The following is a 72,089-nucleotide window of genomic DNA, read 5'->3' on the forward strand; positions in this document are numbered from 1 at the left end:
ATTAATAAGGGATACAACTACAATAGTAATGGGGTAATCACTAGTATTATAGGGACCCAACATGCCCCTCTCCTTCAAAAAAGTGTTGTCCTCAACGCTTCAGTAGTTCTGGATGCTTCTGTATAAAATTCTCATCCTCCCATGTGGAATCTTCAGCAGATAAGTTCTTCCACTTGATAAGATACTCCGAAATTGATCGATTTCGTAACTATCGAGTTCTTATTTCTGTGACTGCTTCTGGTTCCAATATAATTTTTCCTTCCTCGTCAAGTTCTGGCAATATTGTTTGAACTGGGATCTTGTCGCCTATAACCTTCTTTAAACATGAAACATGGAAAACTGGATGCAATCGAGAAGCTACAGGAAGGTCCAATTTGTATGCCATAGTACCAATCTTTTGCAACACTTTGTACGGACCATAATACTTTGGTGATAATTTATTATCCTTCTTAGCTTGCTTGAGGAACATTTGCTTATATGGTTGTAGCCATAGGAATACCCAATCACCTACATCAAAACTTATTTCGCTGCGATGTTCATCTGCCTGTTGTTTCATTCTATTCTGTGCCAACACGAGGTTATCCTTTAAGAGTTGGAGGACATGTTGTTGATGTTCGATGTGATGTTCCACTGCTTGAACCTTAGAATTTTCTCTTAAATATGATGTGATGGATGGTGGCTGATATCCATAAAGTGCCATAAATTGGGTCATTTTTGTTGTTGTATGGAAGGAAGTGTTATGCCACCATTCAGCCAGAGGCAACCATTTGATCCATTGTGTATGTTTATCAGATACAAAGCAACGAAGATATCCTTCCAAACATTTGTTTACTATCTTAGTTTTCCCATCAGATTGAGGATGATAAGATGAGCTATGAGCTAACTGAGTACCAAGACAAGAAAATAATTCTGTCCAAAAATTTCCAGTGAAAATGGGATCTCTTTCACTTACAATAATCTTTGGGTTTCCATGTAGCTTTTGAATTGTTTCCATAAATGTAGTAGAAACTGTAATGGCTTTAAATGGATGTGATAATGCACAAAAGTGTGCATAGGGGTAAGTCTATCAACTACCACCATGATGACAATCTTTCCCTCAGACTTGGGTAAACCTGTGATAAAATCCATTGAAACCTCCTCCCAACGTTGGCTTGGAATGGATAAAGGTTGTAATAGACCCGGTGTCTTAATTGTTTCAACTTTATTTTGTTGGCAAACCAAACATTCTACCACAAACTTTTGAATATCTGATTTAAAGCCCTCCCAAAAAAATTCCTTCTTAACCTTGTGGTAAGTTTTTAAATCTGAGTGCCCTCCTAAGGGAGAAGTGTGCAATTCCATAAGAATCTTTTGTTTTAGCTGGGAATTCTTACAGAGGTATAAGTGATCTTTGTACCATAACGAATCATTTTGCTAGCTAAATGTACCAGACGTACTAGAGTCTTGTTGTAACTTTTGATTAAGTGCCCACACTTCTTCGTCATTCTTCCATTCCTCCCTTGCTTCGTTTATCCAATTTGGTTGGATAATAGAAATGGCGCACAACAATGCTTCCACATCCTCATCCTTTCTTGAGAGTGCATCTGCCACCACATTTTGCTTCCCTTTTTTGTAGATGATTTCAAAGTCATAACCCAACATCTTTGTGACCCACTTTTGTTGCTCTTCAGAGGATAATCTTTGTTCTAAAAATTATTTAAGGCTATCATGATCTGTTTTTACCTTGAAGTGCCTTCCCATTAGGTAGGGTCGCCATTTCTTAAGTGCATGGAGTATTGCCAACATTTCCTTCTCATAAATAGCTTTGTGTAAAAACTTTCCCTTGATTGAACGACTTTCGAAAGCAATGGGTCTTTCATCTTGCATTAAAACAGCACCAATTCCATTTCCTGAAGCATCACATTCCACAATAAAGGTTTTTGTGAAGTTTGGTGTAGCTAAGACCGGTGCTTGGCACATTGCCCCTTTAAGATGCTCGAAGGCCTTTGTTGCTTCTAGAGTCCATGAAAATGCATCTTCTTCAATAATGTTGTTAGAGGTGTTGCTATTCTCCCATAATTCTTAACAAACTTGTGATAATACCCTGTCAACCCAAGAAATCTTCGCAGATGCTTTATGGATGTGGGGATTTTCCATTCCTTAATGGCTTTAATTTTGCTAGGGTCTACCTTAACTCCTTCATGAGATACAATATGACCCAGATATTCCACCTCTTGTACTCCAAAGAAACATTTGGATCTTTTTGCATATAATTGTGTCTCCTCAAATAGTTATAGCACCCTGTCAACATGTTCAACATGATCTTTCCAACACTTGCTGTAGATTAGTATATCATCAAAAAATACTAACACAAATTTTCTAAGGAATGGTTTGAACATGGAATTCATCAAACCTTGAAATGTTGAAGGTGCATTGGTAAGGCCAAAAGGCATGACCAAAAATTCATAATGACCCTCATGAGTTCTAAATGTTGTTTTTGGAATGTCTTCAGTCTTCATTCTGATTTGATGATATTCTTAGCGAAGATCCAACTTGGTGAAGTAAATTTATCCATGCAATTCATCCAGTAATTCATCAATGACAGGAATGGGAAACTTATCTTTAATAGTGAGCTTGTTGAGCTCCCTATAATCTGGACACATGCGCCATGATCCATCCTTCTTGTGCACCAATAATACTGGAGCAGAGAAAGAACTTTGACTCGGTTGAATTATACCAACCTCTAGCATTTCTGCAACCATACATTCAATTTCACTCTTTTGGGAATAGGGATATCTGTATGGCCTGATGTTTGGAGGAACACTTCTTGGAATCAGATGAATAGCGTGATCATGATCACGAATAGGTGGGAGACCTTTGGGAGTCTCAAATACCTTGGAATGATTGTCCAAGACTTTTTGGAGATATGGAGAAATAGATTATTCCAATGTGGAAACATCTAGCGAACATAATTGTGTAATTACACCTCTTTGTTCCTTTTTTAGAAGCTTTGTCATACCGTTAGAGATGATTATCTTTCCCGGTTTCCCTGCATTACCCCTTAATTCAACTTCCTTTCCTTCCATAGAAAATTTCATGAAAAGTTCTTGAAAATTAAAAGCTATTGTACCCAAGGATTGTAGCCATTGGACTCCTAGTACAACATCAGCACCTCCCATTGGAATGGAAAGCATTGGGCTAGTCAATACATATTCTCCCATGGATAGCTTGATATTATGGCACTTTCCAGAGCAATTTAGTGTTCCTCCATTTGCAACCATCACTTGACACTCTGGTGCCAGATATAAGAAGCAATTCAATTCTTTTGCTACCTTACAATGAATAAAATTGTGGGTACTTCCTGAATCAATCAACACTATTACCTTTTTCTTCTTGATTTGTCCTTCTATCTTGATGGTTTGAGGAGTGGTAATTCCCGCCAATGCATTACAAGATATGGTCGGATTCATTTCTTCTTTATCTAGGCTTTGTTCCTAGAGTATATGCTCTTCTTTTGACCTTTCTTTCTCCTTTTCTTCTTCCTCTTCACAATCTATGTAGAATAATTTCTTCTCAGCACACTTATGACCTTTAGTGTATTTGCTATCACAACTGTAACAAAGCCCTTTTGCTCTTTTTTCTTCCAATTGTTGTGGTGTCAACCTTATAGGTTGTGGAAGACTAGGGGCAACAACACTTCCATCTTTATAGTTGTGATTGGTATGCTTCCTGGTTGCCATAATTTTGCTTTCCATTTTTCTTGCTAACTTGAATGCCTTCTCTAATGAATCAGGTTCCCAAAGGCGAACATCATATTGAATATTATCCTTTAAAGTCCCTATGAACACATCAATCCTATGCTCCTCTGGAATATTTTTTACCCTTATGTTCAATTTTTGGAACTCCTCAATGCGCTCCATTATTGAACCCTTTTGTTTGAGACTTATCAATTGGCTAAAAAAAGTGTTGCTTTTTGTATCCTCATAATGTGCTGTCAATTCTTCCGTAAAAATTGCCCAAGTGATAATTTTTTTATGAGAGAAAAGCCATTGATACCATACAAACTGATTTGGTTCCAAATATAAAGTTGCAATACGTACCTTTTGTGTGTTTTGCACATTATTGAGATCGAAAAATTGCTCCATCTGTAATATCCATGTTGCGGGATCCTTGCCATCAAACTTCCTCATATCGATTTTTGGAATATGGTGGGTCTTCGATCCAACATTAGAGTCTATGGAATCATGATTAACATTTCTTTTGTTCTCATCATGAGTTTCCTTTACTACCCTTTCACCATTAGTGACCATTTCTTGTAGCAACTTATTCATATTTATCTTCAATTCTTCCATCTTATCATCCATGCCATCAATTTTAGCATCCATGCCATTCATCTTAGCTTCCATGCAATCCATCTTAGATTCTACACCTTTCTTTAAACAATCCATCTTAGCTTCTACATCTTTCCTTAAACCATCCATCTTAGATTCTGTTGCTTTTTGTGCAAGTGACACTTGTTGCACTTGGTCTCGTAATTTTGATATATCATGTTGCATTTCTTCCTCTTCTTCATAAGTCATGCTAGAGATTTCAGGTTGCTTACTACGTGTTTGCATTTTCTTTTCTCGGGGCATCAATTACCGATTCAAACTAATTTTTCAAACCAAGCTTATGCAAGAATTTAAAACAAACTACACACCTTTTTTCACTTTGTAGAAGCTTGATATTGAATCTGATGTATCTCTACAATTTCGGATCATCCAGTTCTGAAATTGTGGCCTATAGTAGCCCTCTATGTCCTCTTTCCAATGCCACCAGTCTGATCCAAGTTGGATTCTCCAAGAACGAGTTATGCACAATTTCCCAAGATGACCTGATTATAGACTAGTTCAGTAGAGTGAACTTGTATGACGTGCCACGAGTCACTGTTTCGACCTTTGGATCTGAAAAAGATATACAAGAAACCACAGTCCATCCTCTTTCTATACCTTCTTACGAAATTTCAATCTGATGCTTAGAGAGAAAGTTATGACGATTTTCCCCAGGTCACCTGTTTGGAATGTAATTCAGGAGTCTGCAAAAAGACCAACTTCCTCAGATCATATCTCCGCAAATATAGCACGAAAAGATCTGAAATTCGGACCCAAGATTCAGCGTGATTTCTTCTCAAATGGGTTTTTTTTTAGCTTCTGAAACATCGCAGGAAAAAGTTATAGCGAAAATGCCACGATGACCTGTTTGGAGCAGCGAAACCCTAGAATCCAAATCTCTAATACCAAATGTTATGAAACCAGCTCACAAAAAGATAGAAAAGAGAGATCCATGCCTTAGAATTCAGCCTCTTCGAGGGGGAAACCTCCTTTACATTACATAAATGAGCAAGTCTTCAATGATTCAAATGACAAAACCTCCTTTCTATATATAGGAGTCTAAGGAGTCACAATATAACCCAGTCGACCTAACAATAATAATATAAAGCCACAAAAATAACAATAGAGGGATTCTATGGGGCACAGTAATAACAATATGGGGACAATAGGGGCACAACAATATTAATAAGGGATACAACTACAATAGTAATGGGGTAATCACTAGTATTATAGGGACCCAACAGGTACATTGTCCTGTTGGTTGTCCTCTTCTTCCTCCTCTGGTTCCTCAAGTGGTGGGGCTTCCTCCGATGAACTGTGATTAATAGCATCAATTTGAAAGAATTTGGGCTCCTTGCATTTATGCCTAGGGGAGTATTTCTCATCACAGTAATAACACAATCCTTGCTTTCTTCTTTCTGCCATTTCTACTGGTGACACCTTTTGAAGCTTGAGTGTTTGGGTAGTGCTTTGAGCCTGGGTGGGGCGACCCTTGGCTATGAAATTTTTGCGATTAGATTGGGCCGCTAATGCACATTCTATTTCATGAGCTATCCTGCAAGCATGCAACCATGAGATAGGGTGCTGCAGTCGGACGTGGGCTTGTATGGCTTCTTTGAGACCACTGACAAAACATTCCACACATAACTCATCGTGTAGACCTCCTGTGTGGAAAGCTAAGGCTTCAAAGGCTATAATATATTCGTTCATTGTTCCTGTCTGTTGAAGCTTAGTGAGATGACCCAAAAAATTAGATTCATGGTTAAAGCAATCTGTAAGAGCTTTTTTGAATGTTTGCCAAGTCAAGGGCCTTTCATAGCAACGTTGATGCCATTGCCACCATTGCCATCTTTCATTGTCCAAGTACATGCTACCCACACTAAGCTGAGTCGCATCATCCATGATGTGAGTCAGTGTGAAATATTGCTCCATTTGTGCTATCCATGTGGTTGGGTGAGAGCCATCAAATTTATACATGTCCAGCTTGAGTGGTCGCAGCTAGGATTGTTGGTGGGTGCCAAAGAGGTGAAGAGACTGGCTAGACTCGCCCTCAATGTTTTCATTGCCATTATATGCCTCCGCACATTCCTCCATCTTGCCCTTTGAGAGTGTTTCATTTAAGTTCTTCAGCTGCAACAGGACATCTTTCAATTGTGATTCAAGGTTGTAAATCCTCTCATTGGCCATAGGTTGAGCTCTAGTTTGTACCATGCACCGATCCGATGTACTTGAAATTTGGGACCGTCCAAAATTTTTGGCACTAACAATTGAATGGTACCACCTTGCTTAGCTAGTCGAACTAATTCTTATGGGCTAAGTCTCCAATAAGCATCTCGGGGGGTCTCAGACTTACTCCAAATGAAGTTTTTCTCCTTGCTTAGGAATACTGCAGTGGCCGAATCCCAAAAAATTCAATGCTACCCAAAGTCCTGTGAAAATCACTCCCAAGTATAGGAACCCACACAATTAGTCAGATCTGAATGGCGGATTTGATTGTTGCGACGGCTATAGAGCCCAAACTGCTAGATCTGGATGGCGGATCTGATAGATCAGAATGGCTGATCTGATAGATCTGAACGACGGAACTGATTACTACTACTGTGACAAAACCCCACCTGTGAGATCTGATCTAGAAAAGATGATGCGTGATCCAGAGATAAAGAAGGGAACTATGGTCTCCAGGAGTGTCAGGTGCTACAAATCGCAATATACATAAGGGTCTGACAGTAGTACTCAGCCCAATCTTTCAGGGCACTAACCAAGGAGGATCAATCGTACCCTTAACCGTACAGCACGACTACCCTATCATACGTGCGAGTAATCTCCCCGAGTGCTGTTCTCGGTGTACTGTAGCAGCAAGATGGGTGATGATTTATCTATGGGGAGGTTTCAAGGGAGCTAGGGGGCTTCCAATATACCCAGAGGGTACTTGGAAGAAAGTCTATGTGCGGTTCTGTCTAATGTGCTACTACTCGAAGGGGTACCCATAGGGTTACAAGGGAGTCTAACAAGTGTGATCACCTCTTGTATTTCCTGCGTGCATGCCTCCCGAAATCCACAGGTTTATGCGCTCAACGACAGATCCTGTGGTTTAAAGATGTCGGAATATGTCTCTAGGCAAAAAAAAAATTGCTAAAAATTGGAGATCCCACCAACCCTGGAAAGCACTCTGATACCACTTGTTATGCTCTTAACCTACAAGACGATACCAGAATACCAAATATGCAAAGAAATATACCCAAAACATAGAACAATGAGAAATAACAGCAAGTATTTTATTATTCAGAAAATAATGTTCACTTGCCTCTTCGAGGAGGAAACCTCCAATAGAGCTGAGCTCAATTACAAAATAAGACACGATGCTCCTTGAGGGGAGTCTCTATCCTTTATATAAGATTCATACATGCAATACCATGGGGCAATACCATGGTTCTTCTTAATACCATCTATCTAATACCATGGCCCATTTGCAACTAACTGTGGTCCCTTCATTAAATGCGGGTTAACCACTTACAATTATTAATATGGGCTTTATTGACTCTTTACTTAACTATAACTATGACTCAATCCTATTACATAAATAAGGGGGTTAGGGTTGGACCCTAACACATAAGGAAGCCATGAAGAAAAAGGACAAACAATTGCATCTATTACAACAGCAGGTCTCGGATCTGATGAATGACAAGACAAAGCTTTGTGATCTTTCCTTGAACCTGCTAGCATGTAGGCGGTCATCCCCATCGTATCCAGTGTTCCTTTGGGAATGATATTATTTATTTCAGTTAAAAGCCGTTTTTGAGAATAGGTCTTATTTGGGTTCTTCTACCCAAACTTTTATTGAGATTTTCCACACTTACAATTTTGATGAATAGAGCTTGCTTTGCGAGTTATTTTTGCTTAACATCATGTGTGAGTATGTCAGCACCAAAATTGTAGCAAGTGTCTTCTCCTATATGGGAGATTTGCAGTTGCGGGTTTTCTTTCGTTTATGAGAAACCAAATTGAATGGCATCTGGCCATGAACTTAGGAGAAACTAATGAAGAAAGGACATCTTTATGGGTCAGATAAGAACCAGGGATGATTTATGAACTCAGGCGTGAGTTTATGCTATTCTTGAGCACCTAAGGGACTAGGGAACATTCAACCATCTATAGGAAGAGGATTGTGAGGATTTGCCTCAATTTGCATGCACAGATGAAAATTCAAGCACTAGAAGGATGCCTTAAATGCACCAAAGCCTATAGCGATGAGTTGCAAGAAGGGGATCCTTTTGAATACAGAAATTTTGTGGTTGTTGTTACACGGATGCCTGAGTATGCTCTGATTGTGCAGACATTGGGGGCATTCTGGATCGGGCTCAAATTTAAATTTCCTTTGATTTGGTTACCAATAGAAGAATATCATCTGGACTACCACCTACGTGATTATGAAGAAGAATCCTTGCCATGACAATTGATGGCCACTCAGGGGTATAGAGCTCTGGGTGAAGACACTCTTGGTGCTTACAGTTTTACAAACTTGCATCGGGGGTATAGCAGGTGAAATTGAGGTTCTGCATGGGGACATACAGTTGCTTTAGTTGGGGGGAGATGTTTGGTGTGGCTTTTTACCTATTTTTTGCACCTTCTTTCCCCATTTTTTATCCTCTTATCCTCCAAGCCCATGAAACTTTACATGATTAATTGCATTTTTTCTCATTTATACAACTTGTTCCATTGTCATGTTATTTTTCCATGTTTTGCTTAATAATACGATACTATATTCCTTTTTGTGGCTAACTAGGGTGAGCATTGGAGTATTTTGGAAGCTCTTCTCTTTTTCAGGTGTTGCTCGCGAGAACAAGTCTATGGAGTAAACAGGCAGCACTAATCTATTTCATAGCAAGGTAGAGCAGTTCGTTGTTACACCCTATATGTTGTTACAGGTTGTTGTTACACACTGAATGTTTTTACAGGCTGTTGTTACAGAGGGCCGATGTTACACCAAGGGTGCTGGCGCCCATGATTTCCATTACGTCCTGAACCGCTATTCAATCACTGGATGTTGTTGCATCGGAGTTGGCAAGTTGTGGGTACTATTCCACATAACAACTGTCAGGTGTTGTGAATTGATTATTTTAGAAGCAACAGACCCAAGTGGTTGCAATCTTAACCAATGTATCTGAGAAGTATTTTTATTTAGAAATAGGTTGTAACTACTTTTATTTTTTATCAACATGAGAATCATGAGATTCTTATGACTGATCTATTCCTAATTTCGGGCATGTAATAATTATAAATTAAATTGGATTTCCTATGTGCAAGGATGGCATATAGAAAAACATTGTTACTCTACTCTTGTAACTTTGAATTATTTTTAATATTAAAATCACTACGGTGATGATGTTGTTTCTCCATCTGATTCGATAATTAATCTCGTGTTATTCCTGTACCCCTGCTAGGGAGGAAGGGCCCTCCTCTTTAGCAGGAATTTCAGCAGTAGATGTAGTGTACATTATTGTTTATTTTATTGTCATATGGTTTTCTGTTGTTGTTGTACAAATTGTGAAATACATCCACTTTTGTTCCAGATTATATTATGTTGTTACACTGGTTTGATTAAATAGAATGATAGTGACCAACTGGTGTAGTCATTAGTTTACTGTGTGGCGTGCCTTTACTTTGGTAATTCTAAAGTGTGATTTCAATTTTGTGGAGTGTTTTAATTTCTACATGAATGATTTGATTTTTGCAATTGATTCAACAACATATTTTACTGTTCTTTCTATTTTTCATTCTCGGTTGTAGTGTATTGGCACAAACAGTGTGAATACCATTGAAACAACAAGACCTACCCTAGGTTGACAATTAAATGTTGCAGTCTCGGTCAATTAGGATTGATTAAAACAACACTACAATAATCTTGCCATTGAGGATAAAAGGCTCTTTTTCATGGTTATTTGAATTGATTTAGGCAACTCGTGGTTGTTGCTAAAATAGTGTGTTCCACTTATGTTGTTGGGACTTCATTTTTGTCTCTAGACACTTGAGGAAAAGTGCCTTGCGTTACCACAACAAAAACGTATGAGGGGCTTCTCACCTTTGTCTTCATTATTTCCGGTAACTTAATTGTGCTTTTATTGTTTTGCTATATTTTCTATGACTGTCACATTATTTTGTATTCCTTTAACAAGGATGATGGGTCCCTTTAATGTTTTTGATGAGTCAATTTCACCTTCCAAATTTTTCTCAACCTAAGGGATATTATCACTGCTTCCAATATCATCCAAAGCTCCATAACTCTTTTCATGCAGTTGAAATTTCAACAACTGCTCTTTTAATATATTTATATTTGCTTCTAGTTTATGATTTGAGGACTTAAGCTTCTTGATCTCCTCAAAAGATGATATGAGTTTCCTTCTTAAATAAATATTTTCTTTAAGATCTTCCAACTCAATAAAGGGATTCACCACTAGTTTCTATTTCACTCATATCTTGTTCAAAAAATTTCTCCCTTTTTAAATTAATGGTTTCTTTTGTAGACACCTGAGACATTATATCTTCCTCTTTACCAGAGGTGCACCCATTGACTTCTTGAATAGTGTCTAGATATGCTACAACTATAAAAGTGGTCCCTTCTTCACTATCATTAGACAAGAAACTCTCTTTCATGAGAACTTGCAATTGAGCAACTTGATGATAAATGGACTATTGTTTTACAATAACAACAATACAAAAACTTACTTGTAGATTGGATCACCTTGGTATTCTTTGTGTGTTGATTAGAAACTTGGCTTCTTGATACAAGGAATCATCCTCTTGTTCTTATTCATGACATTAAATACTCTTCAAATATTTGACTGCTCCATTCTTCAAAGAAAGGCTCTTGACATCACATGCAGTTTGTATGTTTGTACATAGATGGACTGCAACTCATTCCATATCTCTTTGGTAGTCTCACAATAGATTAATTTCCCAAGATCTAACTTGGAAAATCCTTTCAATATTTCCTTCTTTGCTTGTTCATTAAACTTGTTATCTTTTAATCCATCCTCTAGAGATAGCCATATATCCAAATCAAGAGCTTGTAAGTAGATTATCATTCTTACCTTCTAAGTTGTATAATTTAACCCATTCAAAAATGGAAATCCATTTGAGGTAATCTAGTCCTAGTTTTTCATGATCCCTAATCTTCCATGTAGTTATTAAAATAATCCTGAAGCAACCTGGTGCTCTAATAAAAATTGTTAGAAACAATGGAAACCAAGACACTACTAAGAGAGGGGTGAATAAGTATTGTGACCAAATTATACAACACTTAACAAATTGCACTTTCCAATCACTTTAGCAACCATTCATGTAATCAACATCATAAATAAATCATTTAAAACATAACATCATAATCATCATCATACACGTGCAACAAATATAAATACATCAATCATAATTTTATAACTTTTGAAAATTCAAGCTACAACTTGCTATTACATCACTACCCCAAAAACTTCCACTTGCAGGTTTATTAGCTTCCATTGAAAGGAAATTCTATCCCTTCTCGTTTTTCCGCTGTCACTGAAAAGAATTTTTTCGCTTACTTGTTTATTAGCTTCAACTAAAATGGATTGTTTCACCTACTAATTTATCAGTGGCCACTGAAAGGGACTGTTTCCCTTGCTTTATTTACTAGACACTACTGGAAGGAGCTACAAACCCCTAATATCCAAGCTACCACTCGCTTGACCTCCCTAATTCATATTTTATCAATTTTCAAACACAAACCATGAAGGCCACTTTCTCCATAAAATAATTAAATATTCTTCTTGACACACACCACGTCCATCAAAACAACTTCAACAATTATTAATTTCACCATAATAACATCTTTGTTGAATACATGAAAATAGCATTCACCAATTCATTAGATGCCTTTTCAAACACCTTTCATACACCAAAATTGCCTGATTCACCCCTAATGCATCCTACAATATGCATCCCTATTTCTTCAACAACAACCATCATATTGGTTGCTCGAATATGCATATAAGGAATTTGGACTAATATTTTTCATTTTTGAACTCTAGTTAACTTACACTTAAGTTTCACTTATCATAAGTTTTGAGCTCATTAACTTCTTGTTTTTATACCTCTATAATGTTCTTTTGATGTGCACAATAATTCTTCAACCTCTTCAAGGCGGTCATTGTGAGTAAAGCTGAGTTAAACTGCTCAATTCCGCAATTTTGGAAATTTTACAGGTTTTAGCAGTGTTTCTCTCAGTTGACTCCAAATTAAGCCATATTGTTAAATCCACCTCCAAACCATCCACTACTCTATTCGGGCTTCGAACTCATTCATACCTTATTTACAAACTATAGTGCTCGGTTAGTTTGGTGCTAAGTTGCCAAATTTTGGTGTAAAATTCCAAATTCCAAGTTGCTAACCCATTTATCCATTTGAACTAATGCCCAAAGCACTTTGGTCTAGCCTCAAATGGATATAATCATGACTATGGCAAGGTTTTTTGGCCTCAGCACCAATACATAAGAATCACCACATATAAGCTTCGTTGGGTCCCTCTCACTTTAGCCTCAAGGGCTTAACAAATGCTACTAGCCTTTTGCGCATGTAGCTTTTGTGTCTGGACATAACCACGTCCTAGTGCTAAGCACTAGCCCCCAACTCTTTTATCCTTTTACACCTTTGAATTGATATTGTGGGGTTATGTTTTCCATGTGGACCCACCTTCCTATTTTTCCTTTATTTTTGGTCTTCAGCATTAGTTAAGTATGACACCTCTATTCCATTGTGTCCCATAGCCTCTTCAGCCTAGAGCAACCTCCACTACCATTTACCTTAAAACCTTTGGGGTCACTTCTCTGAGATTAGTGTCCTGGTGGGACTCTCTCTCCATGTGCACATTCATTATTATTTCATGCTTCTACTCCATAAGCCACCTATGATCTAGCGTATCCCAGATCTTCATCAGCCCAGATAGTCCTACATGACCACCTTTTGATTTCTTTAGGGTCACCCTTCAAGGATGACATGTACATGTGGGATTGTGCCACTAACACACATACCAATCATTTTCCTATCAAGATGACCTATCTTGCCACGTACACTACTAGCATGTATGCCACATCTACAAAGATGTCATGTCTCACTCACTGAGTGGTGCCATGTGTCACTCACTTTTGGCCCACTTGGCCACCAAAAAATTTCAAACTTGCATGCCACATGTGACTCTCTTATTGTGGCATGTCATGGTGTCACCGTGTCTCCTTCAGCCAATGAAATTGTGCCATGTGTCTCATTCCCCATTCATCCATTTTGTCCTAAGTACAGATGAATAGTGATCCAAACATTTAATTTTTCTCTGAATTTATTCATTAAATTTTAATGTAAAAACCTTTGGATTCAAGCATGTTACCATTGGTCCATGTATTGTACTCTTCATCAGTTTTCCTTGCTAACTCACCTTTCATTGGTCCATTGCATTATTGCTGCACCAATTATATTCCATGTACTCCTGACTCCATGTCATCTCTCTAGCCTTCAAACTTCAGTTACCTCTATCTCTTCCTATGTGATGTGTTATATGGGCCCACCTTGTGCACTGTATTTCATTGGTCCATTTGACTACCGCTCTACCATGAAGCATGCCATGTTTTCTCAATGCCCTGTCATCCTGCGATCCTTCACCTTCCATTATTTTTTTCTCTTCTAGGGAAGGTCTTTTGAGATGAGCTATTTGTGGGTACCTCCCATGCTAACGTGCACTAATAACACCCTTTCTTTGCTAGTACCTTGTCCTTCTCCACATAATCCCGACACCCTGTCACCGTACAACCGTCAAACTTCTACTATGTTTACCTCTAATGGGGTCAAACCTATGGGGTGATATGGTTGTGGGGACCTCCATCCTGCAAACTTCCGCCAATCAACGTTTTTTGTGTCACCTACTCCACGTGCTCCAAACGCTTCATCATCTCATAACTAAAACTTTGTGTTTGTCTTCATTAATTCTAAGGATTATATGTTTGGGTGAGTTGTCCCTCCTGGCCTTTTATTGGTCCACATGGTCCATGCGCCAATCCCATCCTACCAATTGTGTGCCCATGAAGGTAACCTTGTATGTTGACTGCGCTAAGGAGCATTGAACTTTGACTTTTCCCTTCATAACTTTGAACATCAATAACTTTTGATCTGGGAGGTATTTTTCAAACTTCAATATACAATTGGGAAGCTCTTTCTGAGATCTATCCATCTACACCACTTTAGAGAAACAATGAGCACATATTCTTCACTATAAATGGCTCCAAATATTAGTGACTTTAACCACCTTTATCAGTGCCTTTGATATGCTTGTCAATTTTCTTGTGACACCAATGATTACGATGACTCAATGAGAACTCTTTTAACACCATCTAATGACAACACATTTTTCAATACTTGTCTAACATTCTCCTAATGCGAAAAACACCTTTGACATATGTTAAGCAATCACAAATGGTAAAAATGATTAAGATAAATGTGAGATACATTATGTTCACAAATATTCACATATTAGTACAAAGGCTTATGACCCTTGGTTTTCATATTCCAAGTGGTCCTTTGGACTCCAATGACTATTAATATTCCACAACATAACCCTTCCTTTGGACTCCAATGACTATTAATATTCCACAACATAACCCTTAGTGGACTATGCATACAACATTCCCCACCTTAATCTGAAGGGGTATATATGAGTCAAAGAAGAGAGTTTTAATACAAAATACAAAAAATGCATGGAAACAATTGGCTAAATGTGCTCTCTAAAAATGATGGTATAAGGTGGGAGAATTGAGGTCTCAACTAGTGGTGGTTTAATCCTAACCACCAACATTGGAACGCTTAGTGAATTTCTCGGAACATTTGCAAATATGGATAGAAGCTAAAGTCTTCTATTAGAGGAAGTGATCCCAAATACTTGGAAAAGGGATACCACTCAGGTCTCAACATGGAATTCTCGATGCATTTCTTGGAATAGTTCCAAATATGGCTAGAAGCTGAATTCTTTTGCTAGAGAAAGTGCTCCTAAATTCTTGGAAAAGGGAGCCTCATTGATGTATCAACATGGAACCTTTGATGAAGTTCCTGGAACATTTCCAAGTTTGGCTAGAAGTTGGAGTCTTTTGCTGGAGGAAGTGCTCCCTAATGTTCTACAAGGGAGACCATTGAGGTCTTAACCTACGATAGTTTAAGGAAGGCCACCAATCAAAGGCATGATCATGGGGCATTAATTTTTCTTTGGCTACAACTTTGACTATGGGTATGGTTGAATCTGGTTTTAGGCTCAGGCAACAACTCAAGTTGTCGCTCATGCTCACATGATTTATCTTTGAAGCTTGTAGATGACCATAAATTCCCCCCTTGTCAGATACAAGGTGAGAATATGAATAAATCTCAACTACAAGTCATGTCAATAGTTCAGAACAAATTCTATGGTATGATTGAAATATCTTCTTAGTAGTTGAAGCCCATTGCCAAGAGGTGATCCATCCAAGGTGAATTTGTGTTCTTGTAGGAGTCTTGTTTTTCGAACATTTATTTGAACGATGAGTATTTTTATGACAATTCTTACGTGGGTGAAGATCAAAACAATGATATTTTACATGTCCAACTCGATTATAGTGTTGGCATCTAAAAATTTGTGGTTGTGGAAGAGGAGCAGGTGCAGATGAGTTGTCCTGAAGAAATGAAACACTCTGAAATTTTATAAGCTTTGTGTAAACTAGAATATGAAAGGACACATCATTTTTATATATAATACCGGTTTGATGATGGGATTAGGAAGTGTAGCTTGAACTTATGCATCTTTGTGCACATCTGCTCTTGAAATGTGCACTTGATGTGGATCATCCTCAACTTCAATTTCTTGTTATTGATGGGAGTCTATATAAATCTCAAATATAGGATTGTTATGAACAAAAACCAATTCAGAATGATGTTTTTTATGTTGTATCTCATCTTTTTGTAGTTGTGACACAAGCTGCAAAATTTCAATCTTTTCTTGTGAATTTTCCCAACAGGTTCAAATGTCAAAGAGATTATCCTTGATTATTTGGATTGTTTTATGTATAATTGAAAGCATTAGAGTACTTAATAATCATAATATATCATCTAGTATAGCCATTTTTCTCAACAATGAAAGGTGACGACAATATTATAGATGTCAATTTTGTTTATGTTGAGAATGGACAATGTTCTTTAGAATGAGAAATTTGTTGCTAGCTAAGATTCAAGCATTGTAAAGTTCAAACCCACTAAGGTTCATATATATATCAATAATTTGATAACGATTTATTTTCCACAGCCAACACACTATCAAAAACCATCAAATAGTTTATGAATATTTTTTATAAATCCACACCTTGCCCAGAAAAACAAAATCCTTCAATGTTCCTTGTTCACAAAGAAACAACACTGCAATATGTCCTATCCAACGCTAGGAGGACACATCTCTCCTATGATAATATCAATAAAATTTATAGGGATCAAATATTTACATGAATTGAAGAGATCAAACAGTTTCACATATATTTCTCATTTACACTACGAAGGAAAATCTAAAGAATAACATGTTGCCATCAGAAATTCAAATAAATTCCATAACAAATTTGGCTTGGAGATCATTGGTACACAAGCAGATTGTAAGCACAACACTCATCTACATGTAAGCACTTCTAAGAGTCTAATCAAAGGTCTGTGTGAGGTAGCTTTGAATATTTAGGGAGAATCAAGCTTTTCAACCTCAACTTGAAACTACGAGCTCTCAATCTCTCTCACAATTTGCAAAGTGTCTAATGAAATTAAAATTCCTTAACAAAATGGCAGAGTAATGCTATCTAGATGTATTGTTCTACTTGGTCGAAGTTTCGTAAGCATGGTGAATTTTCCTTTAGCAACAAATAAATGGGCATTCTATAATAATGGTGATAAGAGCTTGTTTCTTGTCGACTACCCTGAGTTTGAAGTCCAAGAGACAAGAGGAATGGAATCCCAATGGTCAACGAGGATTGTCCTTACAACATAGCTCCAACACAAGCATGCATCGAGCGATCAATAGATCAAGCCTCTAGAAAACCAAAAGTATGGAGACAACAATAAACATGATTTTTACCTCTTTAGCAATACCTTTGCTTCCTTGAGAGTTATTTTCTTACCAAACGTGATACCCGACAATAGGAAATATTCAATGCAAAACATATTCAATTGGTTTTTTTATTCTCCAACCTCTATGTCTCTCATTCTGTATGCAGTCAACTAAGTCAATACCACCTTCGATTAGCCCAAACATAGATACCTTACCTCTTAGGTAGTAATTAACAACCCCGCCTGCTTGAGCAAGTAGTAGTTCATTCTTACTACTAGCTTCAAGTTCATAGTTACATAGAAAGACGTACCATCTCGCCCAACAAGAAGATAAGATACTACACACAACAATATATATGATGATGGTCAACCATTTCTACTTGACAAGGATGGCATAAATAGAGCAGAGAAATGGGCAGGTAAATAAATGCACAAGTAATGTGCAACTAAGCAATCAGATGGGGTGTAGAGCGATGAGGCTATGAAGAACATCTTAAAATTAGAATTGTTTGGAAGGGTTTCGCGTGCAGAAGTAGAGAAACAACTAAGGATAAAAATGGAAGCCTCTAGGTAACAATCCAAAATAAAGGTAATTACACCAGGTCTGAAAAGGTCAAGTGGTAGAGGGATAGGTTAGGCATAAATGGGTAGCACTGACAGGGTCTGACAGGGTAGGCTAAACAATGTGTGTTGTTGTCTCATAAAAAAGAAATTCTTCAAGGAATATTTAATTTCTTACATGCATAATAGGTTGATTACCACAAAAATAGTGGTTCAAATTTGAGCAAGGTGGGAATTCACCTGCTCTAATACCATGTTAAACACTCACAAATGATAGACAATATTAAGATAAACGTGAGATACATTCTATTCCAAGTGGTCTCTTGGAATCCAATGGTTGTTCATATTCTACAGCATAACCTTTAGCATAATAGGTTTCCAACCACATTAGTGATAACACATCCATGCTTGACATCAACAAAAACATATTCTAACAACAAGTCCATGGTCGACCAAACGAAAAGACAAAAATCAACATTGGAACCCTACAAGAATGGCTCAAGGAAAAAGTAGTCCCTAAGGTACAGTCCCTTCCTGAGATTTTCATTTTGGCAAAAGGGTGGATTCAAATAAACTTTGGCTCTCATGAGGAAGCTGAAAATATGGCTAAGCTAGTTTGGTTTATTGAATCAACTCCTATATCATTCAAATTCTAGACATTGCTTTTTGACGCAAATTATGAAAGGCTAGATGTGGTTCCCATATGGGTTCAATTTCCTAGGTTACCATCACATATGTGGAATACGAAGAGCTTCAAAGATCTTGGAAATAACCTTGGTGGTTTTCCAAAAGAGGATTATTTGTTCAAATAAACCAAGGATATGTCTATTGTCAAGATCATGGCGAGGCTTGACTTGTGAAATGGCCTCCGTGAAACCATAAATATTGCTAGAGGCATTAAACGACTTCAAGTCCTTAATTATAAAGGTGTTCTATTTAGATGTAAATGTTATCAAAACTATGGGCATAGCCATTGTATTCTCCCCTTCAAAAAATACCTATTGCAGGGGAAGGTCAAGAAGAATATGAAGGTGGATATATGGTTAGATGTCGGGCCAAGTTCGAAGGAATGGGATACGGAGTCTATGGTGGAGGATAAAACTTTAAGAGGTATTGATGGACTATAGTATGCCAGAGGAAAGGTAATTGTCACAAGAACTTATCATTGGTGAAGGATTTTATCCTCGATCCACTAGTGGGATATCTACTCTAGTCTCACATCATCCAGGTTCCCCCTCTTCCCTTCCTATCGTTTTTTCTCTTGCGATATCTTTTTTGAGTTTGGGATATAATTGGGATCTTGTGTCTCGAGGTCTAGGGCTTACTATGTCACATTCTATTTTTAGGATTTTCTTTGCCCAAGTCAATTGTCCTATACCCCCCCCCCCTATTAATGGCCCTTTCCTCCCTAAGAGCCTTTATACCCTATGGTTTCTCTAGTTTCTATGGGGATCATGAGGTAGGATAGATCCTTTATAATTTAAAATTTAGACATATTTTCCCTTCTTTTGAAGTTTACCCTAGTGGCTTAGGAAAAAGCATGCTCTCCTCTCTAAGCTCCAAGTATCATGGGAGGAAATCAATATTGTCCAAAGTGAAAGAAGAAATCTAAAGAACAGATGGTTGCAGGTAGATAGTTATCCATTATTGTGGTGCTTCTAAATTTGAACGCCTAGGGTCTAGTTTCCTAATGAAATTTTTATCCTTCAATTGTCAAGGATCGATAATTTCCTCTAAAAAACTTGTGCTCAAGAGGTTGGTGAAGGTCAAGGGACCAGATATTATCTTTCTCCATCAAACCCTAGGAGTTGGGGAGCTGGTCTTTAAAACACTAGAATCATCGTTGGGAGGTTGAAATTTTATTGCCTTGAATGCCCGTTGTCGCTATAGGGGTATTGTTGTTGGTTTGGATATTTGCAAAGTTCTTGTCAAAAAACCCTGGAGTATGAATTTTGGGTTTGGGATTGAAATTTATCTTTAGAGTTGGGGGATTCACTAATATGAATTAATCTTTATGGGCCTTGTGAAGGTCATGTGTATTTCTAGAGAAATTCTTTTACGTTGAAGATGATGGGTGATAAGAATATGATTATTGGACAGGATTAAATTTCTTCTTAGGTGTTGTTGAGTCTTGGAGACACAGGACCAAAGATGATAACCTCTTTGATTACTTTGTCAATAATATTTTCAGAAAAACAAAATAAAATAATTTTTGCATGTAGAGCCTATAAAGGTTAAACCTTCATTAAAAAAACATCATGTTGGGGAGGATCGAATTGAAAAAAGGATTGACAATTTTTTAGTGGCAAAGGCATTTGTGGAGCGTCTTAACAATATTTGTGAGTGGATTGGGTCTGGGGGAGAGTATGATCACTCACATATATTGATGGAAATTAAAAATAATGGCCGCATCCTTGTATGCCATTTAAACTAAATTTTTCATGGATAAAGGATGAAGAGTCTGTAAACCTGTTCAAGGAAGGGAGGACCTCTTATGTACCAAATTATGGTTTTTTGGTTGCCCAACAATTTGAAAAAAACCTCAGACGGGTCAAGAGTTTGGCAGTGGTTTGGGCTAAGGAGAAATGTAAAAGGGAGTAGGAGGAGCTAGTTGATATTAAAAGGGAGATTCTTATTGTATCTGATTCTAGGGAAGGGGGTTTTTGAATGCGGAATCTAGAGATACACTAGTTCATCTAGAGTCTCATAGGAAGGCCATCCTTGAGGCACAAGAAGATGCACGAAGGTTAAAAATTAGAGCCATATGGCTTGAAGGAAGGAATTAGAACCCAAAAATTTCCCAATAATATGCTAAAGGAAGGAATATGTGTAGTACAATATGGAATCTTCAAGATGAGGAAGATAGAGGTTTCAAATTTTTAAGTTCAAGCTTCTCTAGGTCGAGTACATTTCCAACAATTATTTAAAGAGCTTTAAAGGGACAATATGGTTGAATTAATGAGGGCTTCCTAATTATTCGAAATGTTTGTGGATGTTGAGGACAATAAAGCTTTGGTGGAGGAGGTATCTAAAGAGGAAATGAAGGTTGTTCTTGCCAATTTTCAGAAAGACAAAAGCCTTAGTATCGATGGGTGGAGAATAGAGCTTTTTTGAAGGGATTTATGAGCTTATTGTCTTAGAATTGTTGGTAGTTTTAAACAAATAAAAAAGGTAAGGTAGTCTTGGTGTCTTTCAACACCACCTTCATTTCCCTTATGCCCAAAGTGGACACACATATCCCTTTGAGGACTTTCATCCTATTTAACTTAGTAATGGTATCTATAAGGTCATATCAAAAGTTATTTCCATAAGACTAAAGCATGTTTTGTCCAAGTCTATTTCAAAACAACAATTTTCTTTTGTTGAAGGGAGGTAGATCCATGAAGCCATTGGGGTGGCTCAAGAATGGCTCCATAGTATCAAAAATATCATATTAAAAGGAGTTGTAATAAAAATTCATCTTTCAAAATCATATGATCAAGTGATTTGGATGTACATCATACTCCTTTCTAATCACTTGGTTTTTGGGATTGAATTTATAAACTTGGGTGATGGGATGCATTCGATCAGACTCTTTTGTTGTTTTAATAAACAAGTTATCCTCTCCTTTTTTCCATGCTCATAGTGGTATAAGACAAGGATATCCCTTGTATTATTTGTTATTCTTGTTGGTTGTTGCAGGACTTAGTTTTTAGTTGGTTAATGCTAAGCGTAGAGGTGATTTCCAAGGTGTTGTTATTTCCAATACCCTAGTAATTACTCATTTTTTGTTTGTTGATGATAACCTAATTTTTAATAATGATTCTTGAAGATATTGTGCTAAAGTATTTGATATTATTGACCTATTTAGAAAATCTACAGGCATGGTGGCTAATGATAGGAAATCCTCTACTGCTCAAAACTTGGAAGGTCATGAAGTGCAGAATCTTAGTAATGCTTTCCCTTTTCCCCTATTAGAGAGGGATGCGAACTTAAAATATTTGGGTTTTCACTTGAAACCTAACTATTATAAAAAGGAATAACGTTCATGATTAATCGCAAATATAGAGAAGAGATTAAAAAAGTGTAGTTTAAGGTGGTTGTGAAAGGTAGGGAGGTTATTACTGATCAAATCGCTCTAGAAGTCATTGCTGTAATCTAAATGTCAACGACTTAGATTCCTTAGATCCTATGTTTATCTCTTTTGTGGTGTTTTTATTAGCCTATTCTTATGATTTTCATTTTTTTTATTTTTGTTATTGTTACTTTAGGATTTCATTAATATCCGTCCTTTCAACTATTGTAAGTAATATCTTAATATTATCACATTTTCCTATCTCTTTGATATTATTATCTTATTATATTTACTCTATTTCAGTACTATATTGGTTTTTAGTCTTAGTTATTATCATTTCTTTATGATTTTTATTAACCCTTTTCTTTATAGTTTTGTTTTTAATGTTTTAGGTTGTGTTCATATTTTCCTTTATTATTCTTAGTTCTTATTATTAAATTTGTTTTTCATTATGAGTTTAGTACTACATTTTTAATATATTTTTAATTGTTAGATCTAAGACTTTTGTGATCCATAATGTTGATATTAGTCTTTCGAATTAATCACATAACTAGGATTTGGTCGACATTTCGAACCAACTAATGTGGTTCATCCTCAGGACAAGGTGAGAAATCAATGGATCTGAGGGAATAAATAGTAAGGATGCATCACTGCCTAGAGTTAGCCATTGGAAAATAGCCGTTAGGTAATTTGTTATCTAATAAATAAATATTAAATTTCGATATTATAAATTTAATTATAAAATAGCTGTTATGGAATAAATAAATATTATATTTCGATATTATAAATGGAATATTAGTATTAAATATTATATTAAATATTATATAGAATTAATTAATATTAAATATTGTAATAATATTGTCTAGAAATAATTAAATTATTAATATAGTTTGTTAGGGTTTGACTCATAGTAATAGAAACTAGTTATTATGAAGTAATATTATTTAGAGATCATAATTTCAATGTTTAATAGTAATGTTATCTATAAATAGTTAGTTTAAATAGTGTAATTTGTTAGGGTTTGACCCTATCTTTTATTAATTGGAATAGAATTTAATGCATTAATTCATTAATATTATAAATTCCTATTACAATATTATAGAGAGACTGTAATATTAAGTCCTATCAATAATGTAACAATGGTATACTATTATTATAGAGATTAATAATATTAATCTCTAAAAAAATGAAGGAGATTTGTTGATGACACCTATGTCATCTGGCCTCATGGTCATGAGAAACTTGATTCGTTTCTTAACCACCTTAATTCTCTATCAGAATCCATCAAGTTCATGATGGAAATTGAGGAGAATGGTCGTGTTCCCTTTCTCGACATTCTCCTTTCTAGAACGGATGATGGTTCTGTTTGTCACCAAGTTTTTTAGAAGAAGACCCACACGGAACAATATCTCCATGCCAGTTCCCATCACTTCCCTGCTCAGAAATTCGGGGTTCTCAGCACTCTTGCTACCTATGCTCTAAGAATCTCTGATGATATCAACCTTGATCAGGAGAAATCTCATATTCTTGAAGTTTTGGGAAATAATGGGTATAGCAAGCCCAATAGCCTCAAGACCTTTCACAGAGCCAACAAAGTGCCTAGAGTAAAGCTCGCCTATGCTGATCCTATCACTAAGTTTCATCTCCCGTATATACAAGGGACCACAGATAGGATTGCCCATATTCTTAAAAAGATGAATGTCTCGTCTTCTTTCAAACCTCTCCAAACCGTTAAAAATTCCCTTAGATCCGCTAAAGACCCTATTGATCCTAAAGACATGAAAGGGGTCTACCTTATTCCCTGCTCTTGTGGTATCCCCTACATTGGAGAGATAGGTGGGTATATTAAGCAGAGAATTGTTGAACATGCAACTGACATTAGACACAGTCATTCTCACACATCATCCCTTGCCGAACAATCTGTGAAATCGAAACACCATGTCTGCATTGAAGAATCCAAAGTCATTGCTAGGGTTGATCATTTCCACCACAGGAAACTCACAGAAACGATTGAAATAGAGAGGCATGCCAAAAACATCAATAGGGAAGATGGTTGGAAATTAAGTAAAATTTGGATTTCAGCTCTCTCCTCTTGACCCTTCGTCCCCTCCCTCTCCTTTCCCCTTTCCGTTCTTGTTGGATCTCCCTTCTCGCGTTCAGGCTTTTTCCCCCTCGATCTTGTATTAATTTTCTTTAATTTCTTTGTTTGTAGTTGAAGTATGTCTCTAGTCTAAAATTATATTTGGCCTTCCTCTTTTTAATGTGTTAGTTTTCCTCCTTCCTATTATAGTATTTTATTTTTATAGATATTAAAATTATTATATTTTATTAATCAATATATTTGATTATGAATGAATTTAAATAATAGGACAATTTTTTAATATCATTAATCGCTATAATATCAGTATTAACAGAAATGCCATCAATTCATCATTAGCCTTCCTCCTTTTTAATGTGATTAGTTTTCCTCCTTCCAATCTTAGTCTTTTTGTTTATAGATACTAAAACCTTAGATTAAAATTATTATCGTAGATATTAATATATCAAATTATAAATGACTTTAAAATATTAAACTAATGATTTTAATATTATTAATCTCTATAATAATATTATACCATTGTTACATTATTGATATGACTTAATATTACGATCTCTCTATAATATTATAATAGGAATTTATAATATTAAATTATTAATGAATTAAATTCTATTCCAATCAATAAAAGATAGGGTCAGACCCTAACAAATTACACTATTTAAACTAACTATTTATAGATAACATTACTATTAAACATTGAACTTATGATCTCTAAATAATATTATGTCATAACAACTAGTTTTTATTACTATGAGTCAAACCCTAACAAACTATATTAATAATTTAATTATTTCTAGACAATATTATTACAATATTTAATATTAATTATTTCTAGATAATTTTTAATATAATATTTAATGCCAATATTCCATTTATAATATCCAAATATAATATTTATTTATTCCATAACAACTATTTATAACTAAATTTATAATATCGAAATTTAATATTTATTTATTACATAACAAATTACCTAACGGCTAACTCTAGGCAGTGATGCATCCTTGCTATTTATTCCCTCAGGTCCATTGATTTCTCAACTTGTCCTGAGGATGAACCACATTAGTTGGTTCAAAACGTCGACCAAATCCGAGCTATGTGATTAATCCGAAAGACACCTATCAACATATTTTTTATTCATAAGACATTATTATTTTTTTTATTTATCTTATAGATTTTAGAGTTTTTTATTTACAAATTAGTTGACCCTTTCTTCTTATCATACATATTTATTATTTATTGGTCATTTTCTCTTACCTTTTCCTCATTTTTTGGCCCTGAAGATGAATCCTAGTTTGGAATCAAATGTCAACCATCGAAGATATCTACTATAGATTATTCTCTAGAAAATTTGCAGTATGTTATATGCCTAACTTATAAAAACTAGAAATTGGCTACATTGCAGTAAATGCAACAAGAACACATGAGAATACAAAAATAAGAGTAGATTTTGGAAAGGAATTCCAACGAAGTTTCCATTAGTCTTCATGCATACTTATACCTAGTTTATGTAGCTAGAATGGTTGTACCTACTGCAACAAATCATTCAGTTAATTTACTTTACATATTTACCAAATATGACTCATATTTAATTGGTGTATTATGTATGGTGACACACATAGGCCTAAGAGGCCCCTATAACATCTCCCTCACCCTCAATTCTTTGTTCATCTCAATCAAGGATGCAACAATGTCTTAGACCATTACTTCTTGTAGAAGTATCCTTATTGTACATCATCCATGCATGTCGATCTACATGGGTAACATAGCCAATACACTCACTAGATGGATAGGAAGATGCATGCATACATGGTTTATTATGAATTCTACTCACTAGGTGGCTACATATTGAAAATATCAACTCTCAATCATTCTACAATCTTTCTATCATATGGACTTCTACTCCAACTAGGAACCGTCAAGCAAATCCTCTTTAATATTGGGGCATCTCTTTGTTCTCTCTATAGATGAGTCCAGTGCATGGTTGTCGCTCCTGGAAGTTTTTCATTTATTTGTAAAATAAGTGAAAATCTTCCACATAAACCATCCTTCTCTTTACCTCTATCACAACCCAAGTACCATTCTTCAACTTCACACTAGGGAGATCAATCCATACATTCCTTTTTTATCATCATCTTTTTTGTTTAGATCTTTATGTGTTCTTTTCACATGGTTTCCTACTCTTGACTGCATTCTTTTTCTTCTGACCCGCTACAAGAATTATTCTAGTCATCTCAGATGATATGTCAACTTTTTCTAATTCTTATATACTCTACACAATTATGTATATTTCTCGGTTGTTGTAATATGTTTTCTATTGTTACTAACATGGCCATGATTTTTCAAAATTATTTAGCAATATATTGGAGTCTACAATTTTAGCTCTTCATGAAAGATGACTCTCTATGACTCACTAGATCAACAACAACAATTTCTTGCTCATGGTTTACATTAATGACTAGAAATCGACCAACATTGGCTAGAAACCAACTTTGTTTAAATTTTTCAATAATAATGACACAATTCTCAATTTTTCAAATCAGAAATTTTTTACTCACATATTCAACTAACTCAAACTTCAAACTATGTTATACTAATTTATAGACTCAACCATATAACTCATATATCCTTCATGCAATAATAATGAATAACTCCATATATATTGCTGGTCAGATTGATATAACATGTACAAACTTCCATTGCAACAATAAAATCATGGTATACTTAATTCCCAATGTGCAATGGATCTTCTTGAAGTCAACTATTTTTATTTGAAATATTTATTTAGCAAGAATTGCATGACAAAAATTGTGTTCAGTCGACTCTATCAACCACAGGTATGTGTACAATTCAGCTTTTTATCCATCAGCTAACATGCTTTCTCGTCGACAAGATAATTTCCTATTCCTTGTCAGATATGGGCATAGAAAAATTCAATGAATCACCCAACAAACCAATATTTTAATAGAGCATATCACATTTTATCTCTTCTTTGACCAAATTGACCCATTCTAGTTTTGCGTGATAGTGGACATCCTTAGTTAGCTTTTTCAATGTACTATGTTGTAAACCAACCAATGTTTTGTAAAGTCAACCAACAAAAAAAATAGCATTCGTAATATTCAGTTTCCTAATCAAGTCAAAGTTGGAGTCCACAAGTTTTCATACAATTGAATCCAAGGTAGACCACAATACAAAGTCGAAGCTATCTCATCCCTATTCGATGGCCAAGTCAATTTTGTACACATTTTAGCGCCATCTCCTTTAGTTTCAAAAGAAAAGATAAAAACCTTTAACCCATTGATTTTGGCCAACTTTGGGCACAACTTCAATGTAAGCATGCCCATATTGTGTGATATATGGACCCAATATCTTGTAAAAGTGTGTAAACAAAAACGTTAAAAATTGGGACAATTACAAACCATAAGAAGACACACTAATCGTTAGCTACCAACATCCTTTAGTGTTTGGTTTCTCTCCTTCATGCATTTCATGAAAGGCATCCAAGCTGCTTGAATGCATGTCGCATCTTGGCATAAATTCCTCTCTCTCTGAGTTTGGTGAAGCTTCGCTCACCTAAATGGACCATTTTTTTAAATAATTGTTATAGTAATTAGGCTTCATACAGTGATCCAAATTCATTCGCCATAACCAATCCTTATTATCGTTCAATATTTAAATGACATTGCAATTATCACTTCATTGCTTTGAGCCAAAATACATGTGTGGATGGCCACTTATTCTAATATAATATATTAGTATAAAGGTATCGAGAAGGCACACACTCGGAAATTATTACCATCGGTTTTTACTATCATCATATGGTAACATAAATAATACATTGGCCTTGAATTTATCTCCCAAAGGCATTTGAGTCATGAACTAAAAAAATTATCTGTTGTAGCAACTCTAATATGTTCTAGATGAGCTATTTTTAGTAAATCAAATCCACTTTTACTGAATCTAGTTGATGATATATTCTTATATATGTAACCATTGTTTTATCAATAAAATATAATTTGATTTGTGTTTGGTGTGTGGCTATGTTTTCCCTCTCTTTCTAAGTTGGTATTAGAAGTGGTTTAGTCCTAACTCTCCTAAGAGAAGGGATATGATCATGCCAATTCTACAAGTTTAAAGCCTTGTACATAAGATAGGTTAGGAGAATGGATTGTGCATTGTTTATGTAAGTGTTTTGGGTTCATGTGTATTATTTTTTAGTTGAAGAATCATTTTCATAGCAATGTATGAGCGTTATTGCAAGTGTGTTATGTAGCTATGACAGATCCAGTTGAATTAAGACTTGAAGAAAATTTGCAGATAAATTTCATTTTAAATCAAAACTAAATTTGTTGAGGGAATAAGTTAAATAGATCATTGTGGGTGACCGTAAGAGAATGGACTGTGCTAATCTAATAGCTATTGAGGTGTTGTAGAATAGTCCCAATTTCATAGATATGATTGGCTCAATATGAGATATGATTTGAACATGTGTCTCGAATGTGCATGAGGTTGTTTTGTGTGGATCTACATTTTCTGGATCTAATTCATGTGTGTAAATCTAAGTCTAAGAATGTTTTACAGCATCTATATCCAAATTTATTGTGTGGTTTTTGACGCGGCGAATTTTCGCTATGCCAACAAAAGGGAACTAACTTGATCGCAGACCCTAATTAGATCTGCTTTCGTTTGGAATGGCTAGTTCCGATGGGTTTTAAGGGACCCCGTAAATTGTTATAGGTGTTGAAAGATTGCTCCCCGGAGGAAGACTTCCATTAAATCAACAAAAGAAATAGCTAACCTATATGTATCAAATCCTATCTATACTAATTCTAACTATTTATGCTAGTCCTAACTATTCTAATCTATCCTGCAGGAGCATAACAAAAGGAGATTAAACATCATATAAAGATTCCAGGTCCAAATGAATCAATTACTGGTTCACATATGAACAAGGCCGTATTAAATCTTAATTGCAATATAATTACTCATACAAGAATACACATTCCTTTCCATACAAATAAAACTTGCAACTGATGTTTAACAAGGTTTTAAATCAGCAACCGCTCATGAATTAACCATGGTAACAAATTATATTTGAATAACCAAGACTAATCACAAACTGTCTGTTATCAATGTGCACAAAAAAAAAAACATAAATATCCTCATGTCAGTCACAACACCCTGATTCCAAACATAAAAGAAAAAGGAACATGAATCTGAAAAAAAGGGCTTCTTCTTGACCCAAACAATATTCTTTATTAGCACAATAAATCAAAGGTTGTTCTGCCCAAAAAAAATCCTCCCTCCATCTCCGGGGTAATACTTATGCAGGAAGAAACTGACCCTCTGTATCCCCCTGACCCTCCATCTTCCTGGCTTATTCAATATACAAATTAAAATATACGGATGTAGAACGGTCCGTCAAACTGCCGACACATTGAGGCTACATTTGCTGGGGCGTTTTTATTTTCTGGGGGAAATGAAAGGATGTCGATTAAAAGAGTGTGACTGCGTGTCATCTCTTTGCACCTGTATGGAGCAGACGTTATTCCCTATTATTTCCTAAAGGAAACTGAAGACACTGCACTCATCATCCCACATCTGGCATGATTTAAGGTGTATCTGGAGGTAATAACATCTTGATGGATCAGTGTTGTCATGAGTCCTTCCACTGAACATACATCGTGCCTCCATTATGCACTATGGTGATTCGTATCCCTTTCTTGCAGAGTATGTCTTTGAAATATTAACATCGGTGGTGCAGAGGTGTCATCTTGATATAAATCGCATATATCCGTTATCGGGTCCACTCGAACTCGCCTTTCTTCTCTTGGTCCTCAATTGCAGAAATAGTTCATATTAGCTATGATTATGAGAAATATGACAGACATGCCCACAAACAAACCTTGCCTTCAGTCACAGTTTCCATTTAATCTCACAATGCAGAGCAACTGTAATTACTAAGCCGTTGAACCTGCACCATTCATTTTATAAAATTTTCCTTTTAAAAACCTGGACCACAACACTATATCGAGAGACATGGGAATACACGGGAAAACCTGCAGCCTAACCATAAGGCCGGATTTCAAATACTATGCACCCGGGTCTATAGTTATCATTGGGTCCGCTCATCGCCCCTGCGCATATCGCATGTCGCTTCACTGTCACCGACTGTCGATTGCGATTTGCGATGGGGGGAAGCGGACTCGAAAAATATAAATGTTGTGCTTAATATTAACGGTGGGTCTGCCATATCGCATCACGCCTTACGTATAAACCTTGGGTTCCGCCGATTGCGATTTGTGATAGGCTGGACCCGAAAAGTATATGCGTTATGGTTAATAATTCCAGCGGGCCCGCCAATGTCGCAAAGCGCCTTATGTATAGACCTTGGGTTCTGCCGATTGCGATATGCAATAGGCCGGACCTGAAAATATATATGTTGTGGTTAATGATCCTAGCGGGTCCACCATATCGTGAAATGTTTGAAGCTTGGGCCTATATACTGGTTGAGAGAACCGATTGCGAGATGTGATGCGATCGGAGACTTGATCGCATCGCAGTTATTTATGGGAGGTGGACCTTTAGCCTTTGCCAATGCGAAAAGAAAGATGCGATGGTGGCATGGACAAGCAATTGCGATAAGCGATGAAGGCATGCATCAAGAGATGTGTAAAGACCGAGGAAGTGCGAGAAGGGTAAGTTATGCATATTTGAATAGTATTTCTATTGTCAAAGCAATGATATAGAAATAAGGACGCGATATAAGGTTTTGAGTGTTGAGTCCATATACACCCATAGTAAAGAGTGGGGGTTGGTTATATGTGCGGGCATAAAGTACCATGAATGTTTATGAGGATTGAAAAAAGTCTTGATGAAATAACATGAATGAAGGGCTAGACTGGGTTATAAACAAGTCATTCTGCAAAGATTTATAAAGGGGGCGTGATCATTCATCTTAGAAAACATAATTCCATGTAACAACTCCAGTTAGAAATGAAAGGTCAAACATCTAGGTGACCCATTCAAATTTGCCAATAGAGCAGGATTTAGGGTGGTGGTTGTGGCCACAACAAATGGCGAACCGTTGGGCGAACCAGTTATCTTTGTTACCAAATAAACCTTGGATCAATAGAACATCAAGGTGTTAAGATAAAATTGAAATGCAAATTGTATAGACGGACAGGCATGGGTTCCACTTCAGCATTAATTGCTTCAGGCGGGATAAATACAAATAGCTTATACTTACTAATAGGGTTTTGACAGGCATTCTCCAATGGTAGTATTATGGGATTTATTGACCTTCCTTTACCTGTTTTCTACTTTCAAAATCCTTTCGCGGCCATCATCGTTTTGTCAATACCTGTCTAGGTGTGTACCTCATCTCTTTATCGCTCATCAAACTTGATGTAGATATGTTTATCTGCACTTTATGTAATAATTTTTTTTTTAGTGCTATACTTTCGTATGATCAAATGGGGCACAGTCATGGATCATGCCATATTTTTAAACTGATTAAGCAAGTTTGGGCTTGTTGTGTCAACCGGTACTCTGAGCCCAGCAATAGTCCCTACTCCAACTGGCTTCCCAAACAACCTGTCTTTCCAGATTGGCACAAGGACTCAACATTTCCTTTTCTTTTAAATAAGTCCTTCCAGTTTCAGGCACAAGGACTAGAGCACAATTGGATTTGCCACAGGATAAGTGATAATGAATTTAGCCCATGAAAGGAGGTTTACTTGTAGATGACAGATCTTGGAAATTTTAGTGTGGTGGATGGAACCAATGGAGAATGACTGTAAACCTTATAGATAAGTATAGGCTAGGTCTGGATGGGATTTTTAAAATGTAGTATTCCACCATGCCAGTCTAGCTGTGATTACACATTTTTCATTTTATAAAGATGCCCCTACATGCTCCGGGTACCCAGGTTATCAACAGATCCTACCTAGTTCCCAACAGATGCCAATGAGTGGCTCTAATTTAAATTTCACCACTATTTTTCCAGTTCTCATAGGCTCATTGAAAGTTTGCTTGATTTGCAAGGTAACGATTAATTTAGGATTGGTAGACTCATCAGCAGGTTACTGAGGGAGGCAAAAAGTTGAAGGTGGGGAATAAGGGCAATCTGAAGAGAGTTATTAAGGTGAAAACGAGACTGAAGGACCAAAATCAATTGGCTGAAAAGGACTGAAATTCAAAACAGAAGGAAAATAAACTTTGAAAAAAGAAAACAAGTACAGACAGGACAAAAATATAACTTAAGCTAACAGCAAAAATAAATGAATCCTAACCTACTCAGGAGGTAACCACCATGTGGTGGCTATTGGAAGTATCTCTTAAGATGTTGGCCATTAATAGGGAGTTTCTCAGTTTCTCCCTGTAAAGTTTCAATCTGTAAGTTCCCTGACCAATTTTTTCCTCAACTTGGAATGGACCCAGCCATAAGTGTTGGAACTTCGTGTGCTTACCTTTTGGCTCACTCAGCTTGTCCCATTTCAAGACCAGCTCTCCTACTTGGTAATCTTTATCTCCTGCCAGATGACAATCAAACCATCTCTTCACAATCATTTGGTGATTTCTAAATTTATTTCTGTCTTTATCTCTCAATTCCTCCAACCTCACCAATTGGTTGATCCTTTTTTGACGTAAGGTTGAAGGGGTCCCTCTCAAAGCTTGGGAGAGCTGTAAAGAGGGAAGGGTAACCTTAGGAAGCAATATGGCTTCCTATCCATAGACAAGGAAGTATGGGGAGTTTCTTAATGCTACTTTTGGGGTGACCCTATTGGCCCAAAGGGCGTTTATTAGAGCGTTGTGCCAGTTCCTCTGGTTGTCGACGACAAATTTACGGATTATGTGGATGAGGTTTTTATTTGAGGACTCTGCAACTCCATTTCCCTGGGGGTAATAGTTTGATGCATACCTTATGCGAATTGATTTATCGATAGCAAATTCAGTCAATTTTAGTGATGAAAAGTAAGAAGCATTATCAAATATGAGAGCGTCAGGGATGCCAAACCTGTTGATAATAAATTTCTCAATAAAAGATATTACCTCATCTTCGTTAACCTTCCGAAGCGGGATGGCTTCGGTCCATCTGGTGAAGTAGTCAGTTGCCGTGAGTATATACTTATGTTGTTGTGAAGAGTTCAGAGTGATCTCACCTATGAAATTGAGGCCCCATTGCTGGAACACGCAATAAATCATAACGGGCCTGAGGGGAACAGCTGGCTTTCTTTCTCGTCCTGCAGCAGTTTGACATACCTTGCATTTCCGAGTGTAGGCATGCGAGTCTCTGAACAATGTGGGCCAATAATATCCAACTCTTAATATTTTGTGAGCAGTGGTCCCTCCTCCATAGTGACCACTTGTTGGGTCGTCATGCATTTCTTTCAAGACATGATCGGCATCATCCTTTTCCAAACACCTCATCCAGACTCCATCATAATTTTGTCTGTATAATGTGTCATTGGCCAAGTGAAACTGATTACATTTCAATCTGAGCGCTCTCCTTCGTGATGCATCCATGTGCTCAATACATGATCCCGGTTTTAAATAAAAGCATATGCCGTAATACCATGACTCAGGCGCTCACACATCAGCGTCTCATTAATCCATAGGGGCTCCTCCCTGAATTCTACTCATGCATTATCAGTGCTCTATGATTCTAGGTCTTTGGACGCCCCTTCTTTATCCGCCAAGGCTTCTGTTGTGAGCTCACACAATCCCTGCCCTCGAACTATCTTCGTCGGCTTAATCTCGAGGTCGTATTCTTGAAGGGCGGTTATCCAATTCCCTCTTCGTTCACCCATTTCCTTCTGCACGAAGAGGGATCTTACAGTAGGGTTGGGAACGATTACTTTAGTCCTGGCCTTTAATAAATAAGGGCGGAAATGTTTTATGGCTTTAAAAAACGCAAAACCTTGTTTCTCCACGTCTGGGTAGTTCAGTTTTTCTCCCTAGAGATTAGAGCTCATATAAGAAATAGGGACTTCATTTCCATCATCATTTTTTTGGGTGAGGATTGCGGCATATGAAACATCAGAAGCGAAAGTGTACAAGAGGAATTCCTTGTCGAAATTGGGGCTAACCAATGCAGGAGCTTCTGCGATGGCCTCCTTAATTCGCTAAAATGATTTCTTAGCTTCATCGCTCCACCTATACACAATGTCTTTCTTCATCATTAGCTACATGGGATGCACTATTTCTGCGAAACCTAAAACGAATTTCCTAACGAAATTAATTTTCCCGAAGAAATATTGCATTGCCTTTTTATTTGTAGGGGGTTGTATTCTCATGATGGTCTCTATTCTTTTAGGATCAATAACAATCCCTCCTTTAGAGAGGATATGACCCAGTAGTTTCCCTTTTGTAACTGTAAAGACGCTCTTCTTGGGATTCAACGATATTCCGTATCTTCGACATCATTCAAAAATTTGTTTCAGGTGATAAATATGATCCCTTTTGTGATACAAATACACAGTAATGTCATCCATGTACACTACTACTGATCTGTTAATAAATCCTTGGAAAGCGATGTCCATAGCTCTGTGAAATGTGGTGCCCGCATTAATAATTCCAAACAAAATTTTACGGTATGCGTAAGTGCCCCATTTAGTGTTCAAGGTTGTCTTAAGCTGATCTTCATTCGATACCAACACTTGATTATATCTCGAAAAACCATCCAATAGGGACAACATTTCAGACCGAGAAATGCACTAAAGAATGTGTTCCATAGAAGCGACAAGATAGTTATATTTCTGCGATGCTTTTTTAAGGTTTCTAAAATCGATACATAACCTGATGTCTCCATTTTTCTTTCTTACTGGCATGAGATTGGCTACCCAGCAGGTGTTCTTGACAGGAAAAATTATTTTGGCGTCTAGTATTTTGTTTAATTCTTTCTTCACCAACGGTTCCAGGCTTGGATGCATCTTGCGAAGCTTTTGTTGGTATGGCCTAACATCCTTCTCCAACGGAATCACATGTTGCATAACGTTGGTATCGAAGGTTTTTAAGTCACCATATGTCCATGCAAAGATGTCCTTGTACTCTTTAAACAGCGTAACAAATGCAGACTTTTCTCGTGGAGAGCATCCCAAGCCCAAATTAACAATTTTTGGGTCTTCTTTGGTTCCAAGGTTGACCGATTCATACTTCATGGATGAGCTATGTGTTTTGCAATTAGTCAGCTTCTTAAATTTATCATGCAAGTCATACAAGTGCTCCATCTTGACAACTGACTTGGGAACTATATTGGACTGATCTTTTTCCTCATCTTTGCTCTCATTCATATGCCTGTCATGCTCTTTTTCATCAATGAGTGAATTTTTAATGTCTTCTTCTAATGTAGGAACTCAAGGATTTGCTCGTCACCTTCAAATACCTGCCAATTTGAGATATTATCAGGTACAGATGGTCTAAAAATTAATTCAACATAATATTTATTCTTGTTTAATCTAAGATCAGGCAAAAGTTTTGAAGCCATACTAGCCATCAAGTCGGCATCTCAGTTTTTCCCTCGAGGTATGTATGTGATATTAAAAGAATCAAAATTTTCAATTAAGCTCCATACCTCATGTTGGTATCTTACCAGGTGTGGTGAATTGCAGTATATCCTTTTCCTTACCTGGTCCACAATTATCTGTGAGTCACCAAAAACTTTAAGATTTTTTACCTTCATACCAATGGCTTTCTTCAGGCCCTGCAGCAAGCCTTCGTATTCTGGTGTATTGTTGGTGCACGCAAACTCCAACCGGCTGGCCATCAGATGTTGGTTCCCTTGCAAGTCAATGAGAATTCTCCCAACACCTGCACCTTCAAGGCAGTTAGAGCCATCAAAATAGAGTGTCCAAAATATAGAATCTAATGTTACATCAATTGAACTGATTTCTATGAAATTAGTCCTATCATCTACTATAATATAGGATAATTCATCAGTTGGATTGTAGGGGAGAGCTTCCAACTGTGTGTTTATTGCAGTTTCTTCAATTGTCTCTACATGGAATTCTCCAAAACAGGTTTCCGTGGCACAAACATTGAAACTATAATTCCCAAGGATAGAGTTGGTAAACATTACAGGTTCATTGGGGTCGTTTAGTTCTGTCACCACATACTTCATGTATCTTTCTTGATCAACTCTCAGCATATCACCTTTTCCCTTCTAAGGCAGCAAGAGATGGGACCAATCAGTTGAGAAATATCCATTCAGTTTTGTTGACCAGTCCCTACTAAGCAGTATTCCATAAGCCTCGGGTGTGTACTGTGGTTTAGAAGCCATCCGAATCAGCACATCTTTCAATTCTCCAATTTTACATTCGTTCTATCCAGTTGCATAATTCAAGTTCCAGTTTTCATGGGCATTGCATGAAGTCTTTTAGCAACAGCGTAAGGCATAACAGTGGATGAGGCATCAGGATCTACCAGGCAATTGTATACGTTCATGTTGAAGATTTCAAATCAGTGATAAGGAAAGGTGGAGTCATGGATTTTGATTTCCTTCCTATCATGGCTGAACCGACATCTTGGGGCATTTGATTTATTTTTGACAGAGTGGCTTCCATGGCTGGTGGCGTTTGGGATGTACTGGAGGTACGAACGGGTCTAGACACCAAATTTTTGGTTTGACTACTTGGATTGGTGGGAGATTTGCAATTCCGTTCATTCATAACTTTCAAAAGCAGATCTCTTTGTTGCATTAACTTTAACAAATCGAAGTATGTGATATTAGCTCGAGATTTGTTAAGATCATCCACAATGTTGTAATCAATGTTATAAACAGGGTAGGGCAGAGTAAACATACTTGTTTTTCCATTCTTAGGTGGGATTTTACCATTTGGAGTCACCTTAGTTGCAATCGGAGATGTATTATCTTTCCGTGGATAGTTCAAAACTGGCATACTCTTTGAATCACCATTAGGTCTACCCTTCTCAATAGGAAATTTAGGAGTGGATGCCTTCAAAGGGCGAACATCTTTCTTTTTCTGGTCTACAGGCTTCATCACGCCTGTAAGTGGCCCTTTACTTCGTGTGTGGATTTCTTTCGTACTATCTCCTTCGTCGTCATCATTCTCATTTGTATAGAAATCCCACAGTACATTGATTTGAGATTCTTCGTCCAAGGCATCTTCTAATTGGTATTCTTCCTCATTTTCTTGTTTTGGCTCCAGCTCCACTATAGGTTCTTCTTTTTTAAGGAGCGATCCGATAAGAGCCAGCTCTTCCATATTTAAATTCCCTTCATTGGGTGGAGCAGGTAATGCAAGTTGACCATGACCACCTTCTGTCTTCTTACGATAGAAAGGTTTGAAAGATTTTCTATTGTTATATTCTTCTCCATTCCCATTTGTACTCTCTCCAGAATTCCTTTTCATATCGATGACTGTGTTTGTCAATTTCTTAATGATCTTATGCAAACCTTCCACATCTGTGGTGTCCCTTTCTTTGACCTCAGCCACTTTGTTATCACTCCCATTATTCTTCTTGGATGATTGAGAGGCTTTCTTTCCTTCGGTCGTATGATGACATGTTGTGAGACTATCATTTCATTCTCGACTTTTATTACTTCATCGCTAGCACCTTGTAAGGTTTGTGTGTTACTTCTCTTGACCCACATCACAGTAGGGACAAGGAGAGCAATGATGTAGAATTCCATGAGCACCTCATGGGTAGGTCTAGTGTTAGCCAGGATTTTGTTGAACAAACTGTTGAACCAGATGTTAAAGTCCTTGACCTTTTCTTTGGCTTCCATTTTTAAATGGGATAGTTCTAAAACTAAGGTCGTGGGTGTTTTGTCATCGCCAAACTTGTCTAAGAAGGCCTGCTGAAAGGCACCCCATGAGGTGATCAATCCTATTCTCAAGATAAAGTACCATGTGGAGGCCACACCGATCAGAGTAAAAGGGAACAAGCGACATACCACATCTTCATCAGCTACCCCCAACATGCGCACAACTAGGAAGAAAGAGTGAATATGGTTATCAACAATGTCTCCCCACTCAAGGTCGAATTTAGGCAATACTCTTTCTCCGTTCTTGGGTAAGGGATGTTGTTGCCCAGGTACTGCTACAGCATCCTGAGCAAGCCAGGGAGGGAGTGCTCCTAGAGGAGGTGGGGGTTGATTCCCACCCGGAGGAGGTAGTAGAGGTGGATTCCCACCTAGAGGAGGAACGTTAGCCATAGTATGATTTGGTAAGTTTTGGTTGAGGGTCTCCTCTAGGCATTCTTTATTAGGATTTCCAAAATTGGGCCAGGAATTACCTTCAGAGAGTGGATCCTCAGGAATTTCTTCCCAAGGAGTGTCGATACTTTGCAAAGACTCTAGTACAATATCTTCAAGAGAAGGGGTTGCAGATGTCTCTTCGTTTATGTGATAGATCCTTGGTTTTCTTTTAGCTGTCGGAGGTAAAAACTAAAAGATGGGGAGCTGAGATAGGGAACGAGCGTAAGCACGACCAAGTAGTCTGACTAGTTGTTCCTGGGTGACAGGGTACTCCCACAGCCTCTCTTCCTTGGGTGACCCATACATGGGACATAGAGGGACATCTGTTTCTTCGAAATGAGGCTTTTCCAAATGGGAGGAAGGATATTTTCGACCTTTATGATCCATGCATTAATATTTTCGAATCCATGTGCGACATTTATAGATGAAATCATGAAAATCTATGGACAGCGGTTCAGGCCTTCCTTCTAGCGCCAATTTGTTGACGCTGCAAATTTTCGCTATGCCAACAAAGGGGAACTAACCCGATCGCAGACCCCAATTAGATCTGCTTTCGTTTGGAATGGCTAGTTCCGACGGGTTTTAAAGGACCCCGTAAACTGTTATAGGTGTTGAAAGATTGCTCCCCGGAGGAAGACTTCCATTAAATCAACAAAAGAAACAGCTAACCTATATGTATCAGATCCTATCTATACTAATTCTAACTACTTATGCTAGTCCTGACTATTCCAATCTATCCTGCAGGAGCGTAACAAAAGGCGATTAAACATCATATAAAGATTCCAATTCCAAATGAGTCAATTACCGATTCACAAATGAACAGGGTTGTATTAAATCTTAATTGAAATCTAATTACTCATACAGGGATACACATTCCTTTCCATACAAATAAAACTTGCAACTGATGTTTAACAAGGTTTTGAATCAGCAATCGCTCATGAATTAACCATGGTAACAAATTATATTTGAATAACCAAGACTAATCATGAACTGTCTGTTATCAATGTGCACAAAAACAAAACATAAATATCCTCATGCCAATCACAACACCCTGATTCCAAACATAAAAGAAAAAGGAACATGAATCTGAAAAAAAGTGCTTTTTCTTGACCCACACAGTCTTCTTTATTAGCACAATAAATCAAAATTTGTTCTGCCCAAAAAAAGGTCCTCCCTCCATCTTTGGGTAATATTTATGCAGGAAGAAACTAACCCTCTGTATCCCCCTGACCCTCCATCTTCCTGGCTTATTCAATTTACAAATTAAAATATACGGATGTAGAACGGTCCGTCAAAATGCCAACACATTGAGGCTTCATTTGCTAGGGCGTTTTTATTTTCTGGAGGAAATGAAAGGATGTCGATTAAAAGAGCATGACTGCGTGTCATCTCCTTGCACTTATATGGAGCAGACGTTATCCCCTATTAATTCTTGAAGGAAACTAAAGACACTGCACTCATCATCCCACATCTGGCATGATTTAAGGTGTATCTAGAGGTAATAACATCTTGATGGATCAACGCTGTCATGAGTGCTTCCACTGAACATACAACGTGCCTCCATTATGCACTATGGCGGTTCGTATCCCTTTCTTGTAGAGTATGTCTTTGCAATATCGACATTGGTGGTGCAGAGGTGTCGTCTTGATAAAAATCGCATTTATCCGTTATCAGGTCCACTCAAACTCGCCTTTCTTCTCTAAGTCCTCACCTGCAGAAATAGTTCATATTAGCTATGATTATGAGAAATATGATAGACATTCCCACAAACAAACTTTTCCTTCAGTCACAGTTTCCATTTAATCTCACAATGCAGAGCAACCGTAATTACTAAGCCACTGAACCTGGACCATTCATTTTATCAGATTTTCCTTTAAAAAACCCGGACCACAACACTATATCGGGACACATGGGAATACACGGGAAAACCCGCAGCCGAACCATAAGGCTGGATTTCAAATACTATGCACCCGGGTCTATAGTTATTGTCGGGTCTGCTCATCGCCACTTCGCATATCGCATGTCACTTTGCTCTCGCTGACTGCCGATTGCGATTTTCAATTGGGGGAAGTGGACCCGAAAAATATACATGTCGTGCTTAATATTCCTAGCGGGTCTGCCATATCATATCGCACCTTACGTATAAACCTTGGATTTCACCGATTGTGATTTGCAATAGGCCGGACCCAAAATTATATGCGTTATGGTTAATAATTCTGGCAAATCCGCCAATGTCGTAGAGCGCCTTATGTACAAACCTTGGGTTCTGCCGATTGCGATATGCAATAGGCCAGACCCAAAAATATATATGTTGCGGTTAATGATCCCGGCGGGTCCGCCATATCAAGAAATGTTTGAAGCTTGGGCCTATATACTAGTTGAGAGCGTCAATTGCGAGATGTGATGCGATCAGAGACTTGATCGCATCACAGTTATTCATGGGAGATGGACCTTTAGCCTTTGCCAATGCGAAAAGCGATATGTGATGGAGGCATGGACAAGCGATTGTGATAAGCGATGAAGGCATGCATCGAGATATGTGTAAATACCAAGGAAGTGTGAAAAGGGTAAGTTATGCATATTTGTATAATATTTCTATTATCAAAGCATTGATATAGAAATAAGGACGCGATAGAAGGTTTTGAGGGTTGAGTCCATATACACCCATAGTAAAGAGTGGGGGTTGGTTATATGTGCGGGCATAGAGTACCATGAATGTTTATGAGGATTGAGAAAAGTCTCAATGAAAGAATGTGAATGAAGGGCTAGATTGGGTTATAAACAAGTCATTCCGCAGAGATTTATAAACGGGGCGTGATCATTCAGCTTAGAAGACATAATTCCATGTAACAACCCCAGTTAGAAACAAAAGGTCAAACGTCTAGGGGACCCATTTAAATTTGCCACTAGAACAGGTTTTAATAGGGTGGTGGTTATGGCCACAACAGTGGTGTGGGTTGCAATTTTCTTATGGTGTAGTATGTTATTATTATTATTGAAGTATGCAAATATCAAATGAAGAACCAATTAATGAACATAGTAATATAAATAAACAAGTGGCCCTTGATGTTCTTTGATGCCCTAAGAACATATCATTGATTTGGTTATGTTTATTCTTTGTTATATGCTCGTGGTATGGTTGTTCTTTGGTGATTCAAGAACAATAGTTACAAGTTATCTTTGTGTGTATGTAAATTTGTGTATGTCAAAAAAGGTCAGTTTGTATGATTGAATTTTGAATAAATTCAGTACCTAGAACACTTACCTATATAACTGTCAAAATTATAGTTCCATGCATTTTGATAGATGGAAGGTAGTCAAGAATCATCGATCCTAAAAATTTGTCCACGATGGTCAGAAGAATTTGTGTCTTAAATGGATTAAGTAGTAGATCGAAGTTGGTCATTGCAGAAAGAGAATTATCTATGAGATTCCAAGGGGGGTACTACTGATGACCAGATCAGTCAAATATCAATATTGTTATTGTAATTTTTGATTTTAATATTTGACATGTAAGCATTAAGGGATGGACTTAGAAGTAATGCATTTTCATTAAATGTGTATTACAAGTTTTTAGTTGTTGTGATTTTCTAGGTTAGTTATTTTTAGTACATCAAAGCCACTTTTACTGGATCTAGTAAGTGATATATTCCTATATATGTGATCTGAAAACACATAATTGACTATTTTCTCAATTTCTTCAAATATTAACTAAGGTTGCTTTTATGTGAATGAATGAGATAAATTGATTTTTAAGTGCCTTTAAACATAAACTTGAAATCTGAAAAATAAGCATGAGTAGTAGAAATAAGAAGCAAACACAAGATATTTGATGACGGAGTTCGTCCCTCCTAGACTACATCTCCGGGTCCACTTCCAAGTGGACTTCCGTTGTATTAAAAATTCTCATAAGTATCTTTACATCAAAGTTCGCCATTCTGGACTATGCATGCAGACATCTATGGCTACTATTAGAAGATAGGCTTCAGCCTCAGCTTCTCAATGCAACTTTCAGATTTCAAAAAGGCCCAATATTGGCCAAGTTATTCCTCAAAATCCATATTATAGGCACACATAACTCTAGTTTGGCAGCTTCACCTTTTAACTCATTGGTCAAAGTATTTTTATAATTTCCACGGGAGGTCTCGGGGTCAAACCTGTGGGCCTCCCGGGGTCAGTTTTGTTTTACATGGAAAATTTTTACAGCATATTTCAACATATGGATATCGTTATAACATAATGGTATTACAAAGAAAATACGCGCCATATATATAATATATGGTTTATATAAAGGCCCGATGGTAATGCAAATTAATCTCCATATTCCAGATAACTTTTAGTTGATAACCAAACTTTGGTTAATACATATAGTCTGGCGGTGACTTAATGTTTCAATCCCTGTGGCACTTTCGTATGGTTTAACATTGGTATTGATTATCTCATATGGTCCATGTGCTAGCTTTGGAGCTCCATTGGAGCGGCATTTAAAAATCATTTGGGTTTGGCGAGGCCTATGGATGTGGCGGGCTCCGCCAACCCTTCCCCCCAATATACAACATAATAAACCATAAATATGAGAATGCACCAAAATTTAGTAAAATAGATGCGTGGACCATTGGTAAGATCTTGCAATGTGGTTCAAAGGTTGCGGGTTCGACCCCGACTCTGCCAATTCGACCTCTAACCTGTTGACTTTGACATTGTCAACAACTTCATAATGCATTTTTTTGCCTATTTAACAACAACTTCAGAATGCATTTTCTCACTCATACGGAGGCCATTTTCGAAACCGAATATACCACTAGAATTACCATGACGAGCTCTTTGACTTGGAGCTACTTTCTTGAGCATCTGAGATTTCTGAACTTTGAGCATTTCAAGGATCCTCCTGGATCAATATGTAACCATTGTTTGATCAATAAAATATAGTGTGGCTTTTTTTTGGTGTGTAACTATGTTTTCTCTCTCGTTTTCCAAAGTCTTTGTAGGGATTATGGATCTCCCTCAAATGAGCTAAGCTTTAAGCTTCTCCTATTTTCCTCCAAAGTATCGTACCAATTTGTGATTCCAAAAAAGGACTGAGATTTAAAGGTCATTTTTAGATCTTTAAATTATGCGTAAATACACGTCAAATAAAAATCTAAAGAAGTTTTAATTTTTTGTCTTGACAATTGAATTTCTTCCAATCCATGACCCGTCTAGAAAAGATTTTCATTGTTGTTCTAGCAGCCAATTTTTTATTTATCCATGTTTGTTCTTGATTGTATAGACCATTGACAATCTCTTAAAATTTATTTTATTTGGTGTTTTAGTGGCCAATTTTCTCCATCACTTGATGCTTTAAAATTGAAAACATGTTGATTTTAGAGGTCAACTTTGGAGGCCTTCATTTATCAAAGTTCAAATTTGTTAAATTGTAGAAAGAAAAGCCTTCATTTGACTTGTGCCTTAGTCAAATGGAGAAATTTGAATTTGCACTTAAGCAGGATGAGTTTTTAGACACTTAGCAGGAGCGACATGACCAAGTCACTTAGTTAAGGCAGTCAATTCGAGTTTGTGGACAAGAAGTAGAGTTGTGCATGAGTTAATTTCTAAGATCTAGCTATCTAGTGTAGTTATCTTCAGTGAAACTCAATTATATGACCTCTAGTCTAGAATAGAGCCAATATGAGTTGAGTTGAGTAGTTGTAACATTTGTTAACTCATTGATCTCTCAGTTAACTAGTGAATTTACTAAAAATAGCCTAGTCATGCATGCAATTCTAATTTCCTAGTGGAGAGGAGGAAAAAGGCATAATTGTAATCATTATTGTTTACTAGTGAGTGTACAGTGTTGGTATGTAGTAAGTGAGCCATTCCTCTTGGCAATTGCGCAAGGAAATAGAAGCTTCCATATTCTTTAGGAGAAGAAATTGTGTAAGGAAATAGGAGGAAGTGGGAGGCCTATTTTGGCTAAGTGTAGGCTAGAGCAGACTCGGGAGGAGATCATATTACAATGCAGATTGAGCTTCAAGGATTGAAGCAGTAATTTTAATAAATCATTGTCTCATTTGATATAATACAAATAGAGGTGGGGTTTTTTCCTTTTGGGTTCCCCAGTAAAAACTATCTTCATTGTGATTGAATGATTGCATCTGTTTCTATTGTATGTTTTCCCTTTCGCAAATTGAATAGAAGAAATTTGCGTCTATTGATTTCACTCTAATTTCTCTAGCAGTTGCAAAGTTTGAGTTATTTATACATGGTCTCAGAGTTATTGAAAAATACATAGAAGTTAGGTTCCTAATCATCTCTCAATAAATTTTGAATAGCATATTTTGTGGTGTGGGAATTTCTTCTGTGCGGGAACAATGTCTTTAAATGGATTGACGCTTGAGTATGCATTGGAGGGAAATTTGAATTTCATTGCTTGGAAAGATGGAATGGAAGATGTGTTGGATGACAATGGAGTATTGGAGTACACACAAATTGATATTCCAAAACCAGTAGCTTCATATGCACAACAACTGGCTTAGTGGAAGAAAGATACTGCAAAAGTTAGGAGGATTGTCCTAGAGGAGTTAGAGACCATGTGGTTTTGAATTTACATGGGAATTAGAAGGCTTATGCAATATGTAAAACCATCATAGAGCTATTTGAAAGAGCAATGATGCCAGGAAGTTGGCATTGAAGATAAACTTAGGAACATTCAAATTAAAAAAAATGAAACTATTGTTCAGTACCTATCCAAATTCACTCAAATTAGAGATGAACTTGGAGGAGTAGGCGAAATTGTGCTATCATCTAAACTTGTGAGCTTAGCACTCCTTGGTATTCCAAATTCCTATCACATCTATCGGGATTCGGTTAATGGAATAAACAAGCTCCCTGACTGGGAGAGACTTTGGTTTGGTTTTGCAAGAGGAAATTAGAAGAAACACTAGATATGGTGTCACATCCAAAACTGATGAGAAAGAAAACTTTGATTTAGCAGGAAAAGGAAAGAAGGCATAATCCTACCAGAACCATGGAAAGAAGATATACCTCTGTAAAATAAAAAATTTCACTGGCATGAGTATGGACACTATGCAACCAAGTGACCACACAATAAATCCAGTAAGAAGCCTGCAACAAGAGTAGGAGGAGATGCTATCACAACAAAATTAGATTTGGATTTCACCATCATTTCTTGCATGGCAAGAATTTTATGAGGTAGTGTATGGTACTTAGACTCTAGTGCTTCATTTCATATGACAAGAAATAAGGAGTTCTTTAGCAGCTTAGAGGAGAAGGACCTACAATTACACATAGAACTTGGCGATGATGGAAGGTATAGTACAAAAGGGATTGGGACTCTCACCTTTAAGAGGGAGTCATGCTCAAATATTTACCTAAATAATGTAATGTATGTGTCCGTTCTGAAGAAGAAAAAAAATTGTAGTTGTACTTGAAGACAAAGGATATGATGTAGTGTTTAGTAGAGGAAAGGCTTACCTGAAGCATGTTGCTATTGGAAATGTAAAACAAATTGGTGTTTGGGTTAAAAATATTTACATGCTATAGGTGGATGCATGCCCTGCATTGAGTAGCAAGGCAGAACATGTTTAGGGCCGAGATGTTGGAAAGCTATGTTGGAGAGCTATGGCTTAGGAGCTTGGGACACCTACACCATGGAGCTTTGCAAATAATGTAGTAGATCAACACTGGACTTCCAAAATACCCTTGATCAACATTATGTTTGCAAGGGATGCACTCTTGGAAAATATGTTAAATGCTCCTTCCAGGGCTGAGATAGTAGAGTTGAAGCCATATTGGAGTGAGTTCACTCAAATGCGTGTGGACCATTTTCCACAGTTTCAACTACAAAGCACAGTTATTATGCAACCTTCATAGATGATTTTTCCAAATGTTGGATCTATTTCATGAAGAGGAAAGATGAGGTTTATTCAAAAAATTTTGAATTTAATCCCTTAGTTGAAAATGAGACTGGAAAGAAAATTAAATAATTGAGAAGTCATAATGGAGGAGAGTATGTATCAAATGCCTTCAAAGAACTATGTGCCAAGGAAGGTATTAGAATGGAGTTGATTGCACCTTGCAACCCATAGAAAAATGGGGTTACAAAGAGGAAAAATAGAAGTATTGTAGGAGCTACTAGAGCAATGTTGCATTACCAGGGATTTCCACTATCCCTATGGGTAGAAGCTTCTAATACAGTTGTTTATTTGCAGAACAAGATCTGTCACAAAATTATTGGAATGATTACACCTGAAGAAGATTTCTATGGGTGGAAGCTATATGTCTCCCAATTTCGCATTTTTGGATCCATATTCTATTGTCATGTCTCCAAAGATAGAAAGAAAAAGTTGGATCCCGCTACATAGAGGGGGGGTATTTGTAGGACACACAGAGACACCTCATATTTACTAGGTGTATATGCCCTCACTCGAGATTATTTTCATGAGGAGATATGTGATATTTGATGAGGAGAAATCCATGATGAGATCTATAGAATGAGAGTTGAGAATACCACCTGAGGAGGATCTTCTAGCTCGAAAGGAGCAGCCTCAGTCAGATCCACAGAGTCATAACTTTCTCAAAGGAAAGACAACATTCTTGGAGGATGATGTGGAGCAGCCACATGAGGAGGAACAGAGATAAAATCGAGTGGAGGCACCCACTCACAAAAATCTTTCCAGAGAAGGGAGGAAGAGGACCTGGATGGCTAATAGCTTGGTGCAAGAAGCTCAGGAGCATATTATAGCTCTTAGTTCCTTGCGCAGATAGAAGAGATCACCAGACAGATATGCCGGGTATATGGCACTCATGACAGAATTGATATATTTTGAGCCATCTTCGTTTGAAGAGGCTGTTTCCCATCATATGTGGGTAGATTCCATGGTGGAGGAGTATAACTCCATCGTGAAGAACAATGTTTGGGAGGTGGTTCCTAGACCTGGGAACAAGTCAGTTGTTGGATCCAAGTGGTTGTATAAGGTGAAACATGCAGCTGATGGCAGTATTGAGAAGTATAAGGCCAAATTTGTGGCCAAAGGCTCATTACAGGTGGAGGGGATTGATTATGAAGAGACATTTTCCCCTGTGGCAAGATACTCCTCTATCAAGACCAAATTAGCATTTACAACATAGTTGGGGTAGAGGATCTACCAAATGGATGTTAAAAATTCCTTCCTTAATGGAGTGGCTGAGGAAGAGATCTACATTGAGTAGCTTGAGGGTTTTGAGACCTTTAGCAGGGAGACACATGTGTGTAGGCTCAAGAGATACCTCAATGGTCTCAAGCAGGCACCTCGTGCTTGGTACACTTGCATACATTCCTAGCTTAGTGGATTGGGCATCACTATGAATGAAGCAAGTGCCAATCTCTACTACATTATGGTAAATGGCAGTCTTCTAATCTTATTCATGTATGTAGATGATTTGATACTGATAGGAAGTGACAGGTTGATCTAGCCTTGTAAGTAAGACCTTGCAAGAGAGTTCAAGATGAAGGATATGGGTTTGATGCACTACTTCTTTGGTTTGGAGGTGTGGTGGGAAGATGGAGAGATATTAGTTGGACAGGGAAAGTACACCTCTAAAATCCTTCAGAGATTCCATGTGCAGGATTTCAAACCCATGGAGACTCCTCGAGGGTACCAACTAGAGGAAAGAGGATACTTTTACAGGTGAGGCAGTAGATGGAAATATCTACAAATGTTTGGTGGGGTCCTTGATGTACTTAGTGAACACAAGGCCCACTATTTGTTTTACAGTGAATTTGCTTAGTCGGTTTATGATGGATCCTACCAAGCTTCACTAGAAAGTAGTAAAACATGTTCTTAGATACCTTAGAGGCAAAAAAAACTTTGGTTTATGGTACAAGTAGACTGATGGAGTGAAGATATATGGCTTCATTGATGCAGATTGGGCAGGGAGTCCCTCATATAGGAAGAGCACATCAAGAGCAGTCTTCAAAGTTGGGCTAGCAGCAGTTTCTTGGTACAACAGGAAACAAATATTTGTAGCACTCGACTCAGAAGAGGTTGAGTATATCTCTTCTAGTTAAGAAACATGTGAGGTTATCTAGATGAGGAAGATCTCGGTTGGTCTCTCAATCATGTGATGGAGCCTACATTGATCCAATGTGACAATCATAGTTGTATAAAACTATCTGAAAATCCAATGTTTCATGATAGGTCCAAGCATATAAACATCAGGTATCATCACCTGAGATATTGTGTGTAGAGGAGGATTGTCATGTTACAACACATTCCTACATAGGAGTAGGATGCAAACATTTTAAAAAAGGCTTTGTCAAGAGGAAATTTCTAGTTCCACGGGAGTAGGATTGGGGTTGTACAAAACCTTTTTCTTGCTAAGAGGGAGTGTTAAATTACAGCAAGAAAATGATTCATTTGACTTGTGCCTTAGTCAAATGGAGAAATTTGAATTTCCACTCCAGCGGGATGAGTTGTTAGAGAGTTGGTAGGAGTGACATGGCCAAGTCACTTAGCTAAGTCAATCAATTTGAGTTTTTGGGAAAGAAGTAGAGTTGTGCATGAGTTAATTGTTAAGATCTAGATATCTAGTGGAGTTAGATTTAGTGAAACTCATTTATCTAAGCTCTAGTCCGGTATAGATTCAGTATGAGTTCATTTGAGTAAATATAATTTTTGTTAACTCACTGATCACTCAGTTAAATAGTCAATTTACTAAAAATATCCCTATTCATGCATGCAATTCGAATTTCCTAGTGAAGTGGAGGAAAAATGAATAATTGTAATCATTATTGTATACTAGTGAGGGTAGAGTGTTTGCATGTAGTAGGTGATCCATTTCTCTTAGGAATTGCACAAGGAAATAAGAGCTTCCCTATTCTTTAGGAGCGATAATTACGCAAGGAAATAGGAGGGAGGATGCCTATTTTGGCTAAGTATTGGCCAGAGAAGATTCAAGAGGAGATCATTATTACAGTGCAGATTGAGCTTCAAGGATTGAAGTAGTCATTGTATTAGATCATTGTCCCAACTGATATAATACAAACAAAGGAGGGGTATTTCCCATTTGGATTCCCCAGTAAAAATTATGTTCATTGTATTGAATTATTGCATGTGTTTCTATTGTATGTTTTCCCTTCCACGGATTGAGTAGAAGAAATTTGTGCCTATTGATTTCAATCTGATTTCTATAGAAGCTACAAATTTCGAGTTATTTCTACAAAATTCACTCGAAGAAAAAATCTCGAGGAATATTTTTTTTTTCCAGCAACCTTACTTTGAAACCAAGCTTGACTGCAAAAACTAATGATTTCAATAGAAGGAATGATATTCAAAACCTTAGGATGGAAGGAACTTAGTCTAGCCGACTAGGGATTACAACCAATGAGGAGTGGCTGCAAATTGTGTAATATTAATATACAATGCCCTCTAAATGTGCAATGATAGATCCTCACTCAACCATGTGTTTTGAAAATGATGTCCTTGAAAATCGATGAGCATGTTGAGTTGGATGTTGACTCCATGCAATCGACATTACCAACAAATCAATTCTAAAACTTGAACTCATGCTAATAATCCATGGTTCTTTATAAGCAAAAATATTTCATAAATTGAAGAAGTAGACAGATTCCACCTTTCTCCTCTAAAGCAATGATTCATTGAGGCAACTTGTCTATAATGTGCACATATTTTTCTTGCATATTCATTGATAGGATAAATGCATAGATACGCTACCTTGGAGAGGAATATCATGTGCATATAGTGGTGACCCCTCTTATTTTCCAAGCATCGATATCCATATCTTTGAAAACAAGCATTTATTCATTCGTCCATCTAGTATTAGAGAGTTGAATACATTGGTCGAGGACAACCCGTTACTTAACTACAAGTCAACTCAAATACATTAGAGTGGTATGAGTCGACACGACTCAGCATGTGATTCTAGCTCAATCTCGTAGTGATTCAACAATGTTGCATATAACATTTAGTCATCCCACATCTCAATAGGGTGCACTTATCAAGCAACTTCACTACCTCTTTATATGCAGAATGCTAAGCCATGAATCCATAGAATCAATTATTTCGCTTTTGTGCAAGCAATAATCTCTTGTACAAGATGCTTCCATGGTGTCTTTTAATTACAACCTTTCCATTAAATTATTTAGATAAATATTTTACTTGAATTATGCATGTTAGAATTATGGATAATGTGTTGTCCTTGATGACAACCTGCTTAATAAATATGTACTTGATGTCAACATTGATGACTATGGAACTCTTGTAGATTGGTAAAAATGCTACAGAGGATATGGAAAAAGAAATGATTGGTACAGATCCTACAGAGGACATAGACAGAGAAAAGACAATTTAGTGAAGTTTGAGAAAGTATATGTGGTTCCTCTGAAGAAGTGTCACATAAATATGCAGGTTTTTTGAGTGAAAGTTGCGTACAGAATCTAAACCATGGTAATCTAGATAACAGGGGTCATTACCATGGTATTGGCCCATAGTAATTATTGTGGCGATGTTAATTTGATCCCACCAACGAATACTAACGACATTACCAAGGGATTTACCTAATATATTTCCTAAGGTTAAAACTATATAAGGAGATGGAGATCAAGGTGTTAAGTGTGCAAGTGAATGGGTTATTCATATATGATATGATCTGAAACAGGTGTGCACTAAGGAGCAAGGAGAAGACTCAGATCTGAAATATCTGAAGACATGTTGAAAAATATGATTGTTTGATTTTCTTGTTGCAAATTTTTAAGTAGCTAATAATGTAAGATCCATGGTTATAGCGATGATGTGATATGAATGTGATCTTTGATTTAACATTAAATTATGTGTATTATGTGTTGTGTTTGTAGCGAAGCTATGCTTCAGTCATTTCAGATCTATACGTAGGTTTTCTTCAGGATAGTCACATACATACACAGATTTGTTTCTGCTAAGTCACGTATTTTAAGTTTTGTTTATTCAATATGTTCATATTTGTGTGCGAGTGTTATGTATGGTAGTAGGATATATACGCAGATCTTTGTGATGGAAGTAGTGTATATCTACTAAGGTTTGAATTGTTGCATGATGATAATTGATGATTTTTGTTCTATTTGTTGTTGTTTGTGAATTGAAATATTGATCAGTTCTAATGATATAAAAGTGTGACTGGGTATGGTTCAGTACTTGATTTAGTGGTTGATAAAGTGTTATAGTGATTCAATTAGCTAAATGATTCAGTGTTCAATAATCTATTATTTGTACGTGGGTTGTATGCAGAGGAAGTGAATATATACACAGGTTCTCTTCAGAACAATAACGTATACATTTTGAAGTATATTTGATCAGGGTTTGCAGACACATCACTTGGTTTCTATGATGACTAATAGTGTATGTCTTGGTATAATGACGAATGGTTATGAATTCGTATGATATGGTTATGGTGATTTAGCATTCGATGATTCAGTATGGTATCTTGGTTTGTTCAGTGATTGGATGAATTGATACAGTATTTGGTTTCAAAGTTGTTACTTGGTATTAAGCATAAGGTTGTGTGATGCAGGCAAATTATAAGTGTGAACACAAAAAATTCCTCTAGCCCGAGAGAGCGATTCTAGTAAAAAATAGACAATCTATGGAAGATTTCCTTAAGCTAGAATCAATTAAGAGGGACTACCTCTTAGAACACTATTTCGATTGGTGATGATCCTGCTTCCTTGCTCCAACTATCTTTCGTTTCCTTCCTTCGAACATCTAAAACAAGCAAACAACAGCAAACAACAAACGTAATAGCATGCAATCTTGTATTCAGCCTACTTAAGAGGTCAAGGAACATTAAGCCATAAAGATGTAAAATGACACTTCATGTAGGAAATCAATCAATAGTTGCATTTATATAAATCAAAAAGATATTACAATCGGTGCCTTAATGTTGTTGGTCTCCTCTAACGTATCCAGGTTCCCACACTTCTGTTAGCACTTCTTGACAACCCCAACAATAGAGGTTTTAAGGCCTCTTTCCCTCTAGTCTCAAGTCACACCAAATCACATTTTCCTCCCTCAAACATACACTAGAAAACTTCAGACTATAGATGTCTTGCTGATTTTTCTAACTCCAAACTAAAAACTAGATTTTTCTTGGGAAAAATAGAGGTTTAAATAGCTTGGACGGTTTGGAGATGGCTCCTCTCTTCATGGGAGAAGGTCTTATCTCTTGAATTTGCTCCATCTTAATAAGGGAAAGGAGCCCAAAATGACCCCCTCCACTCCATCTAGTCTAATCATTTACCAAACTTCCGTTACGAAGCTTCTAGAGCTGGAAGCTTTGGCCCTATATTTAAAAAACTTTCCAAAAGAAGATCGGCATGACTAAGAAAGGGCTCAATCGATCCGATCGGAACTGGTGATAGTTTTAATCCCTGCATATCGGCGCGAGGAGGATGCGGGTCATTAGCGTCGGTCTTGTAAACTGGGGTAAACAGAATATTTTTGGGAAATGATGCAAAAGGGAATTGTTTTGCTCATGAAGAGGGACATAATGGGAGTTTCTTCATGAGAGGAAAGCATGTGGGGTTCACTGTAGAGGTCCTCCAGGATCGTGGACGGGGAGTATAGGGACAGTGACAAAATTTTGTGTAACAAATGCCCCCTAAAGCATGAAGGCTGAACTAGAGTGGGGTGAAATGTTTTACAAGTGCATGCGGAAAACTGGAGTCCGTCGTTGGAGAACCTGCAAGAAAGCATAGATACATATAAATCACTAAAAACTCTAAATAATAATACATGAATCATGGTATGGACGCAACCATCCAGAGAATGATCATGTAAATGGATCCAAGGCATGGGCATAGCCATCCAGCAGAAAGGATCATAACGAAACCAAGGTATAGTCGCAACCATCCAATAATGAGAAGGATCACATATAACAACCCATGGTATGGTCGCAACCATCCATCTAAAAGAGACATGTATATCAACATGACCATGTCACATCGCCTCGCAACCTAGACTTATGTAATCTTAGCCCAAGGTCTTGCGCTCCAAATGACCCGATCAAAGTACAAATATTAACATGCGAATGAATGCGTCGAAGTCGAACATGCTAAGAAGTCGCTTGATTACTAGTCAATGATGTGAACCGTTAATAAGTGTGAGAGAAGCCACCAACAATGACAATGGCTCTCAGGGTACTGGCAACATAGTTCACAGAATGTGAATAAAGGAACTAATGTCGAACACCCATGAAATCACCCGATCGAAAGCCAATGACGTGAACTTGTCGTCCAGTGCGAAGAACTTGCCATTAGGACATGCAAGCTCTAAGGTACTGGAAGGGAGTCTCTCAGTCAGCTTCCTGGAGAATGAGCTGAAGTCGACAGGAAGTGACCATGTTGAAGGAGGACCATGATGTATCCCACATCATCGACACGAGACAAAGGGATGCAAATGATTTCAGATAGTATAAATAATCAGGAGTAAGTGTAAATGTAGAGGGACAAACTCTTGAGCATATCGGCAACATAATTCCGGATTTTTGCAGCTTTTGTATCCACAGGATCGGTGGTCATGATGGCATGGCAGAGATCAAATGGAAGGTCGAGTGAATGACCCAACCCAGGAAATTCAATGATGAAGTGAGGATATCCCAACCTGACACAAAACAGAGAGTGTCATGTTCAAGAGTGAGTTGCCGACACGACTAATAGGATTTCCAATTTTCCCCCACCATTTCTGGCAGGTACCCCAAATATTTTGTATCGCAAGCTTGACGAGGATAGCATGTGCTTGCACTATAAGTTCATCCTTCGGATGAATCCAACCTAGTAAGTGAATCCTAGGAAGGAGAAGCTCATGTTCACCATGGTGACGAATCCGATGTCATTTAATTCTTTAACGAGTCCGACAAAGGTGTAACTCGGTATATTTTTCATGTTTAGAGAGTTTAAAAAAGACATGGAAAAGAAAACTCCACATGGTCTCTTTTCGTACATTTGTGTCTCTCGAGCCCAAAAAGGTAGAAAACAATACTTAAGAGAACTGCTTGACCATTTAAGTCAAGGAGTACCTTTTTCATAAATAATTTATCCCAACCCGAAAAAAAGGGTAAACATATACTGGGTAAATGACGTTTCACATCCTTTGACGAGTTCAAAACGACAAGAGCTTGACAATATTTTCGTGTTTAAAAGGTCATAAAAGAGCTAAAAGCAGATCCCCCATTTTATTTTCTTTAACGAGTCAAAAGCGAAAAATACTTGGCGATCTTTTCATTTGAATTTTACGAGCCAAGAAAAGAGCTTAAACGGGACTCGAGTATCATCGTCAACAATCTGTCACCTGTCGCTGCACAAGAAAGGTAAATGTATTATGTAGTTCTCGAGCAAAATAGGTCAAAAACAACTTAAAAACCCTAATATGTTTATGAAAAATGAATAAAAAGGGGGAAAAGTAAAAAAAAAATTAGCATTTACCATTTTACCTTTGTGTGAAGAGATTTTTACCCTTTTGTGCCCTAATTTTTCTGGAGCAGATTGCGGGAGATCCGGGAGGTCATTTGTGGAGTCGTCAGTAGCAGGTAAGAGCCAAGACCTTAAGCTCCATTTTTATAATGTTTTTACTTGTGTTTATCCATTTTTTGGATTTCATGGGAAGGATTTGGTAAAACAAATTCGCCCTCGGTCGGCGCGACATCCGAGCACGGATCCGCGTCGACCGGGGGTTAAGAAAACCGCCAATCACGCTGTTAGCGCCACTATTTTTAAAACATTCGTGCCGATGCCATGAGCAAAGAAAAAACATGTTTTTTGCTAAATTCGACCGCTTGAATCCAAACTTTCCCGTCAAAAAGTGATCATTGACTTGATTAAATGGTTTTTGCAAGAAGAAAATCGTTGAAAATGGTGGATTGGAAAGAACAAGAGCATGAGGATATTGATACTCAAGCAATAGTTGTTCCAAATTGCTTGGAGGCTTTGAGGAATTGTGGTCTCCTCAAGTTATTTATCACACCAGGGATGCAAGCTCAACCTGAGCTACTATGGTACTTGATTAGTCTCTGGGACATAAATCGAGAAATTTTCATCATCGGTGACCAAGAGCTGGAGTTGGAGACTTCAGACATTTATTTCATCATAGGACTGTCCTAGAGAGGGGAACCAGTCAACCTATATGGGTCGAGGCTGATTACGGTAAGTGTGTCCATGATACTTGCCAAACATTACACAGAATCTCTCAAATCCAAAAGTGGCAAGATTGAGATCGCGACTATTCGGGATCTTGTGTTGAGCGTGTTATTGTTGACCATCAACAGAGTGGCTGGGTCCCAAACGCCACATGAGACTAACAATTCGAAGTTTCTGTATGCTATCGAGTGCACAATGCCCACTATTTTTAACTGGGCGGAAGCTATGAAAATCAACATGAAGTGCCAGCTATCAAAAGCTAAGGCGGGAACCTTGAATCAGTTTTGCTTTGGGTCTGTGCTAGTGGCCTTCTTCCTCGAGCGAGTTCCATTGTTCCAATACCAGCTGACTGAGGTGGATCCATCGATGCCATGAGACCCATGGATGTTCCATTGGAACGAGTTGATGCCCAGGGTTACGGGGGGCCAACAAATGTCCTATAAGCCCACCTTCTTATCATGGCTACGACGACAGTTAATCATCGTGGAGGATTGGACTTACAGTGGTACCAACTTCCGCAGAGATCCAGATATGTCGCCCCTAGAGGGGGAGGACTTTGACGATGAAGGTAAAAAACAAACAATTTTTAATATTTTGAGGTTTTTTACTGTTTTTTAAATATATGTATTCATGACATTTCAATTTTATGAATGCATATGTTGGACCAGAATGCCCTACTAGGATGTCCCCAATTGCCAAGCGTATTGCTTGTCAGTTCGATGTCGATCCTTATCAAGAAGGAAGTGATAATGAGGAAGAGATCGCGCGAAACCTCGAGGGATTGACCCACATTATTGTTAGGATATTCCGACACATAGGATATAGTTAAGTTCAACTTGGTCTAGTATAGAGTTAGGTTAGAGTTAGGTAAAGTGTGTTTCTTTACCGTTGTACATTTTGTAACTTACAATCCGACGGTCACGATATGTAGTGATCCGACGGTTCACTCTCACCTCAGTATTACCGACACTTGATCCGTGGCTTGACACCCGATTGGTCCATGAGTTCTATTTAAAGCGCATGGAGGGTCATTGTTCGGGTAATCTGTGCATGAGAGAAGCTTATGTAAATTTTCATTCTTTGATTAATAAATTGCCTGTAGTACCCACGTTGGGACAGGCCGTGGACTGTTTCCCTCCTTGCACTTTGAGGGTTTTAACCACGTCAAAAATACTGGTGTATTGATTTGAGATCTGGTTGTGAGCGGTGTCCTTTTGGTGTTCTTTCTGAGGAACTTACCCTATAAATTCCTACAAGTATCCCAGAGTATGCCCGGGTGGATGATATTCCACGCTAGTACCAAAGGCACACGGTGGGAGTATCAGACCGGATCCACCGACTGCTGACTCGTGTAGTCCGAGCAGTTACATGCTACCATGAGCATCATGTTGATTAGTGCATAGGCCTAGCATTCCACATTTTTTGAGGCCTGCGAGCCACGGATATATAAGGCCTGCGAGCCATGGATGTTTTTGAACACACATATTATTTTTTGGGGTTTTGATGTATGAAAAACATTATTGACATATATATATATATATATATATATATATATATATATATGCTATATTTTCCTGCTTACTATGATACAAATGATTTGTTTTTTTATTTTTACATGTTTCGCAAATGTCTATCCAGCACATAATAAGCTAATGCCTCTGTCAATATATTCATATGTCTAGGAATATGATGATATGTAATGTAATCAAAATTTGTCTCCAAGAGACGAATACGTAGATACATTCTCAACATCTGAGGGTTTCTGACCGAATATTTCCTGTTGAGGTGAAGAACTGCTGCTCTCGTCTGTCCCATCCTAATTTACATACAGCCTGTGAATCAAGGTTGACAACCAAATCCCGGATGCCAAGAGCAATAGCTTCTGACATCAATTTGATAACTGTGTTATACACGGTGATTTTAGTAGTTGTTTGACCTAGACAAATACCTTGAAGATCAATCAACTCACCATGGGGGTCATAAACAGCCCATGCCACGGATGATAAATTATGGGTACTTCAGTAAGCACCATCAGCGAAACCAATGTGAAGAGACACCGACATCTACAAAGCAGGAAAAAAGATAATAAGCAGGAAAGTTGCTTACAAAACAACACACCAAACCACACTGCACAAAAATGAATGACACACTTATTGTACAAAAGTAGCCATGCAATATGACCTAAGCATGGTACTTTTTGAGAGAGTATATGCTCGGACTAAGGTAATCAATCAACACAATGAACACCGGAGTTTTACCATTAACATGACGAGTAAGCATCGACTTGGCCAAATAATAGAGTAAAACTCATGTAAGTCTTTCCCCCATGCCCCCCGGGTGAGGGAGGGTTACGAGTCAGAAGACAACCCCATTGAAATAAAGGGCAATGAGTAAAATCTCAGGAGGGAGAAAAAACCTAAATCTCTGAGATAAAGGTGCCCTCAGTTGAAATATCTTGACAATGTCAGGAGAAACTGACATGTCAATAGGCAGCGGAGAAGAGAACTTCTCAAGACACATAGACATGACCGTCGGGCCAGAACTAAGCCAAGGGGATTGAGAAAACACGTCGAGATATGAACTCGAAACAAAATAATCATGGGACACCGAAGGCGAAGCTGAAACAATTTCCATGTAATTAATTTCGGTGGGACTTAATGGCATTACCTCGCCCCATGTGTCAACAAGATCTGAAGATGTAATGACCCAAGGATCAGACTTGTCTGAAATCATGTTAACAGAGGCAACATGAGGAGGTGGGAGTGGAAAGATACCCATCAGAGTAGGATCTTTAAAGATTCCTTCCCTCGCACACTCATAAGGAGCACCGGTGTGCTTGACATACAAAACATTGCCATCCGAGAAGGAAGAGACAAAGAAGGACACTTGGTCAATTGTGACTATCTTCCCTTGATGGGGAAAATGAATCACACGGAATAAGGAGGAGGCTACAACATGCACGGCATGGGTCCAACTCTGTCCGAGTAGAAGATTATAATTGAGATTGGCATCAACGATATCTACTTTGACGTGCATTGTCTTGCCCTCAAAGTAATGGCAAGGTTGGGTAAGACACCGAATGGTCGCAGCTCGCACCTATCAAAAGATTCTAAAGTGTTAGGGGATTGGTTTAGAGTAGGAGAACCAATTGCCTTCCAACAAGCAACAGACATGATGCAAGTGGAATCACCTTCATTGATGACGGTCCTATGAATTGTTTTCTCATTGATGACGACCTGAATGAGAAAGGAACTTTGATGAGGCAAACATGGAACATGGTTTTCCAAGTCAAAACAAATAAGATTAGAATTAGTAGGATCAATACCCCCAATAGCTGACAATAATGATTTCCGCTGAGAAGGACATCGAGAGCAGACATATCTGATGGCACTTGAGCCAAATCCTCAACAATGTTATAATGTTGAGCGGCTCGAGCATTTGGATTATACGAGGACTTTCATAGCACACCTCGAGAAGGTGGTCGAATGGCGGAATCAAGATTAGGTCACTCTATGTGGAGAGGACTAGAACTTGACAGGGTAGAAGAAGAAGGGGCACCTTCTTTTTCTTTCCCTGTTGTTGGAGTAGGAATTTGATAATATTTTGTTCTGGTAGCCATGTTGATCGATGTACTCATCATGAACATTTGTGATCCCGAGGAAGAAGATGACTGAGGTTGGTCTACCATTTGGATCTGCTGGGATGGAAAGGGCTCTTTCAGGACAGTTGGGGCCTCTTTGAGCAACTGAATAACTTCAGATCGTCTGGGACAATCCTTATGATAGTGATCTTCCTCACAAATGAGGCATGGATACTTAGGCTTCCATTGGGAAGCATCACCAGTAGATGACTTAGGAGGACCCTTTTTTGGGCATCGACTTTACCTTTGCCTTTTCATTTCTTCTTACCTTTCAAGGATCTGTCCACTGTGGTAGACTAAACAACGTGGAGCTATGAGGTTTTACTAGGGCCAGGTGGATTCTGAGAGGGACTATTGGAAGTAGTGTTTGAGGCCAACTTCTATTTGGAAGAAGATTGTGCAGGGGTCTGGGACACTGAACCAATTAATCCATCAACAGGATGTGTAGCCTGTGAATTCAATGTCGTTGGATCGAATGATGGCCTTGGAGGATCGAGTAATAACTCATATAAAGTTCCAGACTGAGAGTAAATGAGATCTAAGTACTGGGAATGAGAAATGGATTGCTCCTCCATGATGCACCCACCCATAGAGATATCGCGAGCAATCAGAGCGACGAATGATTTGGTGAACCATTCAGTCAGTAACTGATCAACAATCTCGAATTTAATCAGGTGACGCCTACGTCTCCATTCATGGATGTGATCGGAGATGTGGGTCGCGGTATTTTGCTTGAGCAATGTAAGCAAATAGGTGTCAGTTTCATAGCGAACCAGCAATTCAAAATGCGTGAGGAAAGCCATGGCTAAAGAGTTGAAGTCGTAATAAGTACTTCAAGGGAGCTCGATGTACCACTTGGTTGTAGTGCCTGTGAGAGTTTGTTGGAAAATACAGAGACAAATAGAATCGTCAACGTAGGAATTCAAAGAGCACCAGAGGTGATATGTAATCACATGGGCTTGAGGATCTTCTTTCGTTTTCCATCGAACTTCGAACAATTGCTCGGGATCTTGGATGGGACCGGAGGCCAGTAGGGCGAATGAAGAATTGGATCATTCATGAGTCGAGACACATCTGGAAACTCTAGTGTAGCCAAGAATGGAAATTGAGTATTGAAAGGCATTGGAGGTTGATAAGCGGGTCCAACTGGAGGAGCCCATCCCTACTGGTAAGGAGTTTGTCCCCATACTTGAGGGTTTCTTTCCATATGGCGTTTAATTTTTCCCCCACTATAGGTTACCTTGCCCGTATGGAGGATTCTGACGTTGAAAGCCTTGACATTGTCTAGCCATAGGTTGTTGATAAGCAACATACGTGTTAAAAGGTTGTTGAGCCTATTGACCTTGGACATATGGGTTTTGCACCAGTTGTCCATGGACATACGAGTTTTGAACCTATTGGTCCTGGACATAAGGATTTTGGACCTGCTATCTTTGGACAAAAGGATCTTGAACCTATTTCCCTTGGACATGAGGATTTGGGGCATGTTGTTGCAGGACTTGACCCTGACCTTGTCCTCGCAAAGGTTGCCCCTGTTGATATGTATATAAGGGTTGCTAGTGCCGGGTTAGCCTTGCTGCTACGAGGGCTGACCTTGTGGCTGCAAAAGTTGTCCCTGTGGCTACAGAGGTTGGCCTTGCAAATACATAGGTTGGGAGGTTTGTTGAACATACTACATTTTCAACTGCATGGTTTGCTGCAACTGCTGCGAGGGTTGCCCCTGCGGCTGTTGCAGTGGTCCCTGCTGTTGCATCATCAGCCCCTGCTATTGCATGGATGGCCCTTGCTGCAATGAAGGTTTCCCTTGTTGTTGCAGAGGTTGTCCTTGCAGCCAGGGTACTTGGACAGTTTCCGGATTGAAATGTTGAAAATTTTCGAACTGTATCTAGCCATAACCACCGGGAATGGTGGTCGGACCAGGTTGAATGTACTATCCAGGCTTAAGGACGTAAGGAAGATTTACCATTCCTTGGGAACCATATTGAACATAAGGGGTTTGGTACTGAACCTGAGTCTCATAAGGCTACTGATACTGGAAATTGCTTTACCCCAACGGACCAACGGGATTTTGGACCTGTTGGTACTGGACATTACTTGATCCAGCACAGGGTTTTGAATAGCACTAGAAGAAGGTTGGTTCACCCCAACCATGTGAGCCTGTGAGCTACTCACATTAGTTGTGCCCAACACCATAGAGACATTCAGATTTTGCCCCCCAGGTGGTGGCACAACCTATGCACTTACTGGAGGGACCGAAGGACTGATAGAAGCAGGACTCGAGACCGTCGGTTGCACTGGACGGGTGACTTGGACTGACGAGACAAGAGGGTTCAGAATGGTGGGTTGCACCGGGATTGAAGTAACTGCAGAAATCACCGTCTGTTGGGGGGTCAGATTCTGAATGAACGGACCTGTGGTAGGCATAGCACTAGATGCCCAAACAGGATTATGATAAAGCGAAGAGGCACTAGGTGTACCTGAGACCAACTATGCTAAAGTCACATAATTAGGAGGTAAGTCCTGATAAACACTAATGGGAATGCTTCCCGTGTAGGGGAAACCTTCAAGAGGAAACTGATCTTCTTCCTCTTCGACAGTGTGTGGAGTGGAAACCTCCAAGTGACCCAGAGAGGAGACTGGAAATTTGCCTTCGGGTTCCATGGGTGGAAACAAGAGATGACAAATGACTGAAGATGTTCAAGGGGATAATTCCAAAGGAATACCCGGGTGATCGTACGGACTGTACAGACGTTGCGGTGATATCACAACAGGGTCGAACAAAGGATTCGAAGGATAAACAACCAGTCTAAGCTGACCGTTAATAGTTGGCTGACTCTTGGGAGTCTGGATAGGGTTATCCGGAGATTCCGGGCCAATATCAGAAAGTGACCTAGTATCTGAGGGAGGTGGGGGACGAGATGACAAAGGTTGAATACTCAGAAAAATTCCAAGTTCAACACCTTGGTCCTCAAGTGACTGTGGTAATTTAGGAAATGGCTCCACATACAATCTTTCAGATGGAGGAGAGGAAGAGGAACTAGGTGAACCAGATGGTTCAACCACGATGGCTTTGTCTCAAATAACACGAAAAGAGAGATAAATTCTAACGATTTAAATATACTTTAAAAGGAATACTCATGATTTGGTATAGAAAAGACTAACAAGGATGTTATGAGATCGTGGGCAACAATTTTTTAAGACGCATAAACAAACTAGTGCTCTTTCATGTTTTAAGAGTCGAAAAAGAAGCAAAGGTGACTCTATCACTTTCGATTTGAAGCGAGCTCGAAAGGACAAGTGCTCGGATGATCTTTTAATCTTAAAGAGTCAAAAAGATCAAATGACTACTCAGGATGGTCTAGGTAAAAAGGATTACCAGGTAATTGTGAATAGCAGAATACCTCCCGATGAACCGAGAACTACGAGCAGGTGATCTCCCCAAATGTTGTGTTCGGTGTATCATGTTTACAAGGTAGCAAACTCGGCTTCCTATGGATAAAGGATTGCAGCCTAGTGGGGTCTCCCTTTATATACTCGATGGTACAGGGAGCACAAGTTCGTACTAGTGTTGTCTAGTGCCGAAGAAAACGATAGCTGCTAGGTTAAAATATGTCGGAACACGTCCCTGGCCTAGACCTTCTAGATGTGATCATTAGGTTTCAAATGCGCCTTAGGTTAATTGAGTTCATTTTATAGTTTTTCTTGAATTATGTCTTGGTTTTTAGGCCTTAGCGATGTGACTCGAAAAAACCCTATATGCAACTAAATGAGACAAGACTCTTTCAATTCGATGAATTATTTACACTAGAGAGGGTAGAAAACACAATCAAATGCAAACAACCAAGCAACTGAAAGCAAAATTATTTTTTCACTACTTTACTTTTTGAAAACAAAATAATGAAAAACTATTCCCAATTCCTATTTTCCTAACAAGTGCACTTCAAGCAGTCCTTTTAAAGGTAAAGAGAATTATTTTTCTTTTCAAATGCAAATGCAACTCTAGTCTTCAATTATGCTTACTAACGTAGCATATTGGTGCAGCAAACTAGAATTGTGTACTTTTCATGAAATGACAAAAAGGAATTTTTGTAAAACACTTCAATGAAAGAGTTTTCGAGACAATCAATCCTAAAACAGATGAACATACACAACAAGGAAATTCTTCCAAACTAATGACGCAATGACTCTACCAAAAAAAAGAAAATCAATGTGATCTATGCCGGAAAAGAGATGTTTAAACAATCAAACGAAACTTTTCAAACTTTAATGATGGAGATCAAAGCAATAAGAGGACTACAAATAAAATGCAAGGAGTAAATTCACCAACAACTTGACTCACTGAGTTCACAATCAGCTGAATGGATGACAACCTAGATTTCTTAGAGCCACTAACCATACAAAGACTCAAGAAATCAAGTAAAATAAGGCAAACCGACAAGCACATAAACCAAGCCAAATCAAGCTTTCTAGTCAGGGAGAAATAGTCTAAAACAAGCTAAGAGGCAGAAATCAGGAGAGCAAGACACATTGGTTGAGATCTGGAGTAAACCCTAATCTCCACCTATAGGCATTAGCACGACTGCCTAACTGACAATAAGTGCAAGAAGGGGGTTGACGCGATTGTTTTTGAGAAACTCGATCCGATCGGCGCGACTGTATTAGAAAAAATCGTGCTTTCCGAGGATTCAAAGGAAAAAAAAAAAACTTCCTCGGGTAAAAACCAAACTTGCTACTATAAATTTTAGACTCAGAGCAGTAAACCAGGAAAAGCTGAGAACACTAGAGGGAAATGGTGATACTAGAAAAGTTCACACAAAACCATGAAATTACAATCGATCAAATAGAAGGATTGGCTCCCCAATGAAGTCACCAATTTGTGATGCAGGTAAATTCTAAGTGCAGACACAAACAATTCCTCTAACACGGGAGAGCGAGTCTAGTCACAAACAGACAATCTATGGAAGACTTCCTTAAGCTAGAATCAATTAAGAGAGCCTACCTCTTAGAACGCTATTCCGCTTGGTGATGATCCTGCTTCCTCGCTCCAGCTATCTTTCGTTTCCTTCCTTGGAACACTTGAAACAAGCAAACAACAACAAACAACAAACGTAATGGCATACAATATTGTATTCAGCCTACTTAACTAGTCAAGGACCATTAAGCCATAAAGATGTAAAATGACATTTTATGTAGGAAATCAATCGATAGTTGCATTTATATAAATCAAAAAGAGATTACAACCGGTGCCTTGATGTTGCTAGTCTCCTTTGACGTATCTAGGTTCCCACACTTCTGCTATCACTTCATGGATAACCCCAACAATAGAGGTTTTAAGGTCTCTTTCCCTCTAGTCTCAAATCACACCAAAACACACTATTCACCCTCAAACATACACTAAAAAACTTCAAACTATAGATGTCTTGTTGATTATTCTAACTCAAAACTAAAAACTAGCTTTTGCTTGGGAAAAAGAGAGGTTTATATAGCTTGGATGGATGGGAGATGGCTCCTCTCTTCATGGGAGAAGGCCTTATCTCTTTTGTTTGTCCCATATTAATAGGGGAAAGGAGCCCAAACTGACCCCCTCGGCTCCATCCGGTCTAACCATTTACCATACTTCCATTACGAAGCTTCTAGAGCTGGAAGCTTCGACCCCATATTTAAAAAACTTTCCAAAAGAGGATCAGCACGACTGAGAAAGGGCTCAGCCGATCCGATCGGTGTTGGTGACACTTTTTAATCCCTGCATATGGGCGTGAGGAGGACACGGGTCATTAGCATCGGTCTTTTAAATTGGGGTAAGCAGAAGATTTTTGGGAAATGATGCAAAAGGGAATTGATCTTCTCATGAAGAGGGGCATAATGGGAGTTTCTTCATGAGAGGAAAGCATGTGGGGTTCACTATAGAGGTCCTCAGGATCGTGGACGGAGAGTATAGGGACAGTGACAAAATTTTGTGTAACGGTTGGGTGTGGGTCCAGTTTGAAAATATGATTAAAGGTGGCTTATATGTTTTGATGTTTCGAGCCAAGTGATTCTAGTATGAAATATTATGAAATGTGGTCCATGAAGAGATGTTGAGGGTTGCAACCTTCAAAAAGGGGGTCACTGTTATAGATGTCAGCAAATGTTCAGCTATAGGAACACCCCACTTTTTGTTAATCAAGAATGAAGAAGATAGTGAAGATAATGATAAGGAATTACGAGGTATTGATTATTGTCTTAATTTTGGGTGTAATAACCATTGTACAAACGATTTCACATTTTCCATCTTATGTAGCAATGATGATAATGAATTGATTGATGTCCCCACTTGGGTAATAGTGAAGATAGTCATTATGCAGAAAAATCAGATTAAAAATTAATGGCCCTAGAAGCAGAGATTAAAAGGCTCATAGATGAGAATACATATCATCAAAAGCTACTACAACTATTTGATGAAAGGGATTGTACCTACAAAGAAGATATTATCAGGTTAAATAATCAGTTGGAAGGATGATGCAAAATTGAAGAAGGAACGAGGAATAAGTATAAGGAAAATTAAGATCAATGTCAAAGACTGGAGGATGAAGTAGTGTCATTAAGAAATAAACTTGGGAAAAAAGTAAATGAAGAGGATATAGTAACCAAGGAGCTTAAAGAAAGAACCAGATACTGTGAAGGACTTGAAGTAAAAGTCATCTCTCTAAAATCTGATCTTGAAAAGTTAAACAAACGATATGAGGAGGTTCTTCAAGTATTTGAAGAACAAGGAAATGGGATTAAGAAGGAAATCATTGAGTTGAGAACTCAATTAGAAAAGACTAGAGGTGAAAAAGAGGTTGACGTAAGTATTCTAGAAGGTAAGCTAGCGAAAAAGGATAAGCAATTGAGATTTCAAGATAGTTCTAAGATTTTGGATAACATTCTTAGTAGTCAAATGTCTCCCTCCATTAAATTTGGTCTTGGATTTCATGAAACTATTAAAGGAGAATATAGTTCACATGCCTGGGCAAGGAACTTGAAGGATAACAATGAAAAATATGAAATTCTTGATATAGAGATAAGAATTCAACCAGACCAACAACCAACGAAAGGGAATTTTCAAAGGAAATCATTTGCTCCTAACTATAGAAGTATCCATCGATTCTCTCATTTGGAAAATTATGTTGAATGTTTTATTTATAATAATTTTGGACACTTTGCAGCCAATTGCAGAAGTAGATTGATAGGAAGATCATCAACTCCTAAGTACATAGGTTTCTTTCAGGGATATTGTTTTGCTTGCAACATATTTGGTCACAAAGCTATTGATTGCAATAGGAGGAATATTAAACAAAAATATTATAATTCCTCTGCTCCCTTTTCTGGTCATATAAGATGTTATACTTGTAACAAGCTCGGGCATGTAGCAAAAGAATGCAAGATCAAGTCAATGAATTCAAACAGACAACAAGATGGTTTCCTCCAAGGCAAGAAACCAAACAATATTGTTACCAAAATACCTGAGAAAGGTGGATCCACCAACACTTCTCATATTAAGCAAAAGGAAAAAGAAAATATAAGGTGTGCCCTTTCTCTTTGCTCATTTGAAGACAAATAGGAATGGTACATAAACAGCAGATGTTCTCATCACATGACTAGAGATAAGAACAAGCTTAAATCTCTTGAGAAAAACAAAGATGGTAAAGTTATTCTTGGAAATAGTGTCCAACAAAAGTTCTAGGAAAAGGTAGAGCCAATCTTGATAAGTATAAAAAAGTAGTTGATGCATTATTAGTTCAAGGGCTAAAGAAGAATATTCTAGGTGTAGGTCAAATAGATGATAAAGGACATGTAATTGTGTTTACATCAACTAAATGCAAAGTTATTAAAGAAGGGACTGGAAAGGTTATAGCAAGAGGATTCATAAATGCAAACAAATTATATGTGCTAGTAAAGAAGAATGCAGGAAAAAATAAGAGGTATAGTTCCTCATCTTCTTTAGGTTCAAAGTAAAAGAAGATGGTACCTACTGCAGTCTATTTTGTGAATATGAGGTACATAACATCATGGAGAACAAGTGATGATTATCAAGTCCACAAGATCAATGGTGTATGATCTTAGGAGGAGCTATGCATATGTATCGAAATGATGATTCCCTATATTGTTTTGATGAGTATATTAATGACATTGCATCTGATGAAGTAACAGTAAACAGGAACATTTAATACAGGTTCAAGGGGATATGTGGCTATAACAAATCAACAATTTACTTTTGTTACATGTAAATTATGAAAGACAGTCACGTATATATGTGGTTTTTGATCTAGACAGTTACGTATGCCTCTCTGTAATGAAAAAGGAGTGGCACAGAATCAAGGGGAGATTATCATATACTTCCATTAGTCATTATTGGATTTTTGCTTCTAATGTTGATTATTACAGTATTTTTGTGATATCCATATGCTTCTTAGGAATTTTATTGGCTCATGATGATTTTATGAGTTGGTTTTGAAAATGTTATATTAATGTTGATGAAATGGTTCTTTGGTGTATTTGTTGGTTGATGAAATGGATATAATGTGATAATAATTGATGGTGAAGAGTTGGCATAGGTTCAGGGGGAGCATATGCCATGCTTCTAATAGTTCATTGTTGGCATTATGATCTCTTGAGAACTCCTTGTTACTTAATGATGTTTATAATGTACACATATCATTGTTGATGTATGTTTGTGTCTGCGGTTATTGCTTAGGAATGTTATTGGATCATGATGAGTTTATGAGTTTTTGTTGCAAATCTTATATTGTTTTTGACGAAATGGTTATTTGGTGCATTTTTTGATTGATGAGATGGATATAATGTGATCATAATTGATGGTGTAGAGTAGGCACAGGTTTAGGGGGAGCATCTGTTATGCTTATGATAGTTCATTTTTGGAATTATGATCTCTTGAGCACTCCTTGTTACTTAATGATGTTTATAACGTACACACATCATTGATGATGTAAGATTGTGTATGTGGTTACTACTGAAGATACATATGTTGTTGTCATTTTGTCATGGGTTATCAATGATGCATGCATTGCATGTGATGAAGTTATGGATAATGGCTTACACTCGATGAAGTTGGTTAATCCTGCTTGATATTGATAAGAATGATGTATATGATATGTCCATTGAATATGTTGGTTATCTTTTTTATTAGTTCTATCCTACTCAATGATTTGTGATGATGGAGGTTCTCCTTGTTTTACACATATCTTGATTGATGCATATATATGCTACATATGGTGTTGTTTCTTATTGATTATGATTCTTCTTATAGATGAATAAAGTGTGCTAACCTTGATGACATAAGGTCAAGGAGATGAGTTGCTAACAGAGCTTGATTATCTTATGCTACAATTGATTGGTGATGCCTAGAAGCACTGAATATATGATGATGATGTTGGAGAGATTGATACTACATTTTCTTATCTTACATAACTTCTTGTTGATGAGGATGTTCATGTTGTAGTCATTATAACATATATGTTGCTTTTATCTGATGTTTATGTTGTAGATTCCTATATGGTGCATGGCAGTTCCTGATGACTATCATGTTCTTGCTACCTCAGTATTGACATCCCTAGTCTTGGTTATAAGTGTCATATCTATCTCTTGATGTAAATTTCATGAAAAGACCCATGTTCTAAATAATTGTAAAATCCAGTCATGTATGGGCTATTGGGATCAAGTCATGTCATGTATGTAATCCCAATTTAGGACATTCATGTAAAATTTTGGTCCAATATGTCAACCCAATATGTTGGGTGATTGATGTAATCATAGGAGCATAGAGTCATTAGTGATAGGAAATGTCATATTTGTTTAAGTCATAAAGACTTGTACTTTTATATCTTTATAAAACCATCATATGTTGAGGGGAGCATGATCATTATGTAGATTGAAAATTTCATATCAGCAAATCAAACTTATAGTATTGAGCACTACAAGGGCAGTACTTCATTCTGCTTGGTTCAACCCTTTGCCCTTGATGTCCAAGGGAGAGAGAAGCTTGGTGTTTGGAGAAAGGTGTTTGGAAATAAGTTTTCGTATTTTTAGGTGTGTTTGCATATGTTTGCAGGTGGTGTCCAAACACCAAAGTGGTTTCCATCAAGTCCAAAGGGGGAGATTGTTGGCATTATGGCTAATGTGTTGTATTTGATGGAAACTTTCTTAATAAAGATGTAATTGATTTCAACACTGATGATCGTGGAACTCATGCAGATTGGTACAAATGCTACAAAGGATATGGATAGAGAAATGATAGTTTAGTGGATTTGAGAAAGTATATGTGGTTGCTTTGAAGAAGTGTCGTGTACATACACAGCTCTTGTGAGTAAAAGTCACGTACAAAATCTGAACCATGGTAATCTGGATACGAGGAGTCGGTACCATGGTATTGGCCCATAGTAATGGTTGCGGCAACGTTAATTTGATCCCGCCAATGAATACTAATGACATTACCAAGGGATTTACCTAAGGTATTTCCTAAGGCTAAAACTATATAAGGAGATGGAGATAAAGGTGTTAAGTGTGCAAGTGAATGGGTTATTCATATGTGATCTGATCTGAAACATGTGTGCACCAAGAAGCAAGGACAAGACTTAGATCTAAAATATCTAAACATATGTTGAAATATATGATTGCTTGATTTGCTTGTTGCAAATGTTTAAGTAGTTAACAATGCAAGATCTATGGTTATAGTGATGATGTGATCTGAATGTGATATGTGATTTGACAATAAGGTATGCACAGTATGTGTTGTGTTTGCAGCGAAGGTATGCTTCAATAATTTCATATATGTACGCAAGTTTTCTTCAGGAATGTCACACACATATGTGTATTTGTTTCTGCTAAGTCACGTATATATCCTGAGATTTGTTTATTTTGTATGTTGAGATATTTACGCAGGTGTTATGTATGGTAGTAACGTATATATGCAAATCTGTCTTATGGAAGTAGTATATATCTACTAGGGTTTGAATTATTGCATGATGATAACCTATGATGTTTGTGCTATTTCTGTTGTATGCCGATGATGTCTTGATCATGTTGCTCTTTGTCTAGCAGTATTGATTGAGTTGAGTTAGTTGTGAATTGAAATATTGGTCAGTTTTAATGACACAGAAGTGTGATTAGGTATGGTTCATTACTTGATTCAGTGGTCGATACAATGTTACAGTGATTTAGTTAGAATAGTAGCACATACATTCTGAAGTATATTTAATCAGGGTTTGTATTGATAGCACTTGGTTCCTGTGATGACTAACAATGTATGGCTTAGTATATTGATGAATGGTTGTGCATTTGTATGATTTGGTTATGGTGATTCAGTATTGATTCAATATTATATTATTCAGTATGGTATCTTGGTTTATTTATTGATTGGATGAATTGATTCAGTATTTGGTTTCATATTTGTTACTTGGTATTGAGCATAATGTTAGGTGTGGGTCCAGTTTGAAAATATGATGAAAGGTGGCCTACAGGTTTTGATATTTTCAGTCAGGTGGATCCAGTATGAAATATTATGAAACGTGGTCCACAAAGAGATGCTAAGGGTTGGAGTCTTCAATGAGGGAGTCAAAGCTTCCTTCTAGTGGTAGCTAGTAAACTTATTCAGAGGGTATGTGCTCCCTTCTAGTAGTAGTCGGTAAATGAGATCAGGGGGTTGTAGCTCCCTTCCATTGGGTGTTGGAGAAATAGTGGAGGTTGTAACCTCCTATAGGTGGGTGCATGGCCATTGGTAAGAGTTTGTGTCAGTATAAAATTTATCGAAGGTTTTATTTATAATAAAAGAAGAAGACAAAGATGACGGTAACAGTGGTTTTCTCCCACATTGGGCTTCCACCTAAAATCCTTGTGTTCATGTGTGTTGATATGTTTCTTGTGTGTTGATGATTTATCTTCACTTTATTTATCATGGTTTCTACTTAATAAATTAATAATGAAATAATGATGCACTGGTTAATGACAAACAGTTTATGAAACATATGAAAAGTTAGTTAATTGGATATACGCAGTTTTACTTCACTAAATTCACATACACACGCGGGTTGCATAAATGACAGTAGCATATAGAATTCTGAATGTGAAATTGAAAGTTTAAGTGAATTAAAAATATTGATTCCCCCCCCCCCCCCCCCCCCCCCCCCCCAGTCTTAGTATTTTTCTTAACAATGCAAAGATTATTGAGCAATATTTAAGAATCTACGAGCAACTTCACAAATACATTTTTCTTACAGCTTGCAGGTTGCAACTTGTATCTTCCACAAACCTTAGCTCTCTTCACTTTCATTCTAATCCTTTTCATTTTTCTCATGCACGTTCATTCCACTCCCTTGCTTGCTTGTTATGTCACACATCCAGATGAAGGAGGAAAATGAAGCCAAATGTTATAACCCTAACTTATAACGTACAAGAACTCGCTACATTGTAGAAATAATAATAAGAATACACAAAGATGAACAAATTTTAAAAGGAATTACGACCAAGTTTCCATTGTTATTCATGCATACTTATACATAGGTGATGTGGTTGGAGCGGTTGTACCTGCTCCAACCAACCCTTCATTTACTTCACGTTCATTCCACTCCCTTGCTTGCTTGTTATGTCACCCATCTAGATGAAGGAGGAAAATGAAGCCAAATGTTATAACCCTAACTTATAACGTACAAGAACTCGCTACATTGCTGAAATAATAATAAGAATACAGAAGATGAACAGATTTTAAAAGGAATTCCAACCAAGTTTCCATTATTCTTCATGCATACTTATACATAGGTGATGTGGTTGGAGTGGTTGTACCTGCTCCAACCAACCCTTCATTTACTTTACATATTTACAAAAATTTACTCACATACGTTTAGTGTAT

Source organism: Pinus tabuliformis, chromosome 5_2, assembly GCF_031772625.1.
Source record: "Pinus tabuliformis cultivar Carrire ecotype Pingquan chromosome 5_2, CPIR1, whole genome shotgun sequence".
NCBI lineage: Eukaryota > Viridiplantae > Streptophyta > Pinopsida > Pinales > Pinaceae > Pinus > Pinus tabuliformis.